This window comes from Silene latifolia, chromosome 10 (assembly GCF_048544455.1).
Source record: "Silene latifolia isolate original U9 population chromosome 10, ASM4854445v1, whole genome shotgun sequence".
Taxonomy (NCBI): Eukaryota; Viridiplantae; Streptophyta; class Magnoliopsida; order Caryophyllales; family Caryophyllaceae; genus Silene; species Silene latifolia.
The window spans coordinates 126,599,137-126,671,225 of record NC_133535.1 but is presented as its reverse complement, the minus strand read 5'-3'; the positions used below and the strand labels follow the sequence as shown (position 1 = coordinate 126,671,225).

General features: G+C 35.8%; 3 protein-coding genes and 1 non-coding gene across 5 annotated transcripts in view; 2 read left to right on the top strand and 2 right to left on the bottom strand.

Annotated features, from left to right (window-relative positions):
- The first annotated feature begins 31,314 nt into the window (after positions 1–31,314).
- LOC141608188 (uncharacterized) lies at positions 31,315–33,317 on the top strand. Its single transcript, XM_074427550.1, has 2 exons — positions 31,315–31,965; positions 32,592–33,317. The coding sequence occupies exons 1-2, from the start codon at positions 31,315–31,317 to the stop codon at positions 33,315–33,317; spliced, it is 1,377 nt and encodes a 458-aa protein (XP_074283651.1).
- On the bottom strand, positions 31,489–31,595 carry LOC141609595 (small nucleolar RNA R71). Its single transcript, XR_012527521.1, has one exon. It is a non-coding gene; the product is annotated as a small nucleolar RNA R71 (small nucleolar RNA).
- A 17,726-nt stretch (positions 33,318–51,043) lies between the features above and the next one.
- On the top strand, positions 51,044–53,720 carry LOC141605912 (PLASMODESMATA CALLOSE-BINDING PROTEIN 5-like). The gene is made up of 3 exons (XM_074424838.1): positions 51,044–51,477; positions 51,712–51,739; positions 53,306–53,720. Exons 1-3 carry the CDS (start codon positions 51,150–51,152, stop codon positions 53,442–53,444), a joined length of 495 nt encoding a protein of 164 aa, XP_074280939.1. The 5' UTR covers positions 51,044–51,149; the 3' UTR covers positions 53,445–53,720.
- Positions 53,721–57,624: 3,904 nt separating this feature from the next.
- Positions 57,625–72,089, bottom strand: part of LOC141609171 (transcription factor bHLH68-like) — an 18,872-nt gene continuing 4,407 nt past the window's right edge. For both annotated transcript variants that reach the window (XM_074428346.1, XM_074428347.1), the window contains exons 4-9: positions 67,921–67,986; positions 63,678–63,743; positions 59,406–59,462; positions 58,844–58,888; positions 58,499–58,555; positions 57,625–58,024 (exon numbers count right to left, since the gene is read on the bottom strand). In XM_074428346.1, coding sequence (XP_074284447.1) covers positions 57,887–58,024; positions 58,499–58,555; positions 58,844–58,888; positions 59,406–59,462; positions 63,678–63,743; positions 67,921–67,986 — 429 coding nt within the window. In that variant the 3' untranslated portion in view covers positions 57,625–57,886. The remainder of the gene's footprint in view (positions 58,025–58,498; positions 58,556–58,843; positions 58,889–59,405; positions 59,463–63,677; positions 63,744–67,920; positions 67,987–72,089) is intronic.

Sequence of the window (72,089 nt, the reverse complement as noted above, 5' to 3'; positions counted from 1 at the left end):
ATTGAAATTGAAATTTATATTGATATTGATTTTGATTTTGAAGTTGATTTTTTTTTTTGAATTGAGTTTCGAATTTTGAAACGAGTTTTGAATTGAATTTGGAAACTGGGATTGATTTTTAAATTAAATTACTGATTTTTGAATTTTTGATTATTGTATCGTTTTTGTTTTTCAGGCATGGGTATACTCATACTTCCTCGGCTTCACTCCCAAGAGGGCATTAGACGTGGCGAGAGAGTATCCCGTCATTAGAGACTGGATTATATGTCGGCAGAAGAGCCATCGGTCTTCTTACGACACCTGTAGGAGGGGTGTCAACGCCATGCAGCTTGACAGTGTAAGTATTCTTCTTGCTCTTGATTTTTCATGTCTTTGAAACTATACTGATCATAGGAATGACCCCCTCGCATCCTTTTTAGCGGGTGCCGCGACCTTGGGAGGACTACATCGGCATTCCAGCTTTTGTAGCCGATGTTCTTCGTCCCAGGAGTTCGAGTAGGCTTCTTCTGGTGACGCCCATGGGAGCTGTGTGGTACCAGGGTGAGCGGTTGGCTTGACAGTGCCTCTATGACGCTTTTGTGGTTCCCATCAATCCGCCACGGACGATGTTTAGGGAGCCTTCAGAGGCTGAGAGGACGGCTGACCTCGCAGGAGCGAGTGGTGACGCTCTCTTTCTTCCCGAGCTTGAGTACTCGGAGTTTATACTGCAACACTTGGCATACTGGCCGATCGTGGTAAGTATAACTCCTTTTGAATATTTGAAACTCGAAATGATGTACTCGAATATAGCTTGGAAAGGATAATCGTATCTTGGCAGGAGATCGAGGTGGCGGGCGTCGAGCCCCTAGCTTTTCCAGAGACACTGAGTACCCTGGGCTAGCTGGTACGACAGTGCTGATGGAGATTCTGTCTTTCACCGAGGCGGTGACAGAGGCTTGACTCGACGAGTGGCAGCATGTCGTGAGGAGGGTAAGCCCCCAGTTTGGGCTTGTTCCCTTTTTCTCTTTTTTGAAATAATTGTGTAAGAACACAGTCTTTATTCTTGTTTTGAAATGTAGGTGGCACCGTCGAGACACGCGGAGTTTTGGCGGATGGCCAACCGGCTGTAAGTGATGGCCATGGAGGCTCTTTTAGATGGCCCGCGTCGACAGGTATGAACCTCCCTTTTATCCTTCTTGATATGTATGAACATTTGAAACATTTTTCGGAGTATTTGCCTCTCTTGCTTTGTCATTTATGAATTTCCTTCCTTTCAGAGGGGGCGTGAGCTGGAGCGCGAGCTTGAGGAGTCGCATGAGGAGACGGATCGCTTGTCGAGGGAGCTAGAGGTTCGAGATGCTGGCGTTGCCATCCTCGAGGCGATGGTGGCTGAGCTGAGGGGTCGTCTAGCTGATCTTCGCGGATAGTCTTGTATTTTGTAAATTTTATGCTTTTGGGCATGAGCCCGGATTTTGTTGTACATATAAATGTTTTGTTGTATATATGTCATGGCCTGCAAGCCATTTGTTGATTGAAGAGTCTATCGATCCGATATACTTAAGAGAGAGAGGGGGTGAGTTAAGTATATTTAAATGTGCCCACTTTTTCGATTTGTCCGTATGAGCGTGGTAAGTTAATTAATTACTCGAAGTTTATGGATTAAACTCGACTAACTCACTAATAATTCGAAAGGTAAATAACGAGATAAAGAAAGATGAAAAGGACACAGGGATCTTTGAAGTGGTTCAGCTTCACACGTCGAAGCCTACGTCCACTATTCTCGATTAATAATTTTATTACCTTTTTACGGATTCCAAAATTATCAACCCACTCGTAACACTAACTCTAGTTGTAACTCAATTTGAGTACCGTTAAATACTCGATTTGACTAACTTACGTTAATAAGAAAGTACTTGATTGTTCTTCTAATGTTCACACAATTGAACGAGTAAGAAACAACATGAAGCACTATTATCCCGTAACGTAATTTCAAAAGTAATTGCAATAAAGAACAACACGACTTTTCAGAACAATTTTCGATTGCAAAATAATGATAAACTTAATTTGTTTGCAAGGATATTTTAAAGCTCAAGGTTGAAATGTAAGTTTAAGGAATGAATAAGTGTTGTACTTATAGTAGAGAAGAGATATGGGTTTCTTTCCAAAATCCTAGATGTGCCGTGTGCATTAATGGGCAAGAAAGAGATCTATTCTGTTTATTTAATCCAATAATATCTTGGCAAAGATATAGAATAAATATAAGGAGATAAAACATCTTTAACAAATATTTATCTAAGATCATTACCTAAACCCTAGATAGCCGTGGATCTCGTGTGAAGTAGAGAGCAAGAAAGCAATCTAATCTTCTTATATTTAATCCTACAATATCTTAGAAGATAGGAAATGATAAATCAAATAATATAAAGAGATTACAAATCTCTAATTAAATATTATTTTAAAGATTTACTCAATCTTATCTTTACAACATTAATATGCTGAAAGATAGGAAAGAATCAATCTTAATAATATAAAAGAGATAACAAATCTCTAATCAAATATTATCTTAAAGATTTAATCTAATCATAATCTTGCACAAGGGATTTCGTGTGGATAAGTAATGGCTCATAAGCCCATCGTCCACTTTAACGAAACCCTAGTTGGAATATTAGGTTGCATGAATAAATTACGGTTTAAATAAGAATAAGTAGGAAACCCTATCTTATACAAGAAGTGTTCGAAAAAGGAGGAAAAACGGCTCATAGGCCGGCCACCCAACTCGAAACCCTAGCTAAGATATTAGGTTAGGTAATTAGGGTTTAGATAAGAGTAGAAGGAAAAACCTAGATAGCATGACAACTCATAAGTTGTTTTACTAATCAATAGGATAATCTCAAACTCATTCGATCTAATCATGTCCCAAATCTCACTCTACTATAAACACACTTTTCTTTAAATATTTTATGATTTAAGCTTTGAAAAATATATTTTAAAAACATAAAAACCTTGTTCTTCATATTGCAGCTCAAAGTTGTAATAGAATCACCTATAACTTTGAGTTCAACTAGTAAAGTTATAACTAAAACAACTATAACATTACTTGTCAAAATTACTTCTAAAATTACCGTTATCGAATGATGACCGATACTAGCTAATCTTCCTGGAGATCTTCAGTATGAGGTTCATCTCTTCCATCTTGATCATAAGCTCTTCATTTTGAGCTTATCTTGAGCTTCATTTAACATTCATAACTTGTAGCTTATATATTCAACAAATCGTTACTTGGAAGTTGTTCTTGTATTATGTCATGAGCTCAAATAAATCTTGAAGCTTGGAGCTAAACCAACTATAACTTTACTTCACAAATCGTCTTGCTAAAGTGTAACTATGTTTAATCTATCAAAACTAAGCAAACGATTACGAGCAACAAGTATATATATAATTAAGCACACTTGTCATTATCAAAACATAATCATATAACTATATGGTTCAACATTGATGTTGGGTGTGAAACACGCCGGTACCTGCAGGTTAGCTTGGAAACATGTTTGGCTTTTTGAAAGTTTACGCCGTCATGCCGCCGGAATTCATGCAGAACAAAAACAAGCATAACACATATAGCACGAAATTTTGGCTTCAAATAGCACAAAATGCAACTTGATCAAGTCGAATAAAAAAAAGAAAAAAAAGTGTGCCCCATTTAGTGAGCAAAGCAAAATAACTCGAAGCGCGACGGATAGCGGGAGTGCTTCCCCCTTAAAAAAAAGAAACGCAAATAAGTTTGAAATATTTGAGACGAGGAAATAATGGAAATGATTCCCCAAATTTAAAAAAATAAAAAATGGATAAGTGTGCATTTTGACAAAATGTGAAACGACGATATCGTCTAGAAAAGCGAACCTGCGTTGAAATAGGATTCCATAACAAATTTGGAATAAGTGAGGAAATATGAATTTCCGTAAAAAAAAATAAACACGTATCCCTATAAGAATTGGAAAGTTCAAACCAAATACGGATAGGAAAGATCCTTCGTGGAAATTGCAGAAAATCGAGCTGAAGAAGAGGCGCAGCATGAGCTACGATTCTTCTAATTGGCGCAGCAGTTGCTGCGTTTTTTCCCCAAGTGTTCGCTTCCTGAGCGATTTTTAGAAAGGCCGAATAGTATAAATAGAGGCCTCGGGTTAGCTTCTATTCTCAGAATTCTCCCTTCTATTACTCCGTAAATCTTCAAATATAATATTTCTCTCAAAAAAGATCTTTCAAGAAAAAAATGGATGCTTTCGAATCTCGACTCAAAGAATGGACCTACGAGCTTTCAAGCGTGGAAAAGTATGATATGGGTATTTTTGGATCCGTTATGAGTTTTAAACAGGTGAAGGTGGTAAGACCCTTTCTTGATGCTTGTCTTGGATATTGGAACCCGAAGCATCATGTTTTTGCCTTTCCCGGAGGTGAAATTTGTCCTTTTCCTGAAGAATTCTCAGCGATTGGAGGATGGGATACCGAAAGTCTCCTGGTGTTGCCATGTAGGTCGCAAGGGTATAAGAATAAGTTCATGGATCTTCTTGGATTGACCAAAGCTGAAGTGGATCATCTTGTAACTTCCAAAGGTGTCTAGATCTTCGATTTTATTGACCGTTTCATAGACAGGGAAGACCCTTCTATTTCTTATGCTGCGGGGTGCAGAGCCCTCGGTTTTTCTCTTCTTCATTGTTTTGTCTTGAAAGGCCATGTTGACGTGGAGATGAGAGGTGACCCGCGGTTTTTGGATATCATCGAGCAAATGGAGCTGTGCAAGAGCCCAGCTTGCCTGGTGTTGGGAGAGACTATCTTATGGTGGGATGGTCGGAAGTCCAATCGTGAGCACCCGTATCTTGGAAGTCCTATCATTTTACAGGTAAAATGCTTCAGTTTATTCTCTTTTGTTTGTTTGTTTTCCTTTCGTGGTGGAGACATTGATGCTTGTCACCTTTTGCAGATTTGGTTGATGGAAATGCTGTGATTGATCGAGCCCCCAGTTGACGTGCACGGATATCGATCATGATCGATCGTGATGAGGACGAGGTTGTATATGGTTGATTTCACTGGAGTTTGCAATTACTGGGAGAACAAACTACAGAATGAAGGAGGTCCGCTAATCAGATGGATTATCCCTTGGTGGCAACTTAGGGCATTGACAGGAGTATCATCCCTGGATCCCATTCGATCCATTCGTGTCCCAGGCTTGGAGTTCATGGTCCATATCTTCCCGGAGAGGCTAATGAGGCAAGTTGGTATGAAGCAGAAGATCCCGAAGCTTGACACTGTTCCACATGTGGCTTTGGCACATACGTCTAAGACCTGCCGCGAGTGGGCTTTGCGTTGGACTCAAAGGAACATGTGGTTTATTCCTGTCCTGGTTGGTTCACTGTGGGTGTCTGACTCTTATTTACAGTGGGTCAAGGCTAGCACATTGGAAGAGCACGAGAAGTTGAGGAAGCATGAGCCGATTGACTACAAGATCCGCAGGTCTCGAAAGAGAATTAGCAGTACTTGAGTAAAGAAGAGGAAGAAGCCGGATTCCGAGTCGTCCGCCCGAAGAAGAAACCAAAGAGTGCTCCTATTGAGAAGGTGATTGTGGATTTAAATGGGAGGACTAGGCCTCGGGAAAGACCGTTGGTGATTAGGTCGAAGATTACGCAAGAGCTCCCCCCTCGAGGTCGAGACAAGAAGTATGATCGAAATGACAAAGGCAAAGGGAAGATTAAAGAATAGGAATAGCCCGAGTCTTTATATTATTTATTATTATTACTATTGCTTGTAACAAATAGCGGGATTTTTATAATCCTAACCTAGCATTTCATTTCAGCATTTATATATTATTTGGCGTATTATTTAATAGATGAATAAATCGATTGTTTTTAGTTAGGAACTTAAAATCAGCTCCCTTTATTTATTCTTTCGAATTCCAAGTGCCAAAGCAAATGTTCTTCTATTTAAATTTCGATTAGTAATTAATTGGCTTGTATCCTGTGAAAAATTGCCTACGTATTCATTGAAAATGAAATCAAACCCAGAACGTAGTTCGAAAATGGAAAATGTAAAAGAATAAATGTTCGAAGCAAGAGCTTGTAATGAACGTAGGGAAAAAGTATGGTGCTTTACTTACTCTTAGAAAATGCAATCAAGTTAGATTGATGATACTGAGGATAAATAAACAAAAATAATGCCAAAATACAAGAACGAGGTGATAAGAATCTTTGGCTAGTGTCGTGTATTTGGTGTCGTAGGAGCGACACGTGGGTCCCGCATGGCGCGTTTATAGTCTTATTCTAAGGATAGTATCGTTTGAGTTGGTCTAGATTAGTCGGGTTTAAGAAATCATTTCCGTCTAAATCCATAATTCTAACCGCACCCCTGAGAGTATGGTTTTGACTAAGTATGGGCCGGCCCAATTAGGTTTGAATCTTCCCCTTGGGTCGACTGGTAGAAGATCTCGAACAGATTTAAGCACTAGATATCCCTCATTGATGTTTAGAGGTATAACTTTCTTGTTGAAAGCTCTTCGAATTCGTGCCTGATATGTTTGAACATTATGCAAGGCACGCAGTCTTCGTTCGTCCAAGAGGACGAGTTCTTCATATCGGTCTCTATTCCATTCTGCTTCTGGAATCTGGCTTTCGAGTAGAATACGTAGAGATGGAATCTCTAGTTCTACTGGTTGTACAACCTACATGCCATAAGTTAGATAGAAAGGAGTAGCCCCACTGGGCATCCTGACTGAGGTTTGATATCCCTATAAGGCAAAGGGTATCTTGCTAGGCGAGTCTCGATAATTATCGATCATTTTCTTAAGGATCATGACGACATTTTTGTTAGCTGCCTCTACTGCACTATTAGTCTGAGGTCGGTGGGGGCGAGGAATGATGATGCTTGATTTTGTATTTGGCCAACAATTGCTCGGTTTTGGCTTGAAAATGGGACCCATTGTCATTGATTATCTCATGTGGACACCCATATCGACAGACGTTTGTATGAACTTGGCCACATTCTTAGAGGTTAGGGCGGAATAGGATGCCGCTTCGACCCATTTTATGAAGTAATCGATGGCTACAAAGATGAAACAATGACCACCTGTCCCGGCTGGAGTGATCTTCCCAATGATGTTGATTCCCCAGGTGGAAAACGGCCAAGGAGATGTCATTGTATATAGTAGAGATGGTGGGACATGTTGTACATTCCCGAAGATCTGGCAATTGTGGCAATGCCTTACGTATTTGATGCAGTCCGTTTCCATTGTTGTCCAATAATATCCTAGGCGCATGTTTTTCTTTGCCGTCATTGGCACACTCATATGAGGACCGCATTCCCCATCATGAACTTCTTCCATAACTTTTTTTTATTTTGAATGATCAAGGCAAAGCAAAATGACACCTTATAGCGTTCTCTTGTATAACTTCCCTTGATTTAGGACGTATTGGGATGCTAACAGACGAATCACTCGTTGCCCCCTCTTATCCATGTCAGGTGGGTATATGCCATTGAGCTTGTAATTTAGAATGGCTTGGTACCAAGGCTCCTCTTTATTTTCGTTTTCGTCAGTGAGAAAATGCACATAGGATGGCTCGAATCGTCGTTCGATACATAACGGCATTTCTATCATGTCGTTAGGCATGTTGATCAAGGATGCAAGCTTCGCAAGAGCGTCTGCAAACTGATTTTTTTCTCGAGGTAGATGTAAGTAAATGACTTGGTCAAAGAATTGAGCCACTTGATCTATCTTGGCTTGATATGGCGCAAAACTTTCACTTCGAAGTTTCCAAGACCCAGTGATTTGATTGATGATTAAAGATGAGTCTCCATGGACTCGAAGCATTTTGATGCCTAAACTGACTACTGCTTGTAGATCGATGAGGCAGGCCTCATATTCTGCCGCTTTATTAGTCACTTCGAAGTCGTGTTTGACAGAAATTGGTGTACGCTCGCCTTCAGGAGAAATGAACATCACTCCTATACCGTATCCTCTTAGATTGGAAGCCTCATCAAAGTAGAGGTCCCATGATTCTGCATCTGTGTGCAAAATGTCTTCATCTGGAAATGACCATGTATCTATGACCTGGGTGTCGTGAATGGGATTGTGTGCGAATAATTCGGCTATTGCTCGTCCCTTGATGACCTTCAGAGGTACGTATTTGAGGTTGAACTCTGAGAGCATCAAAGTCCATCTCGCCAAGCGTCCATTTAAGACAGGCTTCTCGAAAATGTATTTGACAGGATCTATTTTTGAATATACCTTGGCGTAGCTTCTTGGTTGCCTACATAAGAGCGAGGCATGTCTTCTCAAGTGCTGTATATTTAGCTTATACCCGTGCGAGCGTAGCCCCCATGGTTGTCTCTGTGACTGTGAGGTACAGGGATAACGGTTGATCTTTTTGTGGTGGCATTAGAACTGGTGGTTTTGCCAATATCTCCTTAATTCTGTCAAATGCTTTTTGACACTCGTCATCCCACATGGTGTGGTCTGTTTTCTTGAGCTTCTTGAATATAGGTTCACAAATTATAGTGAGCTTTGAAATGAAGCGACCGATGTACTGTACTTTGCCCAGGAAACCCCGAACTTCCTTCTTTGTCTGTGGTTGCGGCATTTCGATTAGAGCCTTGATCTTGAATGGATCAATCTCTATACCTCTTTGACTGACTACATATCCCAACGGCTTGCCGAATGTGACTCCAAATGCGCATTTCTATGGATTAAGCAGCATGTCGTACTTTCACAATCTAAGAAAGAACTTGCAAAGGTTGGCGATCTGACTTTGCCTATCTTTGGACTTGACAATCATGTTATCGACATATACTTCTACCTCTTTATGCATCATGTCATGTAACAGGGTAGTCGCGTGTGTTGATATGTCGCTCCTGCATTGATTAATTCGAACGACATAACGGTGTAGCAGTAGGTACCCAATGAGCGACAAATGTTGTTTTGTGCATATCTTCTTCAGCCATTTTGATTTAATTATACCCTTTGTACCCATCCATAAAAGAGAGAAGTGTGTGATCAGCTCTATTATCTACCAATATATCGATGTGCGGGAGTGGAAAATCGTCTTTCGGATTGGCCTTGTTTAGGTCCCTAAAGTCAACACAAACCCGGATTCGCTCATCCTTTTTGGGTACGAGGACTATATTAGACACCCAGTCTGAGTACTCGGAAACTTTGATGAACCCGACTTTGAATTGTTTATTTACTTCCTCCTTGATCTTTAGAGCCCATTCTGTTCTCATTCGACGAAGCTTCTGTTTTACGGGCTTGAAACCTGGTTAGATTGGTATTCGATGTTCTACAATGTCCCTGTCTATCCCCGGCATATCTTTTTAGGACCAAGCGAAGACGTCTTTGAATTCGTGGAGAATGTCGATGAAGCGAGCTCTTTCATTTGGGTCTAGGGTCGTCCCTATCCTAAGTTCTTGGGGTTATAAATCTGTCCCTACATTGATAGGTTCAGTGTTCTCTATAACAGGTGCCCATTTACCCTCCTCCAGTATTTCTTTGATTATGTAGGGAGGTAGTTCGATTGAGTCTGGGTCAGGATCATCCTCGGTATCATCATAAACAGAATTGCAATCAAGATAACACGAAGAGTAAGCAGAATCGGATTTATTCATATTAATGTTTGAAAATAGCTAAAACAAATAAGCCATCTGTGCTGTAGTCAGTGGCGGTAAAAGGACAGTTGCTGGGGCATTCCTCGAACTATGGTTACTAGACGTTGCTAAGCTAGGAGAAACAAAGGGATGGGGAGTGACAACAGGAGGAAACTCTCTAATGACTTCCCTAGACTTAGACTCGGTTTCCAACTCCGACTCTGACTCAGATTCGAATTCGTCGTCTTTTGGTTCTCCTTTGAGCATCTCTCCTTCTCCAGTTGTGAGCTTGAAGAGCCTTCCTTGATTGTTGGTCCATTTGATTGATTTTCTCCATCCTTTCTATTGATTGGCTGGGTTTGCATCTGTGATGAGTGTTGCGGGATTAAAATGGTCGTCTCGAAGTATCATGGTAATAATCTCATCCTGGGCTGCCCTAACGAATCGGTCTTCTCTGAATAAGAGGCTGACGACATGTTCGTCGAGATAAGGTGTCAGACGATTTCTGACGGTAGGAACCGTTTCCTGAGGAATGAAATAGCAGTCGTGGAACATTTGGATTCCAGCTAGCTTGTTGCCTTTGAACATCTAAGGTTCGGGAAATCCGTGAAAAGATTCATGGTCTTCTTCCTTAGCGAAGTACCCATTCAGCGTAGGGTGACATGGTCGCATTTGTATTCCTTGGTTTTTGCGTTCGTGAACTCGAGTAAGCATCTCGCCGGCTTCGGACACAGTAGGCTTGTATCCTAACCCTAGTGGTATCTTCTGGGAATGGCCTTCTTTAAATGGTGGGAGAGTGTTGTTTCAGATGGGGTTTAGTGGCATTCCTGGGAAGTATCCCTGGGATTTGAGTATGTGGTTGACCACCAAGTTGGAGTAGGGGTTGAAGTATAGAGGTTCTAATTCACTTTCCACAAGGTTGATGATTTTAAATCCTCCCAATTCGTGCACTGGATCTGACATGACTTGATTGTTGGACATCTTTTCGATGACATTTTTGATGTGTGACGAAGTGGTCGTCACTATTCGACCATCTAGAGGGATTTTGATCTTTTGATGAAGCGTGGATGTCACAGCTTTGGAAGCATGAATCCACGGCCTTCCTAGTAGTATGTTAAAGGACACCTCGATGTCTACTATTTGGAAGTTGACCGTTCTTTCGATTGGTCCAGTGGTTATAGTAAGAGTGATGAGGTCGGTCACTTTGCGTCGCGTCCCATCGTAGGCGCGAAGACCTTGGTTAGTTGGAGTCCAGTCTAACTCTTTCATGCCTGGCTTATAAGCTGTCTTCAGTGGTATGACATTGACTGCGGAACCAACATCCACTAGTGTCATGGGTACATTCTTTTTTAGACATGTGACCGAAATGTATAGAGCTAGATTATGAATGACGCCGAAAGGTGGTAAATCTTCATATGAGGAAGTAACTGGGTTAGTTAACTTGATTGAGTCTTGGAGGACCAGGTTGACCACATCATCTGGAGTAGAATCATGTGCTACATTGAGTTTTGCCAACGCTTGTAGCAAAGCTTGGCGATGTGGAAATGAGCTAGCCACTATTTGCCAGACTGAAAGATCAGCCTTTGTCTTCTGTAATTTCTTCATTAAATGGCCGGTAACTGAATCTTCATTATTCTCTGTTGGAGATGTGACATTCCCATTAGTAGTTGAACTATTTGTTTGCACTAGAGTGGCATTTTGGTACGGGCGACCAGACCAAGTTAGATGATCTATGTCAGGATCCTCCAAAGTTTTGACCAAAGGATGTACTTTGAGGTAGACATCTTCGTCATCGTCAGCCCAAACGCCATTGATAGAATTGAGCTCTTCGAGGTATATGATTTTAGATTCCAGATGGACGACTCGTTGAACTAAATCGTCAACTATTGTAAGGACCTCTTGCATTATAGAGTCACAGTATAGGGTGAAGGCCATTTGCGTGGCTATTGGTGATGGGATTCTTAGCTTTTGCAAATATGACACGATATATTCTAGTTCAGCAACCTGTCTACTCACACTTCTTACCCGTGCGACAAAATCAGCGACAGTTGGTGCAATGGTAGAGTAGGCTTCCTCATAGTCGACCATATTGATCTCATCTTCTACTGGAGAGATAAGATGTGAGCAATCCAAGGTGGATTCCTCATCTGAGATTGTCAGAATTCCAAGAGGATTCTTTATATTGTTAGGCTGACTTGCAGGAGGGATGAGCAAATGTCATCTTCAATCATGTCTTGGAGAGCATGTTTCAGCCTGTAACAGTTTTATGTGTCATATCCTTTGCCTCAGTGATACTCGCAGTACGCATTATCGTCCCAGAACTTGGCCTTCTTTTCCGGGTTAGATGTGGGTCCTATTGGTTGGATTCTTCCTTGCTTCATCAACCTTTTTAGTGCATTTGTGTATGTGTCATCGATGTCGGTGAACCTCCTTGGTGTAACGTTTTTATTAGATGACTCGACGAGGTTGACATCGTCGGTCTTGCTAGTGGAACCGTAGGAACGACTTCCAGTTGATGTTGACCCTTGATATCTGCGTCCTACTGTTTTGGACAAGAGCCCCTTGCGAATATCGTCTTCGATTCTCGTGCCTAACATTGTTAAGTCTTTGAAAGACTTGATGTTTTGGTAACTGAAATGATTTGCATAGATTGGCATTATATTGTCCACGAAATTTTCTACAAGAGTGGCTTCATCTGGACGCTCCACTAATTGGGTTCTAGTCTTCCTTCACCTACTTAGGAAGTCGGTGAATCCTTCCTTTTCATTTTGGGTAAGAACCTCTAAGGTGCGCATGTTGACTTGGATTTCAGCATTATCCGCGTATTGTTTGGTGAATTCAATGGCTGCATCATCCCAGGTAGAGATCTTCTTGTGGTCTAGGGAGTAGAACCATTGTTTGGGAATAGTGTCGAGAGATGAAGCAAAGATCCTTAAGAACATCTCAGGCTTAATGCCTTTGATAGACATGTAATCTTTGAAGGCACGAATGTGATTTAGAGGTTTTTCGTGCCCCTTGAATTTTGGGACGTCAGTCATATTGAAGTTAGTTGGTAGTTGGGCATTTACTGCTTCATACTTTCGGCTGTTATCCCTGTACATGTCGTCTCCTTTGAGATACATCAATTGCTCTTCTAAATATTGGAGACGCTTTTCAACTTCAGTGAGGATTGGGGAAGAGTCGTTTATGAAGGGTGGAGAGTTATCATGGTTGAGAATAGGTTTCTCCGTATGAGGGAGTCTTGCTTCTACAGCCACTATGCGATTTTCGATCGTTTGGAGACGAGTATAAGCGATATCCTGACTAGTCTGAAGACAGAGTAGTGAAGCCAGGATTTGACTATTACCATTTCCTTCGGGACCATGGACGCTTGCCGCACTTTCGTTGGTTTCAACCATCTTGGGCTGAGTATAAGAACTGGCGACGAATCAAGACACATTCGACTATTTGCACACTTACCCAAACAAGACTCGTGGTTCGACTAAAAAGAATAAAAAATAAAAGACACGTGTGTGTCATGTGAGTTAGAAGAAAGTTTGATTTTGAAATGTCGTCCTAAACCATCATTGTGTGTGATTGTAGGAGTGTTGATTTTGAAATTTGATTTTTTTTTTTTTTGAAATGGTTGACATATTTTTGAAATTTTGACTGAGTTTCGACTTGACTTTGTTTATTTTGAGCCATTTTTGAAGGTTTTGCATTTTTAAAAGGATTTTCTTTTGAAAATTCATCAGAGTTTCAATTACAAAAGGTGATAACATAAAGGTTATGAACACAAACATGGGCATTATAACGGTATGATGAGTGCTTTTAGAAGGTTTTGGTTTAAAGGCTGGGTTGCCATACCAAGCCAGCACACCATGGTCTGTGGAGAGGTCCGTGCCAAACATGAGTCGGGTCGGTTCCTAGTCCATTCGCACGAGTAATGAAGGCTCTTGATACAAACATGAGTAAGTACCGTGGTATGGTTGACGTCAATCGTTATCCATCTTTAGATGCAAATAAGAACTTGCATCGTCCAGACGGGATGATTGGTCGAATAGGTTGGGTAAAGCCTAAGAAGGCTGGCTAAAACGACCCAAGAAGGTCGAGTAATGAAAACCGACAACTGTCTCATACAAACTATTCCTTAACGTTATTCAAGTTTCACCCTAGGTAAAACTAGACACCCGCGCGTTGGTTTCAAGGCGGCGGCACTTCTCCCACGGAACTCCGGCGCGAGGCCGAGGCACGTCATGGGCCGTTACCGATTTGAAAGGCATTGAAACCGGTGAAAGGTTTGACAAGCCTGCATTTGTGGAGTCGCCACCAATTTTTATGGAAAGTTGGAACCGTCTGAATACTTCACGTCATGTCAACACACAAAGTAGTGACATGAACACTAAGAAATTCGTTACCCTTAGCATTCTATGTCTAGAATGACTCTCTTGGTGCCAATGAACACGGATGTTCACAGAGATCTTGAGTAAGGGGTGAGGGTACGTATTAGGAAGCTCGTTTATTTGAACAACTAATCCCGCCCGCCTCGATAGCGGCCTCTACTAGTGATCAGGGAAGTTGTTTATATTTGATATGTCGTCAGTTGTATACATGCAATGCAACATCCATAGATTAATCCTAGCATGCGAATTTAGACTAAGTTGGTGAACAAAAAATTTTAGCAAACAATTGGGGTCGAAGTTGGAATTTAAGTTAATTACATGTGAATGGACAAGCAAGTAAATCATACAATAACGATAAATTGCAATAGATGAATTACAAGAAATAAATTACAACCGAAATATAAAAGAACAATTGAGCCTACTTCACGAGTACGCTTAAAAAAAGGATTTGAAATAAACGAAATAGAAAGAATATGAAAAATATGAAAATAGGTTGAATAAGCAGCGATAATAAGGGCAATAGTCGGTTAAAACCTAATTAGAAAACCTACGTCAAAACAAGATGAGTTCAGAGGCAAAAATCACCTCAGAAAAGGCACAGCATCTGCTGCGTCTCTTAGAAGAGGCGCATCAGTTCATGCGACCGTTCTTGAGTTGAGTTCTGACTGTGAAATTCAGACTCGGTAATTGTTATATTTCTTTGATTGATTAGGGTTGATTGAGGAAATATATCTCGAGTAGAAGTGATTAAACCGTGTTATATGCATATTAGATCGTCGTAAAGCAATTAAGAACGAATTAAAATGATTTATCACAAGTTAATTACTATATAATGTCGGAAAACGGGGTTATATACAAACTTCAAATTAGAGATGGGATTTGAAAAGATAAAAAAGAAGAACGACGGAATCAAAAACATGTATCAAAGACGAATTCGAGGGACTTGATACGAACAAATCGAGCCTCTTGAATCCGGGTTCGAATTTAATGACTAAAACCCGCAAATATCGGATTATGAGGGATTTAGGTCGGATTAGATTTTAAAGGTGTTCTGTAAAATAAATTTGTAAATAAACAAAAGAAAACTTGAAAGGAAATAAAGAAGAACAAAACCTTCGAATGGAATAGAGGAAACAAGGAAGAAGAAGAAGAAGAAGAAGAAGAAGAAGAAGAAGAAGAAGAAGAAGAAGAAGAAGAAGAAGAAGAAGAAGAAGAAGAAGAAGAGCAACAGCGGCTAAGCAGCTTCTGGAAGAGGCACATCAAGTGTTGCGACTGTTCCAGAAGTCGTAACTGTTGTTGCGTTTCTTCTCGACAGTGTCTCTCTGATGTTCCGTCAAAAGGGTTTTAAAACATGATTTTGAAAACGGTTTTAAACATACTCGTACATAAATTTGAAAGAAAATCAAATACAATAAATAAATTGGGTTTTACACCATCAGACTTACATGTTTGACGAAGCGAGATTAACTACGTTGTCGTATTAGTGATTGCTCGACTCAATGCATAATAAAAGTGCCCTCTAAAGAGGAATTTAGAAAAAAGTTGATTACATTGATTGAAGTGTAGTGGTCAAAATTGGTCGGTCATGCAAACGTGACTGGTACTCAGAAGGATCTGAGCTTACGTGGTCGATTGATTAAGCACGTAGGCATCAAAAAGCAAGAGCGCGGTCTTAGAATGCAAAGGGAGAAGAGAAGGGTGGACACTCGCGTTAAAAATATGTGAGGCGGAGGCCTCTATTTATACTAATCACACGGAGGAATTATGGTAAGGGTAAAATTAGTAAAGGATTCCGGAGGAAATCCGGAAACTGGAGAAAAAAGCAGCCCAGGAAGAGGCGCGGCAGGAACTGCGACCTTTCCAAGAGGCGCAACACCTGTTGGGTTCTATCTTGGGCAGTTTCCTCCTCAGCAAGAGATATTTCCACGGTTGGTTTTAGGAATTAGGGAAGATGTGAGCTTCCTTATTCCGCAAGGTAGATATTTCCGTGGTAAAAGATAAAATTTAGGAACATTACTCCAGAAAATTCCAAAACATTCCGACTTAGGTTTTAGACGGTTTAGAAAAATGGAAACGGTTTTTGACTGTTAGCACATTAATTCACGTGTTTTATCTACCTTCTAAACCCTTGTTAGTCCCAATTTTGAGTGCTTAAATTGCCAAAAAGCTCAATTTGCGACTACTTTTGCAAATCTTGTTCTACGTTCTCTTTTTGGCTATTTTTCCGGTTTGTCATGTGTATATTTCGAGTCAATGGTACTCCTCTGGTGCTTTCTTTATGTAGGTACCTTGGTGGACCAAGTTTTGGACAAGGGAAAATAAGAACGAAGCGATTTGAAAGTCGAACATGAATTTTATAAGCTAGAAACACTAGTTAGATTGAAAGATATGATGCATAAGATGAGGGACGTGCCTCATCTTCCCATAACGTACCTCATCCTTCTGATTTGGACCTATTCTTTGGTACTATTGAAGAAGATTTGGAGCATAAGACAAGGGACGTAACTCATCTGTCCATAACGTACCTTATCTTACTGAGTTTTTTACCAACTTTTGATGTATAAGGAGAAGATGAGGAGTGTAAGATGAGGTACGTACCTCATCTTACTCATTTTCCCCCATCATCTCTCTTCCTTTTTGGACTCAAATTTGTAATGGGCTTTTATGGGGTCATATAAATACCCCAAATCCATATCTTAAAACCCTAAGCTTCATTTTATGAAAAAATTAGAGAGAGAAACCCAAGTATTTCCTTTGTCTTTTGGAGATCAAATCTTCATCCATTCTTCATATAATTCAAGATTAAGTTTTATTATTCAATTTTCTTCTTCCTTGTTCATTCACCTTTAATTGTTGGTATTTTCTCTTTCCTTTATCTTTCTTAGTTACTTGTTTGCATTTTATTTATTTCTTAGTTTGAATATTTATATTTCTTGTAGTTAAAGTTACCACCTTTAAGCTTAATTTCATTTTAATTATAGTTTAATTAGTTAATTATCATTATCTTAGTTATTAATTGCATGATTAATAGTAAATATCAATTTTATAACATGTGTTGGACCATATAGATATATGATTAAGTTTTGATAATGACAAGTGTGTGCTTCGTTTTATATATACTCTTGCTCGTAATTGTTTGTTTAGTCTTTGTTATATTGACTTAGGTTTACAAGTTTAGCAAGTAATGTTATAGCATCCTTGGCTATAACATTGAAGATTTGTGAAGCATCGTTCAAGTAATATTATAGCAGCTTGAGCTATAACATTGAAGATTCTTAAAGCGTCATAGTAACTGTAACAAGTTTCAAGTATGATGATCACTCAAGCAAAAGGCTCGATCAAGTCTATAACAAGCTCAAGATAAAGAGCATATGATCAAGATAAAGAGAAGATCCTTTACTGAAGATCTCCAGGAAGATTAGCTAGTATAGGTCTTCATCTAGTAACGGTATCTTAAGAAGAAATATTGGGAAAGTAAAGTTATAACTATTTCACCTATAACTTTACTTACCAGACTTAAGGTTATAGCTATTTCTACTATAACTTTGAGTAGCAATTTTATGGCACGATTTTAATAGTTTTAAAATCATTTTCAAAAGATAAAATTCTTCAAATGTGTTTCAAAATCATGTGTGTATATGATAGAGATGAAATATGGGTTGTTATAATGAATAATTTGCATTTCTCTATTGGTTGGTAAAACGGCTTATGTGTCGTCATGCAACCCAGGGTTTTCTAGATTATTTGACCTAACCCTAATCCAAGGAGTGGATTTTCGACCTAGCTGGACACGGCCAAGGGTTCGGCCGCACGGCCTTGAGCCGTCTTGGTTTCGTAAGTCCTCTAGTACAAGTAACCTATCAAGCTAAATCTAATAATATTTTTACAAGATATTCTCATATCTTGAATATATATTTGATTTAATTTGTTTACTTATCTGAAAATCACAGAGATTGAATTAAGGTAAGATAAGATCTACTTTTATCTTATTTGCTAAAGTTAGATTATCTCATGGATTAAATTAAGGAAGATATAAGATTTATTTCTTGCGAAATAATCTATCTATCTCATGGCATCCATTAGGGTTTCGATCTAAACCCTAATCTTCCTCTCTACTATAAATCACATGATAGTTGTTCATTGAAAATAAGCTTTTCGAAATACAAAATTCCTTGCAAACAATTTTGAGTTTATTTCTAATCAGTTATTTTATTGTTTTGCATTTGAAAATATTTACGAAAAGTCGTGCTCTTTAGTTTGCATATTATTCTTAAGGTTACGTTATAAGATAATAGTACTTCATATTGTTTCTTACTCGTTCAACTGTGTGAACACTTAGAAGAACAACCAAGTGCTTTCTTAGTAACTTAAGATAGTCAAAATCGATCTAGTGATATTCAAATTGAGTTATAACTAGAGTTAGTTATACGAGTTGGGTTGATAATTTTGTATTCCGGAGAAAGGTACTAAAATTATTAATCGAAAATAGTGGACGTAGGCTTCGACGTGTGAAGCTGAACCACTTTAAAACCGTGTGTCTTTGCAGTTTTCGTTTCTGTTCATTTCATTACGTTCACAATCACTTAGTTAATTAATTAAAGTTTAATCAATAAACTTTAAGTAATTAATTGCATTGACATAAAATAAAAAGTGGGCATAAGTTTTTAAATACTCAATTCACCCCCCCCCCCCCCTCTCGAGTAGTTCGACTGTGATAGACTCTTCAGCATGTCAGCATGTCAATTGCTAAAGTGTCAACCTTTATCATTTGTCTTAGTTTAATTAGCATGATTAGTGAGTAGTCACCCTTCTAAGGTCCGATTAAGCCTAAATGATGAGTTTATTTTGGTGATTAGTCGCTTTTGACAAGTTGTGGTGTTATGGGTAATCGATTTTGGTTGAGTGATTTGAATTGACCCTTTGTTTTACCCTTGTCCAACCTTTTGAGGCTATTAATGGAAGTTGGGCCGATTTTGGGCTACCTAGGCTATCAATGGGAGTTGGGCTTATGGTAGTGGATATCGGTATACTCCGGAAATCGACTATAGGCGGGTTATTCATTGGAGTGAGACCCAACTAAAGAGACTTAACCAATTGACTAAGGAATTCCATCCATGGGAGTGGGGAAGGACTTAGTTGGGACTTATTGTTGACCTTAATTCCTTGGGCTCGGTCTTGGTCATACATGAAAGTGAGACCTTTACCCGACTCAAGAGGCTACCTACACTTGGGAGGGTTGGGTAGTTAGTTTAGCTAGCATTATTCCTCTTGACCCCATGAACCAATTATTTGTTGATTGACTAATTGCCACTATGACTCATTGCTAAGGGTTTGATCGGATCCTAGGCCTTTCTTTAATTGATAAAAACCGAATTCATTACTTGTTTCTTTATTTTAGAATTTACTTAGTTTATTTACTTTTTGTTCATTAGACTAGTTGTTAGATAATATCCAAAAATCCATTTTATTTAACTTGGCTAAATCGTTGAATTATAACGACTATCTAGTACTCTACTTGCTCCTCGTGGATTCGACCCCCAAGTGCTATAACACATCGTGCGCTTGCGGTTATTTTAAAACTCCATCAAGTTTTTGGCGCCGTTGCCGGGGAGCAAAGGCTAGATATTAATCGTTTTATTCTAGTTTAGACTAAGTCTTTCTTTGTTACTAATCCCTTTCTTGAGTGTGTAGGTTCTTCTTTGCATGGTTAGGTGGAATTGAACAGGTCCACCACTCGAGATTGACCTCGAAATTGAAGCCACCGCTAGGAGACTTAACGCATTGCGAAAAAGGGGTTTGATAGAAGCATCAAGTTCAAGTGTTGAAGAACCTTTAGGCCCTGTTCCTTCTGGCTTTTTAAAGTTGAATCGAATCAATCAATCAATCAATAGAGTTGAGTGAATCGAATCGAAATCAACTGAATGAATGGAGTGAATCGAATCGAATCGAATGGAGTGAGCTGAATCGAATCGAATCGAATAGAATTGAAATTTAATCGAATCGAATCAATAAAGTCAATTGAGTGAATCAATCAAATAATTATATTAATATTAATAATATTTAATATTATTGTTATTATTAACTATAATAATAATAATAATAATAATAATAATAATAATAATAATAATAATAATAATAATAATAATAATAATAATAATAATAATAATAATAATAATAATAATAATAATAATAATAATAATAATAATAATAATAATAATAATAATAATAATAATAATAATAATAATAATAATAATAATAATAATAACAATAACAATAATAACAATAATAACAATAATAATAATAATAACAATAATAATAATAATAATAATAATAATAATAATAATAATAATAATAATAATAATAACAATAATAATAATAATAACAATAATAATAATAATAATAATAATAATAATAATAATAATAATAATAATAGTATAATACTAATATTAATATTTATAGGAAAGAAAATTATAATATTATATATGAATAATCATAAATTATAATAATGAAAAAATAGTAATTTTTACTAATAATATTCTTAATAACAATAATAAATAATAATTTCAATATTAATAATGATATTGGTAAAAATAATTGTTTCAATTAAAAACACTCAAGTAAGCGTTGCTCGAATCTGGGTCGGGTCAACGCGCTTCTTTCAGATGGCAGCTCGAGCCTATGCTTGCTCTTTTTGGATGGATCTTGCATGCGTAACAAACAGGACCTCAGAGAGTTCGCAAGAGGTCCTTCTCTGATGCCTTATGGTATTGGTGGATAGTCGGGACCTTGCTTGAAGCTAAGGTCTTCGTGCCCTCTCATAGTAGCTCGAGTTGTCTTACTTCTAGAGAGAGTAAGTTGTTGGTGAGAAGTATTTTACCATTGATTGGTGAATAATGAGGTATTTATAGTTTTCTATGTGTACCTCAAATGATGGCTTGTCAAGCATGGTTACCAGATTCGCTATGAATACGCCTTACCTATTCGCGATTCGTTTATAGAAAATGTGTTATATGTATTTTCAGTAATCAACTTGATCGAAGTCGCTTTTAACGATTCGTGATTCGTAGGATACCAATTCAAGCGAATCCGTAACCATGTTGGCAAGTGTGTTGACTTGTATGACCCCGTATTGGCTAGTGAGTGAAGTCGGTTGGGCGTGCCCCATCAATAATATTTATAATAAATGTTATTAATTTTAATAATAATACCAATAATAATTATGATAACAACAACAACAACAATAATAATAATAATACTAATATTAACATTAATAACATTATTATTCATTTTAACAATAACAATAATAATACCAATAATAATTATAATAATAATAACAACAGCAACAATAATATTAACATTAATAACATTATTATTCATTTTAATAATAATATTCATAATAATAATGATAATAGTAATTATAATAAATAAATTATTATCAACAATATTATTAATTATAATTATAATAATAAAAAAAAAGGAATAAAGAATAATAATATTTAAAAAATAGTATTATTGATAATAAAAATTAGTAATAATTATTAAATTTAAGATGAGTAAAGTGAAAATGAAAAATCGAATGGAGTGAATCGAATCGAATCGAATGAATCTGAATGGAGCGAAATGAGCTAAACTTAACTAAATGGAGCGAATCGAATCGAATCAATAGAGTGAATCGAATCGAATCGAATCGAATGAATCGAATCGAATAGAATGAAATTGAATCAAGTGGGTGAAAATAAGCCAGAAAGAACAGGGCCTTAGTAGTGGAAGGTGAATTAGAAGAACCGGGTAATCAAGAATTCTTTGAGAATCCTTTTGGGACTCCCGAAGAAGTAGTTATGGCCGCGGTTCCTATGAGAGACAATTTGGCTCCGAAAACAATAGTCAATGTAACACCCCGTAAATTTGAAGACCTTTATTATATTTTAAAAGTAATATTTTAATCTATTTTAATTTTATATTAATTTATTTGAAATAAAATTTATTTGATAAAATATAATCTTATTTTATTTTGAAGAAATGTAATTATTTTTGATAGTTTAGAAATGTTTAAAAGTGATTTAAACTATATTTAAACCTTTTTCCTTTGATAAAATAGATTTCGGATAAAAGTCGTAAAATTGGGATTTTCCCATTTCTTACGGTCGTTGGGTAAACGAGTTTGGATATTGGGCATATGAGTACTTAATCTTTTAGTAAAATCGTGTTTAAGAACTTTAATTTTCTCGGAAATCGCGTTCGACGAATATTTCTAATTTCCGTCGAAACGAACCAAAACGTAAACAAATGACCCATCTTCCCATGCCTTTTGGCTGGCCACCTACCCTCCATTTGTCCCCTCTTCCAATTTTCATTTCCTCCATAACTCAATCTATCTCCTCCTTCTCTCAAACACCAAAAACCCACTAAAAATCCTCCTTACAATCCCTAAATCCACCATAAATCCTTCATTTCTCCACCAAATCTCATAAAAATTATATATTTGGAATCCTCTCTTCAACCCTCATCTACTAGTAAGCTTTATTTTCATTTCCCCCAATTTTTGTTTAAGACACTTTTTTTAGGGTTTCGAATTTAAGCTTAATAATTGTATTTTTGTTGTTCATTTAGGTGAAGAATTTGAAGATGAGTTAGGTGACTCATATATTGTAGAAGATGATGCATAATTTTGGGTTTTAGAAGCTTTCTCAAGTTATTACTTGTCTTTTTGCTAGCTTAAGGTAACTATTCCGAGTTACTCGACGAATTAATGTCACATTAGTAGTTGTATTTGTTGTTTGTTGTTGTTTGTTGTTGTTTGTTGTTGTTTGAGATGATCTTGTTGATAAATGAATGAATGGAGTAAGATGAGTATGCTTATGTTTAATTTATGTTACCCATTTGTATATTATTGTTTGGAACAAATTTGGATGAAGAATTATGTGTTGTGACAAGTCCGTTTTTTTGGCTGGAACGCGTCAGTACCAGACCGGGACGGTTTCCAATGTTTCCAAAAATATGACAGATTGAACGGCGTCGAAAAATTAGGTGGTTTAGCCACTTGAATCACTCAATTCGGAGTCCGTATGAGTAAATGGCGTCATTTTATCGATTAAAATTTATAGAAAAGTTTACCCTTGTGTGAGACGGTTATATATGCTATTTTATTATGCGAGAATTTTGGGGAATTAGTTATTTTGTAGGTTAGAATGTTTCCTTTATGTTGATAGTGTTCACATGATAGAAATTGGAAATAGCATGAGAATGATATTGTGATGAATTTTGTGATTTGGGCCAAAGTAGGCCAAGACTCTGAGCTGGGCCAGATTAACCGAACGAGTTTGGTCAAACTAGGTTTAAACCGGTCAGCCTCGATTTGACCGATGACCCGTCGCGGGACTCGGGTCGAGGGTTTATCTTTGAGGTTAGATTGGTTGTTATTGGATGTTTTATGTTTATGCCTTGATATTTGTAATTATCATTTCACATGTTGGTTGTTGGATGCTTTGGATGCCTTATGCTTGAGTCTTATTGCCTCTTTGCCATTTTAGCTTGTTCTCATGGATTATGGTACTAGTGGTTAGCTGGAATTTGGATTATTATTGATATTGGAGATATTGTTGGATTGTCAGCTAAATATGCTCTTGCGAAGCCTTTCATATGCTAGGGTGTGTATGATCATTTGTGTGTGCAAGTTTGGACTATTTGCCCCTTTTTTTGGTTAATTGGGTGTCCTACTTGTCTTGTGTGGTGTGGGCTAAAGTACTCAAGCTGGGACTAGGTCCTAGGTGAGTATTTCGGCCTTCATCATAGATAGGCCATTATAGTCTTTGACGAGTGTATGTTTGCGGCTTAATAGCCTTTGTGTCTTAGCTTGGTGGGTTTATATCCAAGTTAGGGCATGACCTCCTGACGTACTCGTAGAAGTATGTGGTCAGCTTAAGTACTAGCCAACCCTTTGGTGGACTCCTTAGGGGTACTCATGTGTGTGATCATGGGTCTTGGATGCGGTATTTTCCGCATGTCGCTAGGTCTGCGCAGGTTTAGGACTAGGGTGTTTACCTTACCTCGTGGTATAGACTCGAGTTACAGAGTGACTATTGACTGTACTAGGAACTTATGCCTATCTCTAGATATATTGTCCTTTCTTGTTTGATGATTCTATGAATCATAGAAGGTGAGATGCAAGCCGGCTATGGTTGATAGAGTTTGGATTCCTATATGTTATGTGATTCACATGATAGTGTAGTATGAGCCGGTCTAGTATTCACATGCTAGGACTATGTGTTGTTATATTGTTGTTCACATGATAAGCATGATTGTCTAGCATCTATATGCTAAGGCTATGTGTTATTCATATTCATATTCTTATGTTTACATGTTATATTAATCATGACATTTCGTGGCTGGGAGAACTCGGAGTTACTCCCCACTGACTGTGGCTTTCGTATTTGTATAAAATGCGATTGACAGGTAGGTGATGCATATATGGGGTACATGGACGAGCTAGCGAGCAAAGTAACCTTGGGACCTAGATTGGCTTTATTTTATTGTGACCCTTAAACACTTTTTATGTCATATACTTTCTTTAGGGACACATGTCTCCCTTTTTCATATTTAGGTTGTATAACTTTGTTTCGCGACTTTAGCGATGTTTTATTTATGAGATTTATTTAGACCTTGCATGTTTGACACCTTCCCATTTGGATATTTTTATAACAGGTTCAGGTTTTAAAAATTACAGGTTTTTACCCAAATGAACCTATTACAAACATATCCATGCAGTTTTTATCTAGAATTATGTGTTTACTTTTCCGCAATAAATGAGGGTGTCACAGTTGGTATCAGAGCATATTTGCTCCCGACGCACGTTTGTGCACCCCAATATAAATAACTTGACCTTCAAATAATAAACTCGAGAGATGGGTAGGATGGGTAGACTTAGGACCTTATGTTGTAGTCTCTTTGTGATTGCTATTTGTTAGGTGCTAACCAATGTTCTCTTTTGCAAGATGGCCCCTCCAAGAAACGTAGATAATGCAATCCTACAAGCTAGGTTTGTTAATTGTTAGTTATTAACTTTCGTGCCGTTGAAGCTATGACCGTGATCTTACTCGTTGGTGACCAAGATTGAGTGGCCGTTGCCGAATGTTGAAGATTGGTTATGCCAAATGAAGGATGCTTCCACTTTCTCGATATTTCTTTTCGTATTCAGTGTACCTTACCTTAATCTTTCAATCTCGTTGTCTATTCGTCTTTCTAATTCCTCTTCTCTCGCCTAGGTAACTACTCTTCTATTCTTTCTCCCGATTCATCCTTGGTTCGTTTTCTTCTTATAATAAGAGTCCTTGTGGACACCTTCCTTTTATTCCACGGGATAGTCCCCTTGTTCAAGAGAACCCGGTTTTGAGAGAATGTTTTTAACTGAGCCTCGTACCTTGGGGTGAGTGAATGTATCATTGGAGGGCGTGAACGAGTTGAGAAATTGATTGTTTAAGGTTTGAGTTGTATATGAGAAGATAACTTGGGATCCTTTGGTTAGTCTTGTTAGTTGTGCTTGATGTGAGAGCCTAGTGAGTTGAGAAACACCTTGGGATTTATGTCTATTGAAAGCTTGTTTGTTATAGGTGATTGAGCATGGGTACTACCTTAGCACATAAGTTGGAATAAACCTAAGCTACTTCATTTGAGAGTCTCGGTGTTTCTTGTGGAGAATTAAAGGAATGATAGTTAGCCCCAATCTTTGTAGGCCTTGAAAGGAATACAATAGGACATTGACGTTGCTTAATGGATTGGTATCGTACTTTGGAATTAGTTAGTTTGTTAAACCTTTTGAGTTGACCAAATCTAGTATAGAGTAGCCCTTGTTGACCTTTTGAAATTTGAGAACACGTGGTTGACCTTATTAATCATATCTGAATTTGGGAATTTTGGTGGAAAGTTGTTCGATGTAGTTCGTGAGTTCAAAGATGCGATTCTAATTTATGGTATCGGAGACTAGAAGTACGAAGTGGTGAGATGATAGTGTAAACAAGCCATGGTACTTGGGGATGACATAGCAAGTGAAGTTCGATGACGAGAATTGTAAAGGAGATACTTTGGGACTTGGATGGTAACAAATGAATTTGTGTGGTGAATTGATTTTGGCTCTTGGAACCAATTGAGTTGAGGAATACCTACCATTGTGGAGTCCTTCTTAGTCCTATGATTTGGTAGACTTTTGAGTCTTTGTTGAGCACCTTAGTGATGTAACCTTATCATAGCGATCATAAGCTTTGAGGAGTGTTTGGTTAAGCGGTAACCCTTTCATTATGCCGCTTCTGTTCTCCTCTCCTTCTCTTTAGCGTTCGTTGAACCCTGTTTTTATGCCGGAGTTTACGTATCTTCTTCTTGCCCGAGATATCTTCTTAACTCGAGTACCTCTTATTTCTGTCAACCGTTATCTTTACGGTCTGACTCCTTAGTTTCCTAACTTGTCATGCTCATGCACCCTTCGAAAATATTTTACCGTTTCTCTATCCCGTTATCACTCCTTATCTACTTAGTATAGTTGGTACCATGTTGACCATGTTTACAAAGTTAGTGGGATGTGATTTGAGTATTTTTGTATTTTGATTTTTGTCGGGAATTGGTGTAGGAGTTTGTGTCTGTATTTGACCATGTGATATGAGAGCTAGATTTTTGATGGAATTCTTATGATGGCAATGTTGTAGTCTCATTGCGATTTGAGTTTCGCGTGATTTGGTGGTATAAGACTCACTTTGGTTTCGATTTGATGATGAGACTAATGGGATTAGTTTACCTTGGTGGAGTATTTCTATGGTTATTTTGGATTTGTTTTGGGCATTGTTCGTTCGGGGATTGTTCGTTTGTCATTTGAGCCTTACTTTACGGTATTGGGGATTGATAGCTAAGTTTGTGGAATGTTATTGTAAGTTTGGACCTTATATTTAATCCTTTGAGGAATCTTTCTATTGGAATTGGAATATTGTTGGGAAGTAGGATAGTGAATTTTGAGTAAACCGATCAGATGATTTGTGTGATGAACCCATTTATCTTATAGTTAGTGCTAATTATGGATTGGATAGTGCAACTTGTTGCTGGTGGGTTGGTTTCAAGCATGAATGCGTTTGGGAATATTGAATCTTGGTAAGGGTATAATATTGTTACTAGTTTCGACTTTGGATTTTGATTTTGTTCGGTGGAGGATATTGGTGGAAACATTTTGATTGGGAAATTGTTAAGTTATAATTGTAGAGGATAGGATTGTCTCAAGGATTAGCTTATGAGTAGACTTGTCGATGAGTGGTTCAGATGGCTCTTTGGATTAGTGTGGCCTCTGGTTGTTGCCCTGTTGATGTTCGGAGGACCTAGTAGGATGACTCTGTGGTTGGAAAATTGAGTGAACCTTTCTCGATGTACCGATCTTCCTAATTCCGATCTCCGACAATTGTCATTCTTGCTATTCTGGCTTGTTCCGTTGAATTCGCCTTTTTGGAACTCATTTGACCTTTTGAGTAAAGCGTCTTGTTCGTTGACATCTTTATTGACTTTATCCAAAACTTCCACCTTTAAGAGTTCAATTCCTTCTTGTCTGTTGGGTGTGAGTTCCCTATCGCGACTTGCACTTCTCGTTCCCGAGTTGTTTTCCATCTTGCATAGATTCTATCTAGTTTGAGTAAACTTTTGGTTCATTATTTTAAATTTGGAGTTAAATCTACAAATTGACCTCTTTCTATAACATTTGAAAATGATTTCTCACTCTCTTTCAACCCCAGTGTTCGATTTGATACCTAAGCTATTTCTCGTTTTGTGTAATTTCGGACCAATGTGAGTTAACTTTTCGATTCATTGTTAAAATTTGTATTATATTTGGAAAACTTGACTTCTGGTAAAGTTTGAAAAATGATTTAACATTTTTCTATAACAATTGCATTTGACCATTCGCTTTCATTTTGTTTTGGCGTTGATTCGTTGTCAGGATTCGTTATTGGAGACGTCTGATAGCTAGTTCTGCACTTATCGGCGAATGATTTCGTATTTTAATTTGTCCTTGATTCGGAATGATAGCGCGCTTGCATGCATCAAGAGTTCTCTCATTCCCTTGATATGGACATCGTGCTTTTGAAAGTTTTCTTAAGCCCTTTTGAAGGATCATCTTTTGAAATTCCAATTTGTTTTGAATGTTTTGATTTTCGCCCTTGGCAAATTGAGTTCGTCCTTATTGTATTTTCGTTTTCTACTTGCAAGTTTCGAGGACGAAACTTCTTAAAAGGAGGGATGATTGTAACACCCCGTAAATTTGAAGACCTTTATTATATTTTAAAAGTAATATTTTAATCTATTTTAATTTTATATTAATTTATTTGAAATAAAATTTATTTGATAAAATATAATCTTATTTTATTTTGAAGAAATGTAATTATTTTTGATAGTTTAGAAATGTTTAAAAGTGATTTAAACTATATTTAAACCTTTTTCCTTTGATAAAATAGATTTCGGATAAAAGTCGTAAAATTGGGATTTTCCCATTTCTTACGGTCGTTGGGTAAACGAGTTTGGATATTGGGCATATGAGTACTTAATCTTTTAGTAAAATCGTGTTTAAGAACTTTAATTTTCTCGGAAATCGCGTTCGACGAATATTTCTAATTTCCGTCGAAACGAACCAAAACGTAAACAAATGACCCATCTTCCCATGCCTTTTGGCTGGCCACCTACCCTCCATTTGTCCCCTCTTCCAATTTTCATTTCCTCCATAACTCAATCTATCTCCTCCTTCTCTCAAACACCAAAAACCCACTAAAAATCCTCCTTACAATCCCTAAATCCATCATAAATCCTTCATTTCTCCACCAAATCTCATAAAAATTATATATTTGGAATCCTCTCTTCAACCTTCATCTACTAGTAAGCTTTATTTTCATTTCCCCCAATTTTTGTTTAAGACACTTTTTTTAGGGTTTCGAATTTAAGCTTAATAATTGTATTTTTGTTTTTCATTTAGGTGAAGAATTTGAAGATGAGTTAGGTGACTCATATATTGTAGAAGATGATGCATAATTTTGGGTTTTAGAAGCTTTCTCAAGTTATTACTTGTCTTTTTGTTAGCTTAAGGTAACTATTCCGAGTTACTCGACGAATTAATGTCACATTAGTAGTTGTATTTGTTGTTTGTTGTTGTTTGTTGTTGTTTGAGACGATCTTGTTGATAAATGAATGAATGGAGTAAGATGAGTATGCTTATGTTTAATTTATGTTACCCATTTGTATATTATTGTTTGGAACAAATTTGGATGAAGAATTATGTGTTGTGACAAGTCCGTTTTTTTGGCTGGAACGCGTCAGTACCAGACCGGGACGGTTTGGAAAGTTTCCAAAAATATGACAGATTGAACGGCGTCGAAGAATTAGGTGGTTTAGCCACTTGAATCACTCAATTCGGAGTCCGTATGAGTAAATGGCGTCGTTTTATCGATTAAAATTTATAGAAAAGTTTACCCTTGTGTGAGACGGTTATTTATGCTATTTTATTATGCGAGAATTTTGGGGAATTAGTTATTTTGTAAGTTAGAATGTTTCCTTTATGTTTATAGTGTTCACATGATAGAAATTGGAAATAGCATGAAAATGATATTGTGATGAATTTTGTGATTTGGGCCAAAGTAGGCCAAGACTCTGAGCTGGGCCAGATTGACCGAACGAGTTTGGTCAAACTAGGTTTAAACCGGTCAGCCTCGATTTGACCGATGACCCATCGCGGGACTCGGGTCGAGGGTTTATCTTTGAGGTTAGATTGGTTGTTATTGGATGTTTTATGTTTATGCCTTGATATTTGTAATTATCATTTCACATGTTGGTTGTTGGATGCTTTGGATGCCTTATGCTTGAGTCTTATTGCCTCTTTGCCATTTTAGCTTGTTCTCATGGATTATGGTACTAGTGGTTAGCTGAAATTTGGATTATTATTGATATTGGAGATATTGTTGGATGGTCAGCTAAATATGCTCTTGCGAAGCCTTTCATATGGTAGGGTGTGTATGATCATTTGTGTATGCAAGTTTGGACTCTTTGCCCCTTTTTTTGGTTAATTGGGTGTCCTACTTGTCTTGTGTGGTGTGGGCTAAAGTATTCAAGCTGGGACTAAGTCCTAGGTGAGTATTTCGGCCTTCATCATAGATAGGCCATTATAGTCTTTGACGAGTGTATGTTTGCGGCTTAATAGCCTTTGTGTCTTAGCTTGGTGGGTTTATATCCAAGTTAGGGCATGACCTCCTGACGTACTCGTAGATGTATGTGGTCAGCTTAAGTACTAGCCAACCCTTTGGTGGACTCCTTAGGGGTACTCATGTGTGTGATCATGGGTCTTGGATGCGGTATTTTCCACATGTCGCTAGGTCTGCGCAGGTTTAGGACTAGGGTGTTTACCTTACCTCGTGGTATAGACTCGAGTTACAGAATGACTATTGACTGTACTAGGAACTTATGCCTGTCTCTAGATATATTGTCCTTTCTTGTTTGATGATTCTATGAATCATAGAAGGTGAGATGCAAGCCGGCTATGGTTGATAGAGTTTGGATTCCTGGATGTTATGTGATTCACATGATAGTGTAGTATGAGTCGGTCTAGTATTCACATGCTAGGACTATGTGTTGTTATATTGTTGTTCACATGATAAGCATGATTGTCTAGCATCTATATGCTAAGGCTATGTGTTATTCATATTCATATTCTTATGTTTACATGTTATATTAATCATGACATTTCGTGGCTGGGAGAACTCGGAGTTACTCCCCACTGACTGTGGCTTTCGTATTTGTATAAAATGCGATTGACAGGTAGGTGATGCATATATGGGGTACATGGACGAGCTAGCGAGCAAAGTAACCTTGGGACCTAGATTGGCTTTATTTTATTGTGACCCTTAAACACTTTTTATGTCATATACTTTCTTTAGGGACACATGTCTCCCTTTTTCATATTTAGGTTGTATAACTTTGTTTCGCGACTTTAGCGATGTTTTATTTATGAGATTTATTTAGACCTTGCATGTTTGACACCTTCCCATTTGGATATTTTTATAACAGGTTCAGGTTTTAAAAATTACAGGTTTTTACCCAAATGAACCTATTACAAACATATCCATGCAGTTTTTATCTAGAATTATGTGTTTACTTTTCCGCAATAAATGAGGGTGTCACAGTCAACCCGAGTATTGTGAAGCCACCAATTTAAGCAAACAACTTTGAAGTGAAGGGTACATTACTTCAACTAGTCCAAGGGAATCAATTTGGGGGAGGTCCAACCGAAAACCCAAATGAGCATATCAATGACTTTTTGGATAGTTGTGAGATGTACAAAGCCAATCGAGTCACGGATGATGCCATCCGCCTTAGGCTATTCCCTTACTCTTTGAGGGGAAGTGCTAAGGAGTGGCTCAAGAGTTTAGAACCTGAATCTCTAAGGATATGGAATGATGTCTCAAAAGCTTTCTTGAACAAATACTTCCCACCTCAAAGAACGGCAAAGATCAAAAGTGAGCTTCAAGGCTTCACTCAACTAGATGATGAAACCCTCTACGAGGTATGGGAAAGGTACAAGGCCCTTCAAAGGTTGTGTCCTCATCATGGGATTGGTGAGGATGATCTCATTAACAACTTTTATGAGGGTTTGTACAATGACATGAAAATGAACCTAGATTCCAGTTCCGGGAAAGGGGCACTTGACAAAATCGATCACAAGACGGCCAAGGAATTGATTGAGGAGATGGTGTCTAGAACCTTCCATTGGAACAATGACCGGCTTAAAAGGAAAGGAAAGGCAAGTGTTGAGTCGTCAAACAACATGGAGGTTAAGGGATTGATAGAAGAGCTTAAACAACAAGTTGCATTGTTGAGTTCTAACACACCCAACAATTCTTCACCAAGAACCCATGTTTATTGTTGTGATTTTTGCGGAGATCAAGGGCATACACCAAATGAGTGCTCTTTGATGGTGGGAGATGTGAGTTGCATGGAACAAGTGAATGGTGTATGGGAGTCTAGTCCGGCTAGACAAGCTTTCAACAATAACAACTATCACCCCGGAATAAGAGCCCACCCGAATTTTTCCTATGGTTCTCAAAATGTGCTAAACCCTACTTTCCAAACAAAATCACAAAACCCACCAAACTTCCACGCCAACAAACAAAATCAACCCTTTAACCAAGGTCCACCGGGTTTTCAAGGAAGAATTTTTCAACCGAGACCACCATTCCAACCACGCAACCAACCTACATCACAACCTTTCCAACAAGTCCCTCAACAACCATTTCAACAATCTACTTAACCTAAATCCAACATGGAGCTCATGATGGAGCAAATGATGACAACCCAAAACCAATTCATTGCTCACTCTAACCAAAAACAAGAGGAGACCACGTCTTCTATCAAACAATTGAGGACTCAAATGCAAGCTTCCCAACGAATAACGGATAACCAAATCTCACAATTGGCTTCTCAAGTGAGTCAATTGCAAGGTACAAATGGCAAGTTTCCGGGAAATACCGAAGAAAATCCAAAGACCATATGTGCCATTCATTTGAGAAATGGGAAAGTCTTGGAAGACTATGAGAACCCAATAAAAGAAAGAGTAGTAGAGAAGAGGTGGTGGTTGAGCCAACCAAAGAAATTGAAGATGAGCTTGTTGAGATTATCGTGGAGACACCTAAGGATGTTGTAGTGCCATCGAAGGTGGTTGATGAACCAAAACAACATGTAGTGAAGCCTTATGTGCCACATATTCCTTTTCCTCAAAGATTGGCAAGAGCAAAGCTTGAGAAAAAGTATGAAAAATTCTTAGACATGATGAAAGGATTGCAAGTTACTCTTCCATTCCTTGATGCTATAAAAGAAATTCCTACTTATGGAAAGTTCTTGAAAGAACTAATCTCCAATAAGAAGAAATTGGGTCCAAGTACCACGGTCAATTTATCACAAGAGTGTAATGCCATCTTACTTGAAAAGCTACCTCCAAAACTTGAAGATCCGGGGGGTTTTTCCATACCTTGTGCAATTGGGACCATCCAAATTGATAGAGCCCTTTGTAATTTAGGGGCTAGTGTTAGCCTCATGCCACTCAAGATTTTCAAGAAGTTGGATGCCGTAGAACTAACTCCAACTAGGGTCTCTTTACAACTTGTGGATAGGTCGGTCAAATACCCCATAGGCCTTGTGGAGGATGTTCCACTCAAGGTGGTAAGCCTAGTCATGCCTTGTGATTTTTATGTGATGGATATTCCCGAGGATTCAAAAATTCCAATCATTCTAGGCCGGGCGCCCATGTCTTGCTACGGGGGGTGCAATGATCGATGTTAAGAATGGGAAGCTCTCCCTTCAAGTTAGTGATGACAAGATGGAATTCTCGTTGGAAAAGTCCATGAAATATCCTTCTATAAGTAACTCTTGTTATAGAGTGGATGTGTTGGAGGATTGCTTGAATGAGCATAATTTTGATCCTTTATGTTTGGACTCATTGGAAGCTTGTGTAACAAAAATGGAGGGAAATGAAGATGGTTGGTTATAATGTGTCAAAGATTGATGTAAAAGAAGACTTGAGTGAATTTGGTTCAAGAACAAATGAATTTGATTGCCAAATTGATGATGAGATTGAATTGTATTTGAGCTCTCCGAATGCATTTGATCTAAGCTCTTTAGAAGGTGCACCTTGGTTGGATGTCTCTTCAAGCGATTGGGAAGCCCAAGTTGATGCCCTAGAGGCGGCTTTCAACGGAAATGGGATGGGATGTGTTACGAGTAATGAGAAAGATGAGATAGAGGACCTCCATCGGTTCCCTAAGAAAGTAGACTTAGTTCCCACATATCCTCTTACCTTCCTACCTCCTTGTTTAAGGCAACCTATGCCTCATGACCATGTTCTTGTTGAAAGAGTTAATGTCCACACATTACTCACTCCTCCCATCTATCAAGATAAGCCTCCCGATCAAAAAGATGATACTCTTTGTATTGCACAAGTTTATGGTAGGTTGCTTTGTGAATTAGCGTGGACCACCTATTCTTGCTTGGTGGCAAGATGTGAGAGTTGATGATGAGATTGATTGTGGAGTATTGAGAAGATTATGTTATATTACTTGGGGGCTATGTATTTTGAAGTTCTTTGAATGCTACTTGTGATTCTTTGTTGCCCACTCGCAAACATTCGACCGACTATTAAGATCTTTAAGCAACTATGATACCATTGGGTGAGAATCAACATGAAGTAACAATCGAGGTTTGGCGGGTCTACTAAAAAAAAAACCGCGCTACTTGGGAGGCAACCCAAGCGACAATGTGTACATATTTCTTGCCCTTGCTTTTAAATTAAGTCAATTTAATTTAGTTTAGTTAGTTAGTTTAATTAGGTAGTTTAATTAATTTCATTGATTTGATATGATGTTGGGAGTTTGTTTATTGTGTAGAAGGTTATTTTGATGAAGATTAAGCTCGAAATTTGATAAAAGATGGGTTATAGAGTCGAAGCTTGAAGACATGAAGAAGGAAGACAAGGGAATTGAGTATAAGATGAGATACACCCCTCATCTGCTCGAAACGCCCCTAGTCGGGCTGCCCAAAGCAGCAAAAATTAAGCCACCCACGATAGACGAGGGGAGCAGACAAGGTACATCCCTCATCTTCTCCACCGAACTCCCTCGTCTGACTCGTCTCTCGCCCAACATGCAGCATCAACATAGACCAAAACCCTTCCTTCTTTCATTCTTCTTCCTTCCAACAAAAACTCTACCACCATTAAAACAAAGCTCAAAAATACATCTTAAAAACTCCATTGCTCCCTCGTCTCTCACTCAAATTGCCTCAAATAAACATTAAACTCTTCCTTATTTCTCGATCTATCTTTTCCACCAGATTAAAAGCCACGAAATTCCTTTTTAATTTGGTGCCCAATTTCGAAAATCACCAAGTTAGCATATCTACACTTAATTTTCGTGGGTTAGGGCTTGAGGACCGATTCCAAGATGGGTTTTGTTCTATTTCAAGTTGGGATTGTTGAAATTTTGAATCTTTTGGACATGGATCTCACTTTACTCGCTACAAGATGCGGTTCCAAACAAATTCGGGGTTTTTGCAGGAGTAAAGTGGTGTGAAGTTTCCAAGAAAGGTGAAAGATGGGTTTTCTAAGCCACTTCAACAATGTCTTGTCAAGAAGTGCTCATCCACCGGTCTGGTAGAAGGTATAATTCTTTCTACCCTTGATTTTGAATTAATCTTAATGATTAAACCATTTTTTTTCAAGAAATATTATTGACGTGGAAATTGTTGTTGAACATCATAAAGGAGAGCGTGTTTTTATACCTCGAATACCTTTGCAACCATCTCCAACTGATAAATTTCCCTTTAACTTTAAGAGAAAGCAATTTCCAATTAAACTTAGTTTTGCGATGACTGTTAATAAAGCGCAAGGGCAAACTTTGGATAAAGTATGAATTTACTTGCCTCAACTGGTTTCTTCACATGATCAGCTATATGTTGCCCTCTCTCGAGCTAAAAGAAGATATGATGTTGTAGTTGCTACAGCATCGCAGAGTTCATCTGATAGTTCGCTTAAAACCAAAAATATTGTCTCCTATGAAGTATTGCGCCTTGCCGGTATAATGTAAGGTAGTTATCTACTTTATTTCAAAAGTTATATATTTTGTAAGTAAGAATATCTCAATGTATACATATTGTATATCGAAAGTATATTGTACTCTTATGTGCGTATGTACTTATATAATCTAGTGTTCACTATTATTATTTTGTATATTGTGGATCAAAAATTGTTATGTTAGATGATTTTTTACCTTAATTTTTTTCATAAACAATTGATTTCAGCAATATATAATACTATAACTTAATAAAAAAATTGTATTTATCAATTATATACGATAAAGGCTACTATAATATACATTTTTTTGTATTCTTTTTAACTATTTTAAGACACTGTAATAAAATAAAAAATATCGTATTAAAATCGATGCAAACTGAATATATATCTTCTAACTTGGATAACAATAAATATATTAGGGATAGCTTATGAGTCATTCGACACAACACAAATTCTTGTTTCAGACCGACACTTTTGGTCTTATTTGTCAGACGGATAAAATGTTGCCATTTTTTAAGAAAATATAACCAATTAATTCACAAAATGTTATGACTAGAGGTGTCATTTTTTACCCTGAAAATGATGTGAACAATAATGGTAACATGTTATCAAAAAATAACAACATTTTATTGTAAAATGATGACATGTTACCCGTCTTATTTCAGACCAAAAGCAATGGTCTTAAGAAAAACGGATTGTCGACACAAAAATCCTGACACACTACTTTTTAACACGTAACTAGTTTTGTACCCGCGAAAATCGCGGACTTGTTCTATTTGTCCCATTTATTTGCTTTTGTTGACATCCACCTTTAACGAAAATATAAATTTTTTTTATCACGAATAAGCTATAAACCAAACATTTGTAAATATTTAATTCTTTTACATTATTTTTCATGATCATAGTAATATAGATAGAAGTTTTAATTTGAATTTTATTTTCATATATTTTAATACACGTTAATATTATTCATGAATATTTTGTAGGCAACAATTTAATATAGCTAATTTTATAACTATAAATGTTTGTTTAAATTTTTTACAAATTTGTTATTTTTATGTATTTATGATGTACGTCATAAATAATTAAGCTAAAAACGGTTGCGTCGTTAGGTTGATAAACAAAGCACTCCAAGATCGCGGTTACATATCCGATAGGTTTTTTTAAGAAAGTCAAATAGATACTATTAATTTAACTTTTCCTCAAAATCTATATTTTTTATCAAAAATATACATGTAAAATAGAGAATCTCGCCGATGATGAATGGTGATGCTTTGTAAGCCAACTAAAAGAGTAAAAAATATGTTTTCGTTTTTCACATTTAGATCCAAACATGTAACCTCCACTTTTTAATAGCCTCCTCACAATCAATAATCTCCAAATTGAGATAGTTAAAATTAAAATTAAAATTAAATAAGCATCATCTTAATTACAAAACTAATTATACAACTTATTAAACATTTAAAATTTTAAAATCTTAAAGGATAGAAATATGGAGTACTTTTAAGAAGACTATGAACGTTTGAATCACATGCACATATACACCTTATTTTTCACTTTTTCGCAAGTGTGCTAATTACAATTGATCCGGGTGATGTCGTCACTCATCCAATCAAACACATTTATAATACTCAACAAACAACTAGTTAGCGGTAAGTCGAGGTCGATCCATGGGACGGTGTGCTTTGGGTTCTAAGTCTATCTATCTCAATTTATGCTAGTGTCACGATTTGTTTGGGTTTGTAGTTGTGTCTATACTAATGCAAGCAATATAGTAAAACAAGTAATGAAATAAAGGATGTAAATAAATGATTAAAAGTGCTAGGATATCATGGGGTCATGGGGGATTCATGGTGTTGATCATACAAACATGTTTACAAAGTTGCAAGCAATTAATGTTGTGGAGAAACCGAGTTGGGTTATATCTTACGGTTCTTAGGAAGAGTTGGGTCCCGGAGCCGAATCGATTAGATTGTACGACACCTACAAGTCGACTTACTTTCCTCCTAATCAACTTTTATGCATGGTCTAACAAGACTCGAGTTGGTTTATATCTTACAAGTCAAGTTGAGTAGATAAGAGATGGTAAAAATGCAAGGATTCATAGGCTTAGCATTTCATCAAACATAACATGTGCATAAAGTTGACATCACAACAAGCAAGCAATTTAATTGTGAAAACATATTAGATTAAGCATGAATCAATCCCATGTTGGTTTCCCCTAATTACCCATTAACCCTAGCTAAGAAGACTACTCACTCATTATCAAGTTTAGCATGTTAACAAGGTTGTCAATCATATTAACAAGGTAAAACATGATGAACAAGTAAGAAAGATTAACAATAATTAAAACAAGGATTAAGAGGATTATACCTATGGAGATTCCAAAACAATAATGCAAAGAATAATAGAAGAAACTTGATGATTGATGGAAGGTTGTCAATCTCCCAATAATAACCCAATAATCTTCAATTACCCAATAATAAACTTGAATAATAAACTTGAATAATAATTAAGGAGAGATTAATGTGTAATTTGTGGAAAGATTAAAGAGTAATCTATTCTAATCTACTCCTAATCTAATCTAAGAGAATTTCCTCCTAAAAACCACACACCTTGTTAATTTACAAAATGGGATATTTATAGTAGAAATTAGGTGGATGCATTAGGGTTAACTAAGGGCTAAACTAGTAATTACACTTTTTAAATGGAACAGGGAGGAGCCGGTATTTATCGAAGGAAGGGCTTCTTTCTTTTAGGCTTGAAGAAGACGAAAATGCGCTGGGCTGGAATCCGGGCGGATTTAGGTCGGGACGGGCGGATTCTGTTGATGGAAGACGAGCGGATTCGACGGAATCCGGGCGGATTCTGGCGGGGCAATCCGAGCTTCTTTGTGGAAATCCGCTCGGATTGTGTTGTGAGGAGACGGGCGGATTGGAGACAATCCGCTCGGATTGTTCTTCAGCAATGATACTTCTTCTTTTCTTCCCTTTTGCTCACTTCCGTTTTATTCTTGTGGGATTGATCTTTAGTCCTTGCTTCCTCTTCATACTAGTCCATCTAGTATCGTCAAGTAGCTTCCAAATATGCATGAAAGACGGGAATTTCCGTCTTATTATCTTCTTTTCTACAAAACATATGAAATGCGATAGAAAAGCAAATAGGAAGGTTTTGACGGATAAAATGGCCATGAGATGCTATATTAGTATGCAAAATAGGCTCAATTAGGGGACTAAATGTGCGCAAATAATGGTCACATCAAATATCCCCAAACCGAACCTTTACTCGTCCCGAGTAAAGAGGTGACAAAAACTAGACCTTTATTTAAACTATCCTACTAATATAGCCGATATGAGACAATTAGCGGGTCTCACTCCGCCCCTTCAACTCACAACAAGACAACCATGAGGTAGGATGCCTTCTTGCAAGGCAAGGTGGGTCTTGCAAAAATGGCGACACATCCAAACATTAAGCACACAAAACAAGTAATGGATGCATCTACAAAAGAATAGCCACTTTCCTCATCTAAGTGGCGGAAATTATCTACATGGTAAGCAATTCAAGGGTACACACTCCTTCATAGATGCAATTTATTCGAACTACTAGGCCTAGAAGGATACCAATAAATCACCTCCAAGTCGTGTCAAGCTAGGGTACCTTTGTCCTCAATCGTTAAATGTTTTTGTCAAGAGTAGACTCCCTATGGTGTTAGAAACACTGGAGGATCGCGGAATTCCCCCTCTTGCCTAGACAAGAAGAAGGGTCGTCCCCTCTCTACCATGCACAAAAATGGATACGATGGATAAAGGGATCAATAGATATTTGAGTTTCATTTTGGGAGTTTGCTTTGTTGTTGTTTTTCCCCCAATTTCTTGTGGCATTTGACATTTGAGAACACTTTCTTGCCATTTCTTTTTGATTTTTGGCATTTCAACACTTGACAACTTTCAACTTTTCTTTGTATTTCTTTTTGAACATTTTCAAAGTCACCCCATATGTAGGGAGTGTGCCTTATTTTTGAAGCTTTAGGAGTCTATTTTTGCTCCTCTTTTCTTTTGATGCATTTTGCAAACTTTCTTTCACTTTTCATTTCATTGAACTCAAATTGATTTCTTTTTGTGCCCATTCCCTTTGATGACAAAAATGTGGTAGAACATGGATGATGGATGGATGGATGGATGCATGGTTTCAAGGGTCACCTTGGAATAAACGGTAGCCAAGGAGTTATTACACCACAAGGTACTCTTGACTATGCCTTAATCCATGGGTCAAAGGATACTAGCATGACACATCCTAGGGTGTTTTACAAGTATTATAACAAGCAAAGTCTTAAGAAGAAAAAGCATCTACTAGAGCCTATATACACTTGTCAAACTTCCCAAGTAGACGGTTTCGCAAAATTTTCTAACATGCAACTACATGCCATGATGCAACTAACATATATACATCCTAATGCAAATGATTCTACCAACTAATATGCCATATAAACTAAATGCAAGTCCTAAGTTCACATTGTTTTTACCGCATCAATCAAAATAAAGCCACATAGTCATTAACATAAAGAGGAAAAAGGAGATTGGAAAGATCATACCATGCGGTCTTCAATATCCTCATGTGTCGGATGTGGCGTAGTCAATCAATGTGAAAAAAAAAAGATGAACAAACACAATATATACAAAACAATATATACAAGTCTACACTACAAAGGAAATGAACTTGTTTTTGGATTTTTCAATTTTTCAAATTTTTATGGTTTTTGTTTTTATGAAATTAAAAGACATATTTTTGTGATTTTTCGAAATTTTTCAATTTTTATGGATTTTCGAATATAAATTCCCATCCCCCACTTTATTTTGGACATTGTCCTCAATGTACATATAGGAGTAGGAATGAAAAAGGAAATACATGCTTTTGGATTTTTTGATTTTTTGAAATAAAGTACAAATGCAATGATATGATGTGAATGAATGCATGCTCTAACTAAATGCAATTCTATATGACATATATAACAAATGAATGTAATCTATATTATACTATATGATGCATGATTTCTAGTAGACTATGGTCACTTATGATCAAACCTCCCCAAACCGATTTAAACACTATTTCTAGTGTAGAAATGAATAGGTTTGGCCATTAGTGACAATGCATGAATTCTAGTCTATATGCAACTAACTATATGAATCATGTGATATATATTACAATGAGCTAACTAATGTAAATGCAATATGGAATATAATACAAATGCATGCAAAAGCTACACTAAATGCAATGTATCTACAAAAGAGAGAGAGGGAGAGATGGGTATCATACAAATGGGAGTGGTGAAGTAGGCCTCTTTCACTCGTCATCCTCATCTTGATCATAGCCATAACCATGAGAGCTTCCGGCTTGATCATGCCCGGGTGCTTGGCCCCAATATCCTCCTTGGTCAAATCCTCCTCCTTGACCCGAGTACCCTCCACCTTGGCTAGAATGCCCTCCGTCTCCTCGACCCCAAGCTTGGTCCCCATAATTTGGGAACAAGAGCTCCGGTTGTGCCCAAGAGGGCTTAGGACCATCGGGGTCAATATACCCTTGTTGAGCCATGTTATAGTATTGGGGGTAGAGGGCCAAATAGTTGTCTTCCCTCCCTTTATGCACCCCAAGGTCCACTCTATTCATGAGTGCCATCAGATCATTAATACCCGGGGTATTGGGGATTGCCGGCTGAAATTCGGTATAAGGAGTAGGGTATGGCGGGATAGGTACGTAGGAAGGTGGGCGAATAGGTACTCCCGGCCCTCCACGAGGTGGTTGACGGTGTGGCTCTTCCCTTTGAGGGGGGTTATCAAGAATTTGGATATCAAGGAGGTAGCTTGGTGGAGGAGAGTACGGGCTCAATCTTGGGTCAATGCCCGGTATCTTCCATCCCTCAAGGATCATTGAAGTGTATCCCTTGGTGTGCCACTCCACACTCCCATATCGAGTGTAGTTACACCATCGGTGACTGTGGAAGATGGTGTGCTCATCAATCAAAGTCCTCCCCTCAAGAGGAGTATAGGTTCCTCGGGTATTGAACTCGGGACAAAGGTGGTGGGCCAAAATGGTAATTAGACCTCCCATCACGAAGGTTTTGAGTTGGGTGGTCCCTTGAGCAAAATCATGGAACCTAGTAAGTATCTCAAGTGGCGTATTAAAGTTATAACGCCTCACCGCTCGAACATTCAAATAGGACTCAAGAAAAGTTAAGTCGATGAGAGTACACCTATCTTGTTCGTACCTCCCATTGATGCAACCGGCTACAAAGCGTTCGGTGAATCGAATCACCGGATGTTGGATGGCAAAGGTATAGCAACGCTTTATATGGGTAAAGTCCCTCCCGGAGATAGCCTTCCAAAGAAAGTCCACACCAAAATTATCGGGCTTTTCGGTATAGTCGGTGGGTACTTCAAGACCGAAAACATAGGCAAATTCCTCAAGCGAAAGAACATGGTCTAGGTTGCATAACCTAAACTCCATGCCTACATTGTTGCGGGTATCCGCCATAATGCGAAGGCTACTCAAGAATTCAAGGGTGAGACTAAGGTAAGTCTCTTCATGGGCATGGAAAAGTTTCCCGATGCCAAGGCCATTAAAGAACATCTCAGTAGGGTACCTTATCTTAAGGATTTCCAACACCCTAGTGTCTACAAATTGAGTAGGTTCGTACTTCTTACCTAGTAGCTCGACAAATTTTTGGCGATGGTCGTCGGATTGAAAGAGCACCTCTTGAAAGTGGTTGAGTTGTTCAATGCCTCCCCTCATTAAGGGTTGGGAGCCCCTTGGTAGTACCATCTCTCGTGGTGTTGAAGAGGTTGGTCCTTTGCGCTTCTTCCCGAATGATTCAACCAATTTCTTGGCCTTTCCTTTGGTGTTTGTCAATGGTGCCATTTGGATGTTGATGATGGGGGTGTTTTTTTTTTTTTTTTTTTTTTTTTTTTTTTGAGGATGGGATGGTGATTTTGAGGATTGAGATGAGTGTTTTAGGGTTTGGTAAGGTGAGGAAATGAGGGAGAAAGGGGAGTGATTATATAGAAGGAGTAGGGAATCCGAACGAATAAGGTTGGATTGGACCCGTTTTATCCGAAGGAACAGAACAATCCGAGCGGATTTCAGTCGGGACGGGCGGATTGTCGAGGAAGAAGACGGGCGTCTTTGCTAGAATCCGCTCGGATTCAAACACAACAAACTTCCTCGGCTGGGAAAAGGGAAAAGTCGGGCGTATTGTGCCTAGGACGCGCGGCTTGATCGGGACGGGCGGATTGTGAACAATCCGCACGGATTCTTTCACAGCTTAAAATCTTGCTTCTGGATGACACACGGGACGGGCGTCCCATGAAGAAGACGGACGTATTGTCCAGGACGGGCGGATTCCCTCGAATCCGCACGGATTCTCCTTCAGTTTTAGCCTTTTCCTTTTCCGCGGGTCTTGGTCGGGCGTCCTCCTCTCGATCCGTGCGTTTTCTGGTCTTTTCCTTCTTTTTCTTCCTTTTTCGTGAAATAACGCACCCCTTCTCACCAATTTTCTCTTTTTCCTTATCTTTTTCTGAAATTTACTCATGAAACATGTAAGATGACTCTCTCTCTCTTCTCTCTCATGCAAGAAATTAAATGCAAATGGAAATGTACGATATTATACAAAGTAAAGGGTCCAAGAAATATCTTACAAAGGGTGGTTTTGAGGTAGGACTCCACCAAACTAGTTCAAATCGTAGAAACTCTTATCCATAGAGCTCAAAGCTCTTAATAAAAGATCAAAAGCTTGTGAACAAGCTCCAAATAAGCACAAGTATGGGTTGCTCAATTTGAATATGAAATTTGGCCAAGGAGGCTTGTAGAATGTTCTTTTCCTTGCCTTCTCCTTAGTGTTAGAGCTTTCCCGATGCTTCAAATAGGTAAACCCATGATTCTTGTCAACACTAAGCATGAAGTGTGGTTCATTTTCATCCGTGGACCTCCACTTATCAACTTCTTCTTCAATTTTGGTGATGATGATAGCATTTTGATTTTTCAATCCTTCCAAGGTAGAAGGAGAATTTTCATGGCTTTGATGATTGGATACCTTAGGAGTTGAGATTGCGGGTGCCAAATCTTCACGAGTAGCCTCACGGGCAATTTTCTCTTTGAGCTTTTTCACCAAGTAGTTCTTGTAAGAGACTTTGGCCTTTTGAAGAAGTTCTACCATATCCTCTTCAATGATCATTGGCTCCAAGATAGGTGCCAAGTGGTCTTCATGAAGGATGAAGGAAGGACGTTCTTCTTCATGATAGGGTATCTCAAATGCCTCAAGGATAGGCTCCTCAAGCAAGGTGATATTGTGAGTCCCTCCTCTAGGTTCATCATCATTGTTGCTATCTTCACGTGAATCATAAATGTGGGCTTCATGTAACTCTTTTTCTAACACCTCAACGTTCATATCAAAAGACACACCCTCATACTCACAAAGGTTAAGAGTATTTGGTTTGCTCAACCTCATGTCTTCCTCATCGAACACAACACTTTCATAGTCGCAAGAGCTCAAGGAACTTGGCTCCTTCCACTTCTCATCTTCCATGTCAAAGGTCACTACTTCAAATTCGCATCTATGCTCAATGTCCAAAGAACGGTGGTGAGTGATTGCTTGGGATTCTCCTAATTGGGCAATTTGAATCCTCAATTCCTCTCTTTGGATAACAATGTTTTTAAGAATATTATCTTCTTTTTGGCTCTCTTCTAGCATTTGTTTGAAGAAGTTTTGTTGATCTCCCATCATTTGGAGAATCATGTTTTGAATGGGTTCATCTTTTTGTTGTGGGTAGGTGTGAAAGTGGTTGTATTGTGGCAATTGAAGCTCATTGTGAAATGGATATTGGGTGTGGTGATTTTGGTGGGAAAAATTGGGGTAGTAGTTAGGATTTTCATGGTATGAGTAGTAAGGTAGGTTTGTGTTGACTTGCTCCTCAAACTCCCCATACCCATAGTCATACTCAAAAGATCCACCACATACTCCATATGTCAAGTCTTGAGCCATCATAGCTAAGACAAGGAAACAACTACAAGCATAGAAACTACACAAAAATGGTAAGAACAATCCTTGAGGAATAAGTTCCTCAAGGTGAAAGCAAAATTAACATAGACAAACAAGTAAGAACTTAATTACATAGCACCATCCCCGGCAACGGCGCCATTTTGATCCGGGTGATGTCGTCACTCATCCAATCAAACACATTTATAATACTCAACAAACAACTAGTTAGCGGTAAGTCGAGGTCGATCCATGGGACGGTGTGCTTTGGGTTCTAAGTCTATCTATCTCAATTTATGCTAGTGTCACGATTTGTTTGGGTTTGTAGTTGTGTCTATACTAATGCAAGCAATATAGTAAAACAAGTAATGAAATAAAGGATGTAAATAAATGATTAAAAGTGCTAGGATATCATGGGGTCATGGGGGATTCATGGTGTTGATTATACAAACATGTTTATAAAGTTGCAAGCAATTAATGTTGTGGAGAAACCGAGTTGGGTTATATCTTACGGTTCTTAGGAAGAGTTGGGTCCCGGAGCCGAATCGATTAGATTGTACGACACCTACAAGTCGACTTACTTTCCTCCTAATCAACTTTTATGCATGGTCTAACAAGACTCGAGTTGGTTTATATCTTACAAGTCAAGTTGAGTAGATAAGAGATGGTAAAAATGCAAGGATTCATAGGCTTAGCATTTCATCAAACATAACATGTGCATAAAGTTGACATCACAACAAGCAAGCAATTTAATTGTGAAAACATATTAGATTAAGCATGAATCAATCCCATGTTGGTTTCCCCTAATTACCCATTAACCCTAGCTAAGAAGACTACTCACTCATTATCAAGTTTAGCATGTTAACAAGGTTGTCAATCATATTAACAAGGTAAAACATGATGAACAAGTAAGAAAGATAACAATAATTAAAACAAGGATTAAGAGGATTATACCTATGGAAATTCCAAAACAATAATGCAAAGAATAATAGAAGAAACTTGATGATTGATGGAAGGTTGTCAATCTCCCAATAATAACCCAATAATCTTCAATTACCCAATAATAAACTTGAATAATAAACTTGAATAATAATTAAGGAGAGATTAATGTGTAATTTGTGGAAAGATTAAAGAGTAATCTATTCTAATCTACTCCTAATCTAATCTAAGAGAATTTCCTCCTAAAAACCACACACCTTGTTAATTTACAAAATGGGATATTTATAGTAGAAATTAGGTGGATGCATTAGGGTTAACTAAGGGCTAAACTAGTAATTACACTTTTTAAATGGAACAGGGAGGAGCCGGTATTTCTCGAAGGAAGGGCTTCTTTCTTTTAGGCTTAAAGAAGACGAAAATGCGCTGGGCTGGAATCCGGGAGGATTTAGGTCGGGACGGGCGGATTCTGTTGATGGAAGACGAGCGGATTCGACGGAATCAGGGCGGATTCTGGCGGGGCAATCCGAGCGTCTTTGTGGAAATCCGCTCGGATTGTGTTGTGAGGAGACGGGCGGATTGGAGACAATCCGCTCGGATTGTTCTTCAGCAATGATACTTCTTCTTTTCTTCCCTTTTGCTCACTTCCGTTTTATTCTTGTGGGATTGATCTTTAGTCCTTGCTTCCTCTTCATACTAGTCCATCTAGTATCGTCAAGTAGCTTCCAAATATGCATGAAAGACGGGAATTTCCGTCTTATTATCTTCTTTTCTACAAAACATATGAAATGCGATAGAAAAGCAAATAGGAAGGTTTTGACGGATAAAATGGCCATGAGATGCTATATTAGTATGCAAAATAGGCTCAATTAGGGGACTAAATGTGCGCAAATAATGGTCACATCAACAATATTTAAGATGATTTTGAAATAAACAAAAGTAACAATATGAGAAGTTGTGAAGCTTTATAATCCAAGTTATTGGATTTTTCATTTACCATATATAAGACCTTTTAGCTACTATCTTTATTACTAATGAGGAGTTATATGGATAATGAATTAGACCTGGCAAACAGGTCGGGTCGTGTCACATGTATACGGGTCATAAGCGCTCCAACCCAAACCCGACCCAATTAAATATCGTGTCATGTTCGTGTCGACCCACTTACATAAATGGGTCATCAAGCCTCAACCCTAACCCATTAATTTCGTGTCGGGTTCATGTCGTGTTTTCATGTCATGTCCATATTTAGAAAGTTTAAATATATTTATGTGATGGAAGATCAAGAAAAATTAGAATTAATTTAGTAAACAGGTCATTCGTGTCGGGTTCGTGTTTAGAGAGTTCAACCCAAACCCAACCCAATTAAATATCGTGTCGTGTTCGTGTTGACCCACTTACATAAATGGGTCATTAAGTCTCAACCCAAACCCGTTAATTTCATGTCGGGTCCGTGTTGTGTTTTCGTGTCGTGTCATCGTTTGTCAGCTCTAATTTAAATAATGAGAGTAAATTCTTAATTTATTTTTGTAATTTAGTACATGATCTTATGGTTTCCACTAAAAAATATTATTAGTAGCTTTATAATCCAAATTATTAGACTTTTTATTTACTACATATAAGACCTTTTAACTACTATCTCTATGGTTAATGAAGAGTTAGATGGACAAATTGTACGACTTAAATGATGAGATTAAATTGTTAATTAATTTTTATAATTTAATTCATGATCGGTATTATGATTTCCATCAAAAAATATTAGTAAATCTTATGAAAACTTTTAATAAATAAGTCTGATGTAGCCTTGATATTAACCAATATAAAAACGACATGTGAATTAAAATTAGATGTTTTAAGTAGCCTTTTAACTATATTGTATTTTTTTTTTAACAAAAACAGAGTTATAAAAAAAAAACAATTTACTAAGATCCTCTAAATTCGAATTAAAAACTAAAAATGTTTTGTTTTTATATCAAGTGAGACAATTATGTACCAAGTAAGTTTTAGTATCATTAGAACATGGTTCAATGACGGATATCAAGTTTTTGTTCAACTAAATCCTTTTGTTGCCTACACATTTCCCATGTAGTTTTTTTTAACACACTATGTTGATATTATGAGAAGACAAAGAAAGCATCACCTACAAAAATAGAATAAGAAACAAACATACATTTAACAATAATTCAATTAATCTTGTTAGAGGGTTTACATAAAGATAGTATAAAATAAATCTACCACAAAGCGATATTAGTGGATAAATTACGAAAAACTGTGCATTTTACAATAAGCTTATATAAATTACACAAACAAACTTGTAGAACATACCTTATGTATAACGTAATTAACTGCACAATCCAACTTTGCAATAATAAGAAAATTGTACCATTCCATCTACAAAAATAAATCAAGGTGAGAAATACAAATTGACATCAATAAAAGTTATTTAAACAATACCAAATAAAACACAAATCTTATGTATGATATAACTTTATTTTTTTCACAAATGCAAATGATTAATAAAAATTATATGCAATGGAAAGTTTCAATAACATATGAATATGCCAAAAGGTTAGAAAAAGTGGGTAAAAAATAAAAGTGCTTATTTTAAAGACTTTACTTATATTAACTTAGCATCAAATAAGGAGTTAAATTTTAGGGGGAGAAAGGAATCGTCAAAAAAAAAGGAAGAGCTAAAGAGAAAATGAATAGTTAGAGATGAATAAGGGGTCATAAACGTGATAATAAGTATTCTATCTTAATTCTATGAATGAATATTATTAATTAGTCACATATTATCAAATGAAAGTTTCTTAGTGATTCTACGTTGTCGCATGTCTTATACATATGCTCAAGGTAGCCTTTTTATATTATTGTATAGATATGACATGCAAATTATGATAGGTAATTTAGCATGCCTTTAAGTTAGATATATAGATTTTGTATTTAGATTATAGAGTTATTGATTTTACATACATAAATATGGAGTAAGGAAAAATGTAATGTAAAAGGTTTGCATGAAAGTGGTTTATAAATTATCTTATAAAATTAAAATAAGACATATAGTTGATGGTTGATAGTTTGACTTACTTTTTAATTATATTTATAGATGATTATTATTATTAAATCCACTTTGCATGAGAGTGATTTAAAAATTATCCTATGAAATTAAAATTATCTAAATTTAGCTTTTTACCATTAATTATGAGAGTAACTTTTAAATGTGGAATTAATAATTTTTTTTTCATGTGTACTACTATGCTAGTAATTCCACGTGGACTATATTTTGCCACGTCACAATTAATTGTTGTCATGTCACATTTGTCTACGTGGCGTTTAATGTCTAGCCTTTTAATCATATTTATAGAGATATGTGTGCTAAATATAAAGTCTTTTATGTTTCTATATATATATGTGCGTAGCTTCTATATAGAATACTTATTGCACATGGTGGATATATCGATAACATAATAGTTTAATGTTTTTTCGTTTCTTATATGTTTTTCTTAACATATAACAATTTAACTAACGATTGGATTGTTTTCTCTTTTCTATAGAATCGATGGATACATCTCGCGTTTGTGTTGAAGCTAAGTTAATCTTAAAACTGTATTGAGTGCTATTTTAAATAAGATCAAACTAGCACCTGCGGAATATGGAATACACGCTGTCACACACGACGAAGTAAAAGCTTATGTTCAGTTACATGTAGTTGGCAAACCTCCCAAATGTGTTAGATTTATTGGAAGCTCTTCAAAGCTTATTGGTCCGTCAGAGCAAAACTGCACTCGCAAAGCAATGAAATTTATTTGTGATATGTATGACATCGATGTTCTTGATTTCAACTTTTATGATCTACAATATGTTAAAACAATTTTATCATATGTTGAGTAGAAATACAATCAGCTAAAGCGTCAAATGGCATATGCAACAGTTGAGGCCGTAGCTACTTCGAGCGACAATTTTACTGGTTAATGTAGTTTATTAAAGAATGTTGTTTAAATAGAAGTATATGTATAATAAGAAAGTATAACACGTATATTTTGTACGTTATTAAGAGTGTTTGAATAAAGCATGCTTTTATTGTATATAACGTTTTTGAATGGTTTTATCGGATTGCGATCAAAATTCAACAGTTTGCCGCCGCCTTTCCAACTAGTAAATAAAAAAGAAAATAACCAAGAAAATAAGGCTCATTAAATAAGGAAAAGGGAATGGTTGCAACAGTTAATGTATTATACAACTGGTTGTATATAGGGATGTCGATTTCACTCGCATCCGATCGAAATCCGATCCACCCGATCCTAAAAAAATGGATGAAAACCCGATTTAAATGGATGATGGATGGATGACGGATGAAACGGTTGACGGATGACGGATAGGTTGGATGATGAAATTTCACCCGCCATCCATCCATCACCCGATTTTATTACTTTTTATTTAATGTTTTTTTACATATAACACATTATTAAGATATAAATTATTCATATTTTCATATTTTTGTACTCTCAATATAGATATTTTGTGAACCAACCCACTAGAAAGTTAAACTAAAATAATAATCTAACTTTATTTTTGTAGAGAATAAAAAATAATCCTGTTTTGTAACCAAAAAACACATAAATACACAACACCCGTTTATCACCCGATCCATCCGTTTCATCCATGGATGATGAATGGATGGATGATTGATGATATGTTTCACGGATGACGGACGGGTTGGGTGAGATTTTAAAAAGACGGATGGATGACGGATGAGGGTTCACCCGACCCGAACCCGATCCATTGACATCCCTAGTTGTATATACAACTTATTCAATGTAATTGAGCTTTGTTATAAAGTTATCGAGCTCTACTGACAAAATTATCGAGCTATGATACAAAGTTATTGAGCTTAAGAGAATAATTATTAAGCTCAATAATTTCGTAAAATAGCTCAATAACTTGTAAAATAGCTCAACAACTTTGTGTAAGAGCTCAACAACTTTGAGCAACTGGTTGTAGGATAGTATTTGTGTGGTTGCAATACCTGTTGGAGTATCCCAGAGTCCTAAAAGGTTACAATGGTACCATCAAAAGTCCACATTAGAACTGAAATTGTTAAATACAGTTGCTATAAGCTACCCCTGTATCAATGAAATGCATAAAAGAAGACCAGGCAAACGGGTCAAGCGGGCTGGGTCTATTTGGGGCGGGTCATTTTCGGGTTTATAGAATTCGAGTAGGGACGGGTTGGATTAATTCAACTCCGTTATTATAAAGTTATTTAAAGATAACAGTCAGTTTTAAACAATAAACAGTCGGCTCGGGAGAGATAGGGTCGAGTCAATTCGGATTCGGGTCTAGTTCAAATCCTCTATTCAAATATCGGGTCGAGTACAAATCAGGTTACTTGGGTCGGGTCCATTTTACCGGGTCTAGTTACTACGGACACAGACAAACAGGAGTATAAACCCATCAACATTTCTATTACTACTCCGTATTTATTTCCATTATTATCTCCCTTCTCAATAAAACACACATCAACGGTTACTTTCCTGCGCACCCGTTCATCTCCCCTTCACTCTCAGTCTCATCAGTTACTTGTAAAATGCTAAACCCCTTGATGTTCTTTCTCCTCATAGCCGCCACGTGGCATCCATGGATTGGCCATACAGAAGCAGCGGTTGTCCACCAGCAGCTGTGGTGTGTGGCAAAGAACAACGCAGAGGACAGTGCACTGCAGCAGGCATTGGATTGGGCTTGTGGGCCAGGTGCTGCTAATTGTGGGCCCATTCAACAAGGTGGGCCCTGTTATGACCCTAATGACATCATTTCCATGGCTTCTTATGCTTTTAATGATTATTGCACTAAGCATGGTATGACTCAAGAAACTTGCAACTTTAGTAATACTGCTGATCTCATTGATCTTGATCCCAGTAAGTTCTTTTCCTTATTACTCCCTATTATTTTGCGCAAATTTTGTTTAAGACGGATGTATTGTCTTAAGCTTGAGACGAGTCAAGCAGTAATGTAGTATGAATGAGCCAAAAGCAAAATGCATAGAAAAAAAAAAATTATCTTACATGCTCAAGTGGGATGATACTTGCCCGTTTTAATGTTAAGGCGGATATTCTTTGATTTTTGATTTGGTATTTCTGTGGGTTTTTCAGGTCATGACAAATGCAAATATCCATCCAGGTAATTAATTGACAATGCCACTCTTTTTTGTTATTTTTAATTTATTTGGCAAAATACTTGTTGCTTTTGGTTTGAAATAGAGTGTCTCAAATGTCAGACCCATGTTTGAGTGTCGAATGTCGGATACAGTATACAAAGAAATATGAACGTGTCTTGTGTGTACACATTTTAGTCTGTCTACAAATACAGGTGGTTGAACGTCTTAATCTTTGAAGCTGTATGTCGTTTTGAGGACATGGGGTTGTGTGCGCAAATTTGGGTGATTTAATTGCTAAAGTTGAAATGTTTTGGGGATATAGAGACTAGAGTTATGCTTGCTGGTAACTGTAATGCTTGGGTCTTGACTGTTATATATTCTTCTCTGAAAGCTCTGAAAATTACTACTGATGTGCTTATCAATGTAGTTCAGAACAATCTTGCACTTTGATTACATACATGTGTATTGTGTAGTGCCATTACCAAAGTTTTTTAGACTCAGAATGGGATAACCTGAAAAAGTAGTACTGTAGTAGTTTGGGGGTTCGTGATGGCATATCAGTTTGAGAGTTCGTTATGGCTTAAGATATAGAAAATGACATGCCTTTGTAGATATTACCTCGAGGAGCTATTGTTTTTAATTTGTTAAATTCACCATGGACTCATTGTTTACGAGAAGGCTTGTAAATTTTGAAATTCAAGAGATTTTCACCTTTGGTTTTGGTGTGCATTTGAGTGTGTATCTAGAGTTCATTGAACGGATTGTAAATTTTGAAATTAATCCTTGAAAGTTGAAATTAGCTAGTTGTGCTTGTCTTTCAGTGAATTGCATAGAGATAATGACTAGTTGATGAGGGAGTGGTTCTGGTTTGTATGTAGAAATGTAGAATAGGTTAAGGCTTCTAATCTTCTATTCGTATAATCATAATAACTTGAATAGTTTCTTGTGCGATTTGGTAGGTTATGGTATGAATGTATGATAAATCGGTTACTCTGCCTTCTTGTTCCTTTAAATCCCATCTACTTGCGGCTTCTTGGCCTATGGCCCTCATAAAACTACCTAAAAAAAATAACTCATTTACATTATGCACATCTATGTGGTCACTGCAATTCCTCTCCATTGTTTGCGTGTGGGCGCATAGGCCACCTGCAAACTATCTCATTAATTTTAATGTGGGTAAGGCATGAACCATCGAGGTTTGGGTAATGTTGTTTTATTAACTCTTGAATCATTAACTCAATGAGTGAACCTTTGGAGTTTGGCTTATGATAACATGTTTTAGAATGTGTTGTAATAGGCGTTGCGACACTCGTTACCATGAGATTATGAGAACAAGGGTGATCAACTAAATCCGCCAACAACATTTGCGGAAAACATTATTAAACTTTCTTTGGCGAAAGCAATAAGTAATTCCTCTAAGATAAGGTCAATATTAGTAGTTTTATCCTTTTTAGGTAGTTTCCATGGATATTTGGGTAATATTGCCTAAAAATTCACCGCTGATGATGGACACCGAATAAAATGGTGTTTCTTAGCGATCTTAAGGGGTGGATTTAACTTTATAATTGTGATTTTAATTTTGTCTGCAGTGCTTTCTCTGTGGGAAATTCTTCCACTCCTTCAACTTCAGGAGTTATTCCAGGGAGCGAGGATTTAAGTGGCAGCTCTCGCTTCGCAAAAGTAGAGATCTGGACATTAGTCCTTGTGGTCCTTACGGCGTTCTTATGACATAAAGCAGAATTAGGCTATTGAAGTAATGTAAGGTAAATTTAACTGGATGTAGATCTTTGCCTTGATTCTCCTGGAGTTGCTATTTGGGAAATTTTGTTTCTCTGATTTGATCTTTCTACATTTATGAACTTTGAGATTAAGGTTATGTTCGACTGAATAATTTGTTTCGATGGCGTGTTATATGTTAGATAGGGTAAGATTAGTAAATTCTTGATTGTTAATTAATATGATGTGGTTGAATGGCAATAAAATTATGATCAGCAATTCCATTTTGCATCTTGATTCTGATTACTTTTGGCTGTTAATCTTTCCTGCTTTCTGTTCCTTTCATCTCATGGTAATCTTCCTATTTTTGGAAAACCGATCTATATACAGCGTAATTGAAAAATCAGAAGTTGAGATTTTAGCGGGACAAAGTTTGCACGGAAACCAGTAGTTTTAGTATCGAAAAAGGAAAGCAGGAAAATTAGTTTGGGATGATCGTATACTGTAACAATTTTAGAGGCTGTAATTATATTCTGTAGTGTTGTATACGAGATTAGACCGCCATAATTGATTTCAAAATCAAAGTCGAAATAAATACTTTCACCATGACAACAATCCAGGAATCCCCATGCAACACATGAAAGTGTGTGTGATCTCAACATGATGTTGCCACAAATCATGGAGTGAAACTAGGGAAGAAGACATGAACTCATCGAATTGAAAGAGGGAAAGGCACTCGAGAATGAAGAATTCCCTTAAAAACTTTACTAGCTAATTCACCAAGTCATAACTAGGTAACACACTATAAATTACAAATTATAGTGTTGAGATCACACTTTCATGTGTTGGGAGTAGCCATTCGCGGCAAATTTGTACTCCAAAAGATGAAATTTAACCAATCTCAGAAAACCGCGAATGGCTACTCCAAAAGATGAAATCACAAGCTACATTTGTGATGCCCAAGCAGCTCGGAAAAGCGGGAATGGCTGGTCCAAAAGATGAGAAACTAGCGTGAATATCACAACCTGGAGATGAAGGAAAACACAACAGTAAAACAAAACAAGTTACCCACGAAAGAAAAAACTTGTGAGAAGAAAAAGAGAACAGGATTTATTTGGGAGAAAGGATGACAGTAATGTGATGCATAAATCATAAATGGGTAGCCGGACTTGCTGCACTTTTTCTGAACAACTTTAGTTGAAGGTTGAAGAACAACTTTAGTTGCAGTATCGAAAACAGCTTTGACATTCTGAACAAGTAAACCGAAAGCCTCTTTACATTCTACTATATACTGTACAAAAGTATAAGCTTTAGAGATGTCAGTTATGTTTGTTGGCAAAGTCATTTAGTGGTACTACTCGTGACCGTGACCGAAGTTTTAGAGCTGCAGCACTCTATAAAAGCTGCAACACCAATTTGCTTCTGCAGCTCTTCTTCCTAGGTGATTACATACGTCATTTGATCATCTGTTTCATGAGCTGATTTCCATGGCGGAGTAATAGAGACTTGATCGTAAATGGAACATGTCGTACCCGAGCAGAAGTAATAGCTTCTGTATCAGCATACCATCGTTGTTCTCTGAGATCTAGAGACCACTGTTATATCAATCTTTGTTAGAGTTAATTTAGTTTGGATTAATTAGAGCATCCCTCTTTACCTAATTAATCAGAGCATCCCTCTTTACCTAGTTTACATCCGTTAATAAGACGTGTTTACGTTTAATCCCTCATGTCCTCACCAAAACGTTAGACCGCCATATCGGCTATAAGCCTGAGTTTTTGTAGTATTTTGATTATGTTTTAGTTATTCAAACTCTTCTTGTTATATCTCAGGTAATATGACACTTCCATACTTCACTTTTGTGAACGAGCTGGAGTGCTTATATGAATAATAATTCAGTACTTCACTTTTGTGAACGAGCTGGAGTGCTTATATGAATAATACTCTAATTCAGTAACCAAATGTGTTTGGTGTGGTGGTTGCTCACCCCATCTCTTAACCATGAGATCGGGGGTTCGATCCCTGCATATGGGAATGGAGCAAACTCTTTGGACACCCCGGTTTACACCAACAAATAATAATCTATACAATATAATAAAACAACAACCAAAAACATGTTTTTTCCCTCCAAACTTCACTTCCACATCAAACATAGTTTTTAGAATTCCTTAAAAATAGGCCCATTAATTAAATAGCCTAATACATAATTTTTTTATATTGCTAGCATGAGATTTATACCACCATGATTTTGTTGTTACTTTTACGAATTTCTCTATTTCTTATAAATTGATATAGTTCACTATTTCTTATAAATTGATTACTTTTATCTGTTTCATTATACGACGGTCACACACAATAACTACATATTCTGAATTTGAATCACAAGCAACATTTTATGTACTTTTTTACAATTTAATAAATAATAAACCCTTTTTTTCATAAACAGTAACTCACGGTTTGCACATAATCGTGTGAAAAAATTGTTTTAAACAGAGATGCACGTTAGTTATTTCTATTATTAATATGGTTAATTAGAACTTTTTCAATATATGTGGATGTTCGGTTACTCTTTGAAAATCGTATGAATTGTGAATTATGCAGTGATTAAGTTGGTTGATTATCTCATGTCTTCAATTCATAAAATTTGGAACTTTCCCCTACAGATGGTAAACGGGGCATTCAGAGTGACTATGAATGAATTTACGTATTTTGTGGTAAATCAACATGTGATAGTTCGGTTTTTAGTAATAATGATTAAGTTATTAACATATATTTATTCATGATTCCAAATTATGATAAATAATTTGAAGTTAAACTCTTCATAGATGCTTAGGAATATTTTACTTAGTTTTAGTTATTTCAGGTATATAGACAAATTATTTTAAAATAACTTTGAATTGTTCACAAATATACCCGTGCAATTTTGCACGGGTTTTAAGCTAGTAATAATAATAATTCAGTAATTTGAGTTCCCTTTCGTTCTTAAGTTTGATTTGGAATAAATAACTCCCTTAACTTTGCTATAAAGTGAAATCAAGCCCCTTTTATTTTTCCGGTCAAAATCTCACCGTGTTTTTCAAATTCTCACCAATTTCTCATATCGGTGTACATATTAGGTATAAATTTCTCTCGGATACGTTTACTTTTTCATTTGTGTGCTCCTGTCATCAAGTAAGGGCGGTGATGATGATTCTCAAAAACTGTCGAGTTGTTTGCCCGGTAATCTAAGATCAAATCCATGGTTTGCCAAATTGGTCTTCCCCTCCAAAATTACAAATTAAATTGTTCAAGATGCAGCTATTATTCTTAGCATCATTCAAGGGTGTTGGTAGGGAAAAATATGTTGTACGACTATTGAGTGTGCGTAATTACTGGAATTCATAATTATTCTTCATTCACGCATTTTAGTCGGCATTTTGATTGTTAATATCAAGATTATGATCATGTGTTTTTTAAGACGCTATAAATATTGCGGTACATCTACATGTATAAAGTAATAAGGAGTGAAATTTATACCTAATATGTAGACCGATATGAGAAATTGGTGAGAAATTGAAAAATCCGGTGAGATTTTGGCCGGAAAAATAAAAGGGCATTGATTTCACTTTATAGCAAAGTTAAGGGGTTGTTTACTCCAAATCAAACTTAAAAGGGCTTAATCTCACGTTGAAATAAGCTTAAGGGGATTGTTTACCACTTTTGCAATTAAAACTTCATTTAACAATTGATTAAGAGAGATACATCTATCAACGTTTTGATTAGCAGTGTAGCACCATCTTACCATCATCTACAACCGACAAACCATGGGTCAAAGTAAAAAGTAAAAAGTAAAAAGTAAAAAGTAAAAAGCAATTTCATCAAAACCATTACAAATGCCGAATATTTCATCATAGACCAGAAAAATGTTGCTTCGTCCTTCTTTAATGTAGTGACAACCCGTAAGACCGTAACTTGTGAATGTTTAATATCACACTTGGTCTCTCTTGTAACGGGTCACAAATTGTGACTATTTTATGACAAAATGTTACCATTTACAAAAACAATATTATTTATCTGATGGTTATACTTAATCATAAAATGGTTATATTTTTCCGTCCAATTGAAAATTTGTTATAAAACCAATTATTGAATCCAATTCTTTGAATGGGATTGCAATTGGATACACAAAGATACATGATCTATTCATACGATGTAAATAAATAATCGAATGGTAAAACTAGATTGTTGTAACTTGTAATTAAAATATTAAATAAAAGTTCTAAATTGAAATCGATTTTAACTAAATTTAACAGCATGCACATCAGTAGGAATTAATCAAAGAAGGTTACATAGCATCATTAGCAATCAACCTTGGTTTCTAGAATTTTGGCAGGTTGACTGCTAATGATGCTATATATTGTTTCATTTGAAACTCCAATGTGCCGCCGTTGTACAGCATAAACTCTACCACCCGTCTACTGAAAACCGCTACCGCCGCCTATTGCTGGAGCCCAATAATCGGCTCCGTTGTCGCTTCCGACGTGCATTGTACATGACAATGGAACTAGGCACAACCCCCTACTCCTTAAGTCCTTTGCCTCCTCATATGAATCCTAATATTACAAAATTAATTGAGACGTAATTAGGGTCTGATATATTTAAAAATTCACAAAAATAAAATCCCACCATCAAATTAGAAACCGTCACTTCTATTTCTGATAAAATATAGGGTCTGATATAATACATCAAATATTCAGATGAGTGTTCCTATTTTCCCAATATTCTCCGTGTTTAAATTTAATACGGAGTACCAATACTACAAAACACAAAACCTTGTTTAGTTGTTTTCAACAGTGCATCTTGCTTCAGACGTGTCTTTTTGGTCTGAAATAATAAGACGGAATTTTGTAACCATTTTACAGTTAAATGTGACCACTATTGAAAAACCAGTTATCATAAGTTATAACAGTGCCTATACCATTGTGATTATATTTAACTATAAAATGGTCACATATGTCCGTCTGAAAAATAAGATGAAAAGTGTCCGTCTCAAACAAGAATTTGTGTTTTTTCAAAGGCAGGTTTACCTGATTAGGGCCTCCTTTTCTCTTCCAGCACTTTTCATGCAACTTTTCATGCAACAGCTGTAATAAAAAGTATAATTATAACTATGAGTATATTACGAGTTTTATTATCTTAATTACACAGAAGGGAGGAAATTTCTTAGCACTTTTTCAAAAAGTTGAGAAATCTAATTTGTTTTTTCATCACTTTTAGAAAATTGTTTTCTTAAAAGAAGAATCACAAACAAATCAAGGAGAGAAACAGCAGACAGCTGTTTGTAATTTAACTATGGAAAAAAAAAAAAAAACACAAAGCTCGGTGCATGCTCTTAGAAAGAGGGGCCATGAATTGATCCAATAAAGCTTTACCTGACCACGGTCTTCAGGAAATACACCCTTTCTCACCTTCATAGCCTACAAAGTCAAAAAAAATTCAACTTATGTCTATAGTTTTATAAGTTCAACAAATGTTGTCGACCGTCGTCACAAGGAGGAGTTCATTTTTAAAAGCCGACGGGAGTTAAATCAATTAACAATAAAGTCTTCGGGTATTTCCAAAGGATTGAGCAAAAACTCTTTCCTTTACTTTAAAGTTGCTTCATTTTCAGCCACTTGAATTTTCGAAATAAACTAAGTCCTTGTTTTTTGGCTGAAAGAAGCTGAACTAAATTAAATAGAGTCGAGCTAACTAAATGAAGCAGAAATAAGAGTTATTTGTAATGAGATGAATTGAACTGAATTGAATAAAACTAAACTAAATCAAACTAAATATAATATTAAAAAAAGAAAAAAAAGATTAACAACTGTCACAAGTAAGTTGTAACTGTATCAACCAAAATTTGCTAAATTTGAAATGTTTATAAACCTCCAGGATAAACTAATCACGAACCCTTCGAGTAAGTACAAACAATGAGAATTTTTGGGGCCTTACAGTGTGTTGTTGGCACTTGTTTGCTGCTCCACTTGTCAAGTATGGAACGCTGAGAGCCTGTAATATTATTTCATAGGGAACAACGTTACACTATAAAATACACTCAAAAGAATGTTTTGAGAAACACAACTCTTAGATTAATTTTTCACCCGTATCATGCATTATTCATTTTGAAGGTTTAGAAATTTTCTTCTATAACTGTCTTTTTTACTGGGTTTTTTTGTGAAACACGACCTCTAAAAAAAAGTTTTTTCTAAACACCACCTTTTAAAAAAAAGTTTGTAAAACACCACCTTTAATAATTTTTTTTTGTCAAACACGACATTTTGGCTGGAGGACGTAACATTTTGCAATGGGGTAACTTTCAGTCGATGTTTGAGATAGCAAACGAGGTCGGTTTGAAGTGTTCTTGGACTCGTTGAAAAGGTGGAAATAAAAGCTTTTCAGAGGTTATAAGCACGATGGTCAAAGGTAGCCTTATGTAGAGTTTATTGTTGTGTAAAGTAAGGTCGTCGGAGAAGGTAACTATAAAGCGAGTGGTCATGGGGTAGTTCGCGTGTCTTTAAATAGGGTTAGGATGTTTTGTTTGGTCTGAAATTTGGTATGTAGGTAAAGGAGAGTGTAAGGTAGGTCGTGGTTCTGTTCTTTGTGGTGGTTGTTGGTTGCAATTGGTGGTTTGAGGTGAGTGAATTGACCCGCGAAAAAAATCCTACTTTGGTTTTCTTCTGATTGTTTTTTTTACCTCCAATTTACTCCCCTCGAACCACCATATGCAACCAACAAGCACCACAAACAACACAACTAAGACCTACCTTGCACTCCCCTCTACCTATATACCAAATTTCATACTAAACAAATCTTCATACTCCCATTTAAAGACTCAAGAAAAATCCCACGACCACTCGCGTATAGTTACCCTCTCCGACCAGCCTTACTTTACACGGAAATAGACCCCACATAAGGCCACCTTTGACCTTCGTGTTCATAACCCCTAGAAAGCTTGTATTTCCATCTTTCCAATGAGTCCAAGAACACCTCAAACGACCTCGTTTACTATCTCAAACATCAACTGAAAGTTACTCCATTGCAAAATGTTGCGTCCTCCAGCCAAATGTCGTGTTTGACAAAAATAAAATTATTAAAGGTTGTGTTTTACAAACTTTTTTTTTAAAGGTGATGTTTGGAAAAAACTTTTTTTTAAAGGTTGTGTTTCACAAAAAACCTTTTTTTATTTTTTATTTTTAAAAATCGAACACTTTTTTGTCAATAATTATCACTTTTAGGCAAATAATAACTACTATAAAAAATGGTCATTTTTTAATCATAAAAGTGGTCAAGTGGCCATTTTCTCCTTATTAGATGTACGACCATCGCACAAAAGAATTTGCGTTGAAGGGTTATTATACACTACTCCACTAAATAATGCAGACTGTCATTAAAAAAATACGTTAAAATAGCCAAGTTATTAAGATAATGATACAGAGTATCACGTAACGTCATAACGATTAAGTTATACATTTTATTTTGCCGTCATCATTTTTATTACTTTTACTCTATCCTAGCTAGTATCCTACAATTATTATTTCTATTTATATTTTGGATAATTCTTAAATATTTTTAAGTAACACGTTGCGTCGCTGCAGCATCTCTGGAAACCTATTAGCATTACATTTGTTCATGTGACGAAGTTCCTTTACAATAGAAAAAAGTATACTAAAATTGGTAAATGTGGAATATATATATATATATATATATATATATATATATATATATATACCAACTAGCTTAAAAACCGTGCAAAGTTGTACGGGCATATATAAAAGAATTTAAAAAGTTGACTTATAAATTTATTGCAAAATTAATATTTTCTCTATCCACTTTAAACTTCTTACTTTAGAAAATATCTTAAGCATTTCTATCAATCCTTTTCAACCTAACTTATCATAATTTTACCCTGTGATTTTGGCGGTTAACTACACCAAGAAAGGTTATTAAGATAACAAAATTAGTGAAAAGCATTAATCATGCATTACAATTAAAACTGTTAAAATTTAATCCAACCCAACCCTTAAACCCGAACGTTTGATCCATTTTACGGTCAAGTTCCGTAAATTATAACATGCAATCCGAATGATCCACAACTCTTGATGACTCATTATTTCAGGGCCAAACCTGACATGTTCGACCTAATGGATTGAAATTTAGATGATGATAAATGTATGTTAAATATTACTAAAATATTAATAATTAATGGTATATATTGTTATGAAAATAGTTAATTTCTATGTATAAAAAATGGAATACCATTACTAAGTTGTGGTTTTTTAAATCATAAACATGATATAAAAAATAATTATTTAAAAGAAACTTTGTTATTATAATTTTTCAGTGTAAGAATTATGACTTCAATAAGAAATGAATATGATTAAAATAGTGGTATCAAATATGATTTAATTGAAAAATATATTTGTATTGTAATGAAGATGTTAAAAAAAGGTGTTAGATTGTTTTGACTCGTATTCTAACTTTGGTCCGCCTCTGGCCCATATAACATGACACGTATTATATATGACTCGTCCAGTATATTAAACTTGTTAATAGACTAAATACAAAAAATTAGCTTTCCGTTTTCACAAAACCTCATCTGATGACACGTTCAAAGACCAATTTCCTCGTACAACCATGATCATTTGACAAAAAATAACTTTTATTTTTCATAGTACCATATAAATGACAATTAAAGCTGCTAAATACAGGATATTGAGACAATTGAGCAATATTAGGTTGCTGAAACTCAATCTAAGATGGCGTAAAATAAGAGAAGTCTAATAATTTTTAGAAAATATGTTCAAAAATATTTATATGATTAGACAAAAAAAATTAGGCTTATTTCACTGACGATATTGCTAAGAAAAATAATTTCATGTATATGTTAAATTACCATAAATATAATTCCATTATGGACTCATCACTCAATTATTTTTCTTACCGCATGATACATATATGTAAGGCTAGTTAATACGGGGATGTAGCAAATTGCCCCTATTACTTTCATACAATGTGCAAATCAACCCTTAACTTTCACTTGTAGCAAATTAGCCCCATAAGTTTCAAAAAATGTGTAATTAAGCACAAATCAAATTTTCTACCATTTTTTTTAACTAAAATTAATATTTTCTATTATAAAAATGATTTTAAATATATATATTAAAAATTAAATACAATATATTTCTACATCTTCAACGAAAAATGCAAACCAAATTTAATTTAAACAAAAAATTGGTCATGTAATTTTGTAACTTCACTTAAATTCTCATATTATGAACATTTTTTCACCAAAATAAATAAATAAATATTATAAAAAAATATTTGAACATGTTTTTTAATAATTAGGAATTTTAGAATTTATATTTGATTAAATATTTGGACTTTCAATAATAGTATAATAATTAATTTAGTAAATTTTGTTCTTAAAAATAAGATTTGTGGTTAATTACACATTGAGAGAAACTTATGGGGGGTGATTTGCTACATTTATAAGTTAGGGGGTTTAATTGTACCTAGTATCAAACTTATGGGGGTGATTTGCTATATTTCCCCTAGTTAATACATACTAAGAATTTCAAAAGCAATCAATAGTTGCAAGTTAAATATTATCGTTTAATACTTTAACTGCTAAGTATAACATAGAAATACGATGTACCAAAAAAATATCTTAAAATACTGAAAATATATGGTATTTGAAAATGAGATAACAAACTTAATTTGTTTTTCTTTATTTATTGCTTCAAGTTAGGAGTTATTTTAGGAAATACATTAATTTTCAATAGAAATGAGGTATGAGTAGTTTGGCGGGAAAAAAATGTATTGCGGTTGTTGTTTTATTATGTAGTATAGATAGATACATTAATTTTCAATAGAAATGAGTTATGAGTAGTTTGGCGGAAAAAAAAATGTGTTGCGGTTGTTGTTTTATTATTTAGTATAGATTTTTAACATTTTATAATTTCGCAGTGAAAATTTTAGGAGTTTTACGAATCCATTCCGTACGGAATACCTACGTCATTACATATTTACATGTTATCATTGTATAATACTCCGAGTCTTCGACCAGTAAAAAGCCCCTCTAATTAATTTTATTAGTATTATGAACATTGTTATTAATTTAAAATTTTCATTATATTCCAATTCCAACGACTAAGTTTATATAACATGACCTAATAATTTCCTTTTAAATAGTTGTGATCAATCTTTATCTAATTTATTCTTTACCTCTATTTGGCTTTGAAGAAATCTAATGTATCCAAAGGATTCTAACAGGACAGAAGCTGTGTCACTCTGCAAAAGAGATGAAACAAATTAGAAATTAGAAATATTATAATGACAAAACAAATCATTAAGATCGAGCTTTATACAAGGTAAGATCTTGATCACTACTTAAATAATCTCTCTATATATATATATAAAAAAAAAGGCTTTTTTCGAGCGATATTAGAACGTCCACATCATCTTTTTAATTTTGGGAAAGTATACTATAAGATCTTCCAATATGACAAAGATATTATGTAATATTTTTAATATAAAAACTATATTGTACATAAAAGAATTGTTCGATTATCAATCTAACCAAAAACGTATACTGCAAAACATTTAGAAACTTAGATATTTGGATTCGTAGCGAAAAATGCTTTCATTTGAGTATAAATTTCGTATTATTTACTACTTCCTCCCTTCCATTGAATTGTTTACATTTACTTTTTGTACAAATATTAAGAAAATGAGATATCTCTACTTTTCATATGTTTACTTACACAACTACTCTCATGTAAACCCTTCATATTTTGGCACCCATCCACCGAAAGGTATCAAAGTAGACAAGGCTATATGGATCATTTAATTGATCAAAAAATTTCCATATATAGAAACGTAGACAGTCAAGCTGAACAACGTAAAATAGAAAACGTAAACAATTCAATGGTATGAACGAAATATTATTATTTTCTCATATTTTAATTATGATAAAAGATGGTGTACTTCTTAATATGTTATTTGTCCCACATTGAAGAATTATGTAGATGTGGTGAATATATTACATATAAATAGTACAACTGTCTCACATTGGAAGATTACTATTCGCTTGGTGATCCTATGATTATAAATAGGAGTCGTCTTTGAAACTTAGGTATCAAGCAAAAATCTTTTGAGTCTCTTCTTAGAGGACTCTTAAGAGTTTGTATTATCAAAAATTAATTAATTAATGAATTTAGGAAAGCATCCTAAATAATATTTTTGATATAAAATATATAGTTGAAAATATTTTAACTATTATTATAATTAGAATATAACTAGTATTGGTGCCCGGCTTCGCCCGGGCTACCTCTACTTACCATTAATTTTTTTTCATCAAATAAATTTACTTAAAGTTGCATAACCCATAAATTTATCAATAATATATTTTTCTATGACATATCCTAAAATTACGATGAAATAAATTTTGACAATTCACTACTCCCGATATTAATATTTTATTCTTATTAATGAAATAATAGTAATAACATTTCACTACTTTCCCGTAATTATTGTTACTTTCACTACTCCCGTTGTTGTTTCTACCACTTTCACTAATCTCGCTGATAATATTGTTACTTTTACTATTCAAATAAGTGATTACTATCATATAACTATATCCTATGTTACTATAAAATTCTTTTCTTTACTGACGAAATTACTCTTACTACTTAGGCATGCAATTTTAAGAGAATTATATATTTATATAAATATATTACATATATGCGTTAAATCAAATCGAAAGAATTATGCAATATTATATATTATGGAATCTAACTTGAATTATTTATAACCTACTTATATTATATTTTTGTATGTTAAATAATTAACATCTCTATACATCTAATAAACTATAAAGTTTAATAAAATTGCATAGATTTTAAATTTAGTATATAATTTTATGATGATAATAATTAATACCATAAGTGTGCATGTTTATACTAATTAATTATTTTATTTTAAGGAAATTGATCATCTTCTAGTTTTCTATTAATATTTAGGAAAATTACCAAGCATCTTCTTTCTTTTAGTCTCCTTGAAATTGACCATCTTAATTAATTATTTTATTTTAAGGAAATAGACCATCTTAATTAATTATTTAAAATTGACAATCTTAATTAATTATTTTATTTTAAGGAAATTGACCATGTTTTAGTTTCTTACAAATGTTTAGGAAAATTATCAAGCTTCTATCTAATTTAATTTTAACCCAAACTATATAATATTTGCATTGAAATCCCTTAATCGGGTCTATCACACGGTGCTAGTGATTTAAAACTATATAGTATAATTAATTTGTATAACTTTCTTTAATTACATTGAAGTCCCTTGGTTTCTGGATTTAATATATAGTATTGATATATATTTCCTATATTATATTCAATATTTATAAAAATTAGGAAATAATATAATTAGATTAGATTGGTGGTGAAAAATGCAATCATTAAGTATAAATTTCATATTATTTGCACATATTTTAATTATGATAAAAATAGAAAAAAAGCGTACGACTATTAATAGATGGTATATAACTATTACATTATTGAAGTAACAATTGCCCGTATTCGGAATTTGGGCGATGTCGAACTAGGTGTGAAAAAGATGGTGTATTTCTTAGTATGTTATTTGTGCCACATTGAAAAATGATGCAGATGTGTTGAATATATTATATATAAATAGTAGAATTGTCCCACATCGAAAGATTAGTATAAGATGGGGTTATTCTATGATTATTAATAGGAGACATCATTGGAACTTAGGTATAAACCCAAAATCTTTTGAGTCTTTTAAGTATTATCTTAGAGAGCTCTTAAGAGTTTGTATCATTCTCTCTACAATATAATATAATTTTCTATATTATATTCAAGTGACGATGTTTATAATTTATATTTATATAAAAACTTATATATTTCATTTGGCAAAAAAGTATCGTAAAAAAAATTATGAAAATTATATAATTAAATTTGTGGTAAAAAAATGTTATCATTAGAGTATAGATTTTATATCATTTGCACATATTTTAATTATAATAAAATAAAAAAATGTACGGATATTAATAGATAGTATAGTATTTGTTCATTATCCAATCGGGTTGGATGTCGAATTAGGTGCGAAAAATATGGTGTACTTCTAAGTATATTATTAGTCTCCACATTAAAAAATAATGTAGGTGTGATGAATATATTGTGAATAAATAATTGAATTGTCCACATCAGAAGATTGTCATAAGGTGAATTGTCTCACATCACAAGATTATCATAAGGTGGAGTGATTTCATGATTATAAATAAGAGTTATAATTGGAACTTAGGTATCAACGCAAAATGTTTTGAGCCTGTCAAGTATTGTTATAATACAAACAATAACATACAAATATTAAGCATGCAAATATTTATAGTGTCAATTATATATTAGTGATATTATAATATGTTTATTTAAAAAAACTATGAAAATAATATAATTAGATTCTTGGTAAAAGAAATGTTATCATTAGAGTATAAATTTCATATAATCTACACATATTAAAAATTATGTATTTCTTAGTTAATAAATATGTCACACATTGAAAAATAAGGTAGGTGTGATGAATATACTCTGTATAAATAGTTGAATCGTCTCATATCAAAAGATTATCATAAGATGATGTAGTTAGCTGAAAATTAGGAACTGATAAGGTAGCTGATTATATAAAAAAATGTTTGACAAGCTAACTGAAAAAGGTAACTGATTTTGATGAAATGACGTAAAAAGATACGATAATTATTTAATAATATATAATTAAAAGGTAAAAACGGAAAATCAAACAAAATCAGGTAGCTGAAATCTCAAATGCTACTCTAGGTAGCATTTCATTTCAGGTAGCTTATTTGGTTAAATAAGCTACTTGCCAAACGCTTACAAAAAAATAAAGTACCTGAAATTTTGGTCAAATAAGCTAGTTTGACCAAATCAGGTACCTGAAATGCCTTGCAAAACGAAGCCTAAGCCTTATAACTTTTTTTTTTCATTAACAAAGTGTTTTATCTTTTATTTTATTTGAAAAAAATATTTTAATCATATGTAAACAAATAATTAAATATATGATGTAACATTATAATTAAGTTAATTACTCCGTTGCAACGCACGGGTGTCAAACTAGTGTTATACTACTTTCAACTACATAAATCAATTATTCTTATGTAAAACCGTCTCATACTTCAGTAGGTCTTATGAGAGACCGTCTCCCACTAATTTAATGGGAGACATAATAGAGAAAAAAGAATTTCAGTGGCTCACTCACCCCATTATGTGAGAGATTTCTCAATTAACGTTATTGAGAAACCGTCTCTCCGGAATTTTTGTGCTCACACAAAAATTAGATAAAACTCGCAGTTTTCATACAAAGTTGTTTTACTACAGTATCGTATAAAACGAATTTACGTCATGACTTAGAATGATGGCTTAATTACCTTCCCAAATGGTGATACAAGTTGATGAAGAGTAGTTATCCTATCTCCTACTTTCTCCTTCCTCGCCTGGATTTCCCATTGTTCAAAATAAAATTAACTTACAATATATAGTTAGTAATAAACAAATTATACATATGATATGATGAGTAATAATTATTAGGATTTTTTTTGATAATTTATATCTTGAATAACTCGCTTTTGCAAATCTTATACCTAAGATAACTTTTCTTAAAATCTTATACCTAAAATAACATTTTCTTACAAACTTGATACCAAATCTTTAAAAAATGCCTTACGTTGACGATTTAGTCCTTACTAATTTGATGGTTTTAGTGGTGGTAAACTGGTAATCGTAGATGTGTGGGTTAATAGGTGGGGAAAGGAAGATCGCGTTTAATTAGTAAGGACAAGATCGTCAATCCAGGGCTTTTTTTGAGATTTGGTATCAAGTTTGGAAGAACATGTTATTTTAGGTATAAGATTTTATAAAAAGTTATCTTAGACGTAAGATTTGAAAAAAAGAGTTATTCAAGGTATAAGTTATTAAAAAACACTAATTATTACGGAGTATTCCTTTCACATAAATTATGCATGATCCCAAATCTTGCCGATGTCAACTAACTTAGCTGGTTGTTATATGCCAGTAAATAAACAGCTCAGCATAACAAGAATAACAACTTTCAGTTACTACAAGTTAGTTACAGCTTTGGCGGGAAAATAACAGCTTCATGTATAAATAAGCCATACTCTGTTTTCATCTCATTACCTCAATCATTCTTGTAATAACATTTTCTTTCTCTACAATCTCTCTCTAAGTTGTAATCTTCAACAGAATTATATCAATACAATTACACATTCGATTTCCCTTCTTCATTTGGGAATCCTATTGTAATTCTAGGGTTTCTCGATTAAATTCCTGAACTCTAATAACAGTGGTATCAGAGATCCTTCCTGGATTCTCTTGATTGAAAATGGCGCCAAAACACGCAAGAAACTCTGAAAATGTGCTTGAAGAAGTTACCTCGTCAATGGAGGACAGGGTGAAGAATCTGGGTGAGGCAATGGTCAATGTCGAGGCAAATTTGGGGGAATTTGTGAGAATTCATAATCAAGATAAAGCAGAATTGAACGCAGCCATTCAATTGCAACAGCAAGGGTTAAATGAAAAAATGGACCGCATGAATTCAAGAATTGAACAAGTCTTGGGGCAATTGGTTGCAATGAGTTCTAGGGTTGTGAATTTGGAGAAGAATTCTGGAAATTCTGGGCAAGCTGGATCTTTCATTCCTGGTAATAACCCAAACCCTAATTTCGGTAATTTCCCCAATTCTAATTCCAATTTCAGTCGTTTTTCGAGAGTAGAGTTCCCTAAGTTCAATGGTGATAATGTTTTAGGATGGATTTACAAATGTGATCAGTTTTTTGAGGTTGATTCTACCTCTGAAAACATTAAAGTTAAAATGATTTCAATTCACTTAGAAGGAAAGGCTTTACTTTGGCATCAATCTCTAATGAAAACGAGAGAATTTGGAAATTGGCCTAGTTGGGAAGAATATAAAACAGCTATTGTTGCTAGGTTTGGAAACAATTCTTTTGATGATCCTATGGCTGAGATTATGAACCTTAAACAGAAAGATTCAGTTGTGCAATATCAGGAGCAATTTGATGGTTTACTGAACCGAACTGACTTGACTGAAAAACAAGCCTTAAGTTGTTTCCTTAAGGGTCTAAATGATGATATCCAAAATACTGTTAGAATGCATAAGCCTCAATCCCTGATGGATGCTTTTGCATTAGCCAGATTACAGGAAGCTACTTTATCATCTTTACTTAAGAAAAATAAGCCAATCTTGGATAAACCTGTAACCAAGCCCTTCAGTGCACCTTTACAAAACAAACCATATCAGTCCTCCCTGACTTATCAGCATCCCAAACCTAATGGAAATCAAAAACTAGCCACATCCAGGTTGAGTGAAAAGGAATTAGCTGAAAGAAGGGCTAAGCATTTGTGTTTTACCTGTAATGAGAAGTGGACCCCTACTCATAAGTGTAGAGCACAACTACACAGCATTGAATTTATAACAGTAATAGATGAGGAGCCAGTTGCACCTGAGTTAACTTCAGAGGAGGAATGGAAATCTTGTGTGGCTGATGAGGAACTACCCCCTCTCATTTCTCTGAATGCCATAACTGGAAACACCACTTATCAGACTATGAGGGTTACTGGGAGGGTGAGAGGAAATCCCATCCACATACTGATAGATTCAGGAAGCACACACAATTTTTTGGATATCAACACTGCTAAGAAATTAGGCTGTAGACTTAAACCCACTTGCCCATTAGTTGTGTCAGTTGCCAATGGGGACACAATCATGAGTAAGTCTATGTGCCAACAGTTTAAATGGGAACTGCAAGGACACGAGTTTTCTACAGATGTGATGCTTGTGCCCTTAGGTGGTTGTGAAATGGTGTTAGGCATCCAATGGTTGACTTCCCTTGGTCCTGTTCTGTGGGATTTTAACCAACTAAGAATGGAGTTTAAGGTGCAAGGGAGGAAGCATGTTCTGAGAGGTGCCAAGGCTGCCACCACCCTGCAATGGTTGGAGGGAAAACAGTTGCATAATACCCTTTGTAAGCTAACAACTGCCTATTCCAATCATGGCCAATGCTTTGCCATTAAAGCTTGTGCTAGTACTGACTTGCCTGCTATACAGAATAAGCATGTCCCAAGTCCTGATATCCAGGAATTGTTACTGGAATATGAGGATCTCTTTAATGAACCCACTGAATTACCCCCTCATAGGGAGCATGATCACAAAATTCATTTGAAGGATGGTGTATCCCCTGTAAATGTTAGACCTTATAGATACCCCGTGGTGCAAAAGGATGCTATAGAAAAGATAGTACAAGAAATGTTGGATAATGGTGTGGTTAAACCAAGCCAAAGTCCTTACTCCTCACCTATTGTACTTGTCAAAAAAAAAGATGGTACTTGGAGGCTATGCGTAGATTACAGAGAGTTGAATAAAAACACTGTTAAGGATAAGTTTCCCATTCCCATTATTGAGGAATTGTTGGATGAATTACATGGAGCCAACATGTTCTCCAAGATTGATCTCAGATCTGGTTACTGGCAGATTAGAATGCACCCTCCTGATGTTGAGAAAACTGCCTTTAGAACCCATGAAGGCCATTATGAGTTCCTGGTCATGCCCTTTGGGCTTACTAATGCCCCCTCTACCTTTCAGCATTTAATGAATACCATCTTTAAGGCTCATCTCAGGAAGTTTATTTTGGTATTTTTTGATGACATCTTGATATATAGCAAGGATTCTGGTGAACATCTAAAGCATCTCAGAATGACGTTTGAGATATTAAGGAAGCATAGCTTATTTGCTAAATTATCAAAGTGCATCTTTGGCACTTCAGAAGTGGAATACCTGGGGCACATTATTTCAAACAGTGGGGTGGCAACTGATCCGGCCAAAATTGAAGCCATGGTTCAATGGCCAGAACCTACTAATGTCAAGGAACTAAGAGGGTTTCTAGGACTGACTGGGTACTATAGGAAATTTATAAGGTGGTATGGAATTCTAAGCAAGCCATTAACAAATTTGCTTAAAAAGAATGCATTTAATTGGAGTCTTGAAGCCTCAAAGTCCTTTCAAGCATTGAAGCAGGCCATGATTAGTGCTCCTGTGCTAACATTGCCTGACTTTTCTAAGGAATTCACGGTGGAAACAGATGCATGTGACACAGGAATGGGGGCTGTACTGTCTCAGGAGGGGCACCCTATTGCCTACATCAGCAAGGCATTCTCACAAAGGTCTCTAGCATTCTCAACCTATGAAAAAGAATTGCTAGCTGTGGTTTTTGCTGTGGAAAAATGGAAACCCTATCTGATTGGTAGACATTTTGTGATCAAAACTGATCATTTCAGTCTAAAATATCTCATGGAACAAAAAATTACTACAACCTTCCAGAGTAAATGCCTACCCAAGCTGCTGGGGCTTGATTATGAAATTAGATACAGGAAAGGGACTGACAATGATGCTGCAGATGCCTTATCAAGAGTGACTGGTCAGCAACTAATGGCAATGTTGGTATCCCATATTCATACTGAACTGGTGGATATGATTCACAAAAGTTGGCAGCAGGACAGCAACTTG

Excerpts from the sequence above, each read along its gene's own strand:
- LOC141608188 (XM_074427550.1), top strand. The coding sequence starts at position 31,315 with ATGTACAAAGCCAATCGAGTCACGGATGATGCCATCCGCCTTAGGCTA. Across the intron at positions 31,966-32,591 it reads GCTCTTTGATGGTGGGAGAT|AGTAGTAGAGAAGAGGTGGT; the intron begins GTGAGTTGCATG and ends AATAAAAGAAAG.
- LOC141605912 (XM_074424838.1), top strand. The coding sequence starts at position 51,150 with ATGCTAAACCCCTTGATGTTCTTTCTCCTCATAGCCGCCACGTGGCAT. Across the intron at positions 51,478-51,711 it reads TCTCATTGATCTTGATCCCA|GTCATGACAAATGCAAATAT; the intron begins GTAAGTTCTTTT and ends TGGGTTTTTCAG. Across the intron at positions 51,740-53,305 it reads AAATGCAAATATCCATCCAG|TGCTTTCTCTGTGGGAAATT; the intron begins GTAATTAATTGA and ends TTTTGTCTGCAG.